Source organism: Peromyscus californicus, unplaced genomic scaffold (genome assembly GCF_007827085.1).
Source record: "Peromyscus californicus insignis strain IS unplaced genomic scaffold, ASM782708v3 Scaffold_6__1_contigs__length_162567912, whole genome shotgun sequence".
Taxonomy (NCBI): Eukaryota; Metazoa; Chordata; class Mammalia; order Rodentia; family Cricetidae; genus Peromyscus; species Peromyscus californicus.
Window position 1 is genome coordinate 66,099,000 of NW_026294584.1, and position 58,094 is coordinate 66,157,093.

At 44.9% G+C, this 58,094-nt stretch overlaps 1 protein-coding gene, 1 long non-coding RNA gene and 1 other non-coding gene across 3 annotated transcripts; 2 read left to right on the forward strand and 1 right to left on the reverse strand.

Annotated features, from left to right (window-relative positions):
• The first annotated feature begins 19,487 nt into the window (after nt 1-19,487).
• LOC128099486 (uncharacterized) lies at nt 19,488-23,246 on the forward strand. Its single transcript, XR_008214534.1, has 4 exons — nt 19,488-19,600; nt 21,046-21,084; nt 21,604-21,646; nt 22,752-23,246. It is a non-coding gene; the product is annotated as an uncharacterized LOC128099486 (long non-coding RNA).
• Nucleotides 21,143-21,213, forward strand: LOC128100226 (small nucleolar RNA SNORD93). Its single transcript, XR_008214738.1, has one exon. It is a non-coding gene; the product is annotated as a small nucleolar RNA SNORD93 (small nucleolar RNA).
• Nucleotides 23,247-33,334: 10,088 nt separating the features above from the next.
• On the reverse strand, nt 33,335-44,127 carry LOC128098889 (solute carrier family 40 protein member 1-like). The gene is made up of 3 exons (XM_052720399.1): nt 41,537-44,127; nt 39,097-39,807; nt 33,335-34,091 (listed from the first exon to the last, which is right to left on the reverse strand). Exons 1-3 carry the CDS (start codon nt 41,718-41,720, stop codon nt 33,814-33,816), a joined length of 1,173 nt encoding a protein of 390 aa, XP_052576359.1. The 5' UTR covers nt 41,721-44,127; the 3' UTR covers nt 33,335-33,813.
• Between the last annotated feature and the right edge of the window lie 13,967 nt (nt 44,128-58,094).

Genomic DNA, 58,094 nt, shown 5'->3' on the forward strand with positions numbered 1-58,094 from the left:
AACACACTAGACAACCTCAGTCTTCTGATAGAGTCCTACCCTTGCCCCTCCTCTTCTCAAATGCCTCCAGGCAGTTGCCAAGGGTTACTCTGTAATCTGTTTTGTTTGTGTGATGGTTAATCTTTGTCGTCAACTTGACTGGATGCAGAATCACTATGACAAACACCTCTGAGAGAGTCTAGGAGAATGTTTCCAGAAGCTGGCGATTTAAGACTCACCTGAAACTGGCGGCACCATCTCATGGGCTGGGGTCCCAGACTATGTAGAAAGAAGAGAGGTAAGCGCCAGCATTAACCTCTGCTCTCTGTCTAGGGAGGAGATAGGAGTAGCTCTCCATGCTCCTCTCACTGTGATTTCCAGACCATAAGAGACTATACACTCAAACCAACCGATCCCCAATTAACCCTTTTCGTCCTTAATGTGCCCTTGTCAGAGCAATGAGCAAAGCAACTGAAACATGGGGAAGGGTACTGGGGATTGAACTCACGGCCTCAAGAATGCTAAGAAAGTGCTGTGACTGAGCTGTAGCCCTAGTCCCTTTTTTGTCATTGTTGTTTGGTTTGTTCGGTTTTTTTTTTTTTTTTTTTTTTTTTGAGACAGAGTTTCTCTGTGTAGCCCTGGCTGTCTTGGAACTTGCTCTGTAGACCAGGCTGGTCTCAGACTCACAGAGATCCGCCTGCCTCTGCCTCCAGGGTGCTGGGATTAAAGGTGTGGGTCACTACCGCCCAGCTTCCCTTGTCCTTTTTTATTTTGACAAAAAAATTTTATTAAGCTGTCTCAGCTGGCCTTGTATTTGCAATCCTATTCCTTCGTTTCCCAAGCAGCAGGCCTGGACCGCTGGGCTGGCTATAGATCACACTAAATCTGTCTTCTGAAAATAAGCATAATTTTCAGAATTACTGCGAGGAATGAAAGTAGTTACGGTTTATGAAAGGTTTTCACAAACATGAGCATGTTGAACATGTCGTAATATCACAGTCAATGACAGATGAGAAATGACACCCTGAAAGACAATAGTGATTAAGTAAAAAATAGTTTTCCTTTGTTTCTTTTCAGAATCAACAAAGAATTGACTGAATCAAAAGAGAGCTAGCATTGTAAGATAAATAATCAGGAGAAACTTCACGAAGAGCAAGGTACCTAACTAATTTTAACATTGCACTTGTTAGTCATATTTTTTACTTATTATTTATTTTGGAGGATTGAGTATGGATGCTTTTCAGCAACTTGTGCTCTGGGTCACTAAGGTACAGCCCCCACTTAAAGGTTTTACCATCTAGTTAGAGTTGAAGCATACAAATAAATTATTCTCCATGTGACTAACTTTGGGGAAATAATAACACAAAGATAAGATGAGGCACAGAGACTAGGTCAGAAGGTTTGCGCCTTCCTGATTCTCTCAGCTGTGTGGTCATGGTCAAGTCACTCAACCTCACGTGCAGAAGAGAACAATACCTGCCTCCATCATTTACTGTAAACACAACTCCTGAGCCTGAAACTGTGACTACCTGAGTGCAGTTCACTGGGCTAAGTCTCTCACTCCTTGACCTCCACAAAGTGGTAAGTTAGGGAGCATCACCTAACAGTGATTCACACATGTAACAAACGTCATATAGCTGTCATTCTTTGTAGTTTGCCTTTTTACTTTTACTAGTTTCAAGGATCAAAGTTTTCCAGACTTTTTTTTCTCTCCAATTCTAAAACTTCTATGGAAAGTTTTCTTGGCACTAGATCCACCTGTTACACACACCCCATAAGTGGGGAAGAAAAAGGAATATGCAATATACGAATAATGGCATATGACGCACTCAAAGCGTAGATGTAGAATTCCCAAGAGCGTTCACTTCAGTGTCCTTACAGTAGCCATACAGACACTTTTGCTGGCTTCTGGAGTTACATCTCAAGGGTTGCTAAGGAACTCGGTGAGCTCACAGGGCGTTTCCCAAGGTGCACTGGCTAGGACTGCAGGTGATAAGGTAAGGCTCTGGGTCACAAGAGTGTCACAGGGAGTTAAGATACATTTTTACTGTCAACAAAGTTGTAGGCTTTTGTGAGATTCCCAGAAAACTTCAGGTTCACATCTGGGAAAGGAGTAGGGCCATATATGCTTAAGCCTTAAGCATGGTCATTGTTTCCACATTCTTATTTGAAAATAGTTCTATAAAAAAGGAATATTGTCTCGGGGTAGGCAGCCTTCATAGCAAACCCTGTTAACTGTGATGGAATTCTTTGCTCACCTGGGGGAGACTTCAGCCGGACTCCAGAGTGAGGAGCTCCTTTCCCTTCTCATGTCCCCCTGACTTTCCCTGTCTTCCTCTCCTACCCTGCTGCATTATCCTCAAAGAACCCATTCCGTTGTTAGTACAATGCAATCAGAAAAGAACGTAGCTTTAGAAAACAAGACTCTTAAGATCAGAAGTGCCAAGATTTGAATAGAATTCTGCAATTGACTCAAAATAAGGTCCTTGAGAATTCGTTGATAACGCACCAGAGAAGCTAATTAGTTCACCATGGTTACCAAGAAAACAGTGCCCTGTTTCTAAAATGCAGCCAAGTAGATGAGCCAAATGAGAAAGGGAAAATTTTTTATGAATCTTGTTTCTCAAAAATATTCTGCCTAAGGGAGGGAGCGGGAGGAGGGATGAGAGGGGGATCTGTGGTTGGTATGTAAAATGAATAAATAAAAAAAATTCTGCTTAAAAATATACCATGTTCTTTCCTGGGTTTTAATTCTTATGTTGATCTCTCTTGTTCTGCTAGGGTGCTTTTGAGTGGCAATTTCTTGCTGCCAGGATGGAGCTTAGAATTGTTAAGCACATCAAGTAAGCATGTGTATGAAATAAAATTTTAACAAAGAAGAGACTGATTAATCTCTTCGTTGCAAGCTACACAGAGAAACCCTGTCTCGAAAAACCAAAAAATAAAATTAAATTAAATAAAAAGCTGGGCAGTGGTGGCGCACGCCTTTAATCCCAGCACTCGGGAGGCAGAGCCAGGTGGATCTCTGTGAGTTCAAGGCCAGCCTGGGCTACCAAGTGAGTCCCAGGAAAGGCGCAAAGCTACACAGAGAAACCCTGTCTCGAAAAACCAAAAAATTAAATTAAATTAAATCTCTTCGTTGCAGCCAGGCCTGGTGGCTCACACCTTTAATCCTACTTAGCATTCAAGAGGCAGACAGATCTCTGTGAATTTAAGGCCAGCCTGTTCTACATATCAAATTATAGACTACCCAGTGCTACATAGAGAGACCCTGACTCAAAACAAAACAGAAAAAAACCACCAAACAACAAGCTTTATTGCAGCTGGGCACACTTGTAATCCACCACTCAAGAGGCTGAGGTAGTAGGATCAGGAGTCAAGTTCATCTTCGGCTATGCTACACAGCAAATTCAAGGCCAGCCTGGGCTACATAAGACCCTGCCTCAAAAAAAAAACAAAGAATCACTGGGACATCAGCCAAATATATGACTACATTAGGAAAAAGGAGTTTCAGAAAACTCTCTACCAGTTTCAGAAAACTCTCTATCCAGCCATTGTTGAAAAGAATTTGGTCATTGGTTTGGGGACAGAGTATACATATTCCTAAGAACACTAAAGAGAACAGGCCCAGGTATAGGACAGACTATGTATTGTTATAGGAATCTAAAAGAAGAGTCATAGAAATCCGGGCAGTGGTGGCGCACACCTTTAATCCCAGCACTCAGGAGGCAGAGGCAGATGGGTCTCTGTGAGTTCGAGGCCAGCCTGGTTTACAGAGGGAATTTCAGGACAGCCAAGGCTAGACAGAGAAACCTTGTCTCAAAATAAAAATAAAATAAAATAAAATAGTCATAGAGGGCTGAGAGTTGAGGGGAAACTTCACAGACATGAGCTGATCTGAGAGCTGATTTTTTTCCCCCATGCTAAGTTAAGTAAGTTCACCACTGAGTGATGCCCCAAATCCCTCTCTTCTACCAGGTCCCTGATTTTTTTTTTTTTTTGAAGACTTGGAAAACAGAAGACAGAAATGTCAGAGTATGCATATTATTGGGGGAGGGGGAAGGAGGGAGGGAGGGAGAGAGACAGAGAGAGACAGAGAGAGACAGAGAGAGAGAGAGAGACAGAGAGAGACAGAGAGATATCACAAGAGAGAGAGCACTTGAGTAGAACAGAAAACTCCAGGCAGGAAACCATGAGACAAGTTATAAGAAACAAGACAAACAACAAAACTGTCGAGTTAAAAAAAGAATTGGGCTCTAGCCAGAGAGCAGCTGCAAACCTGCCAAATATTTTAGGAGGAAAAAAACACATGAAAAGTGAAAGCATTTTAGAGCTTAGGTGGATTCCACCCCCCTCCAATTTTCTTTTCTTTGTCAAAACAGAAATTATAAAGGATGGGGCAGAAAAACTACCAAACTAGACTGCTCCATGGACTGAAGGAAAGATTTATTGGGGACCAAACAATCTTTCTGCTCACATGACCAAAGTCCTTTTGTTTAGGACAATGTCACCAGCACTGATTATTTTTTCAATGGGGAGGGGGCATAGAACCTAAGAGAAGTAAGGTCACGTGATCTAAGTTTAGAAGGTATGAAAGGGCACATAGTGGACTTTCTCCTCCCCACTTCTGTCTCGGGGCCAGTGTTCTTACATATTCTCCTAGAGACATTTGCACTTGAAAGAAAAGACACACATAAATTTCAACCCATCCTCTTTTTAAATGGGGTGAGTTATACACTTATTCATCTCACATTCTAACTCAAAAAAAAATACATCGAGAATTCATTTGTCTGAATATATAAAAACAACCTTATTTATCTTTTAAATACATAAATGAATTGGATCATAATAACATGGATTTAAAATCTATCTCCTCTGCACCTTGCTGCCCAATTCTCGCTGGAGGAAACCCTGTGTCTACCTTCTCATATTTCTTTCTAGAGGTAGTCTGGGCATATGAAAATGAATAAAAGATCAATCTCTCTCTCTCTCTCTCTCTCTCTCTCTCTCTCTCTCTCTTTCTCCCTCTCCCTTGCTTTTAAAAGACAAATAAGATACATACTATATATACATTATCTTTTCTCTCTTCATTTAAAAGCATTTTTAGAAATGCAAATGAAGTCTCTGAATTAATAGTATCGCACAAGTGTCAGCTTTCTAATTGTGACAGTGTGTTACAGTTATGTGTGGTTGTCTCATTAAGGGAGAACTGAGTAAAAGACACATAGGACTCTGCTATTTTGGAGCTTCTTGTGAAGCATGTCAAAATAAAAGAAATGTAAGTGTTTCTTGATGATTATTCAAAATCCACATATGGTTTCCTTCTTACAGAAGCCCAGGATTACTTCATATAATTTATTTATTTAACTTGCACCCAAGGAAGACCAACTATTTCTGTGTCCATCAGCTATTTCTGTGTATGTCCAATCTTTGACTTTTATTGTCAGAAGTCATCCAATTAGAAACCACAATGTGCTGGTTAGTTCTGCGTCAGCGTGAGGCAAGCTAGAGTCCTCTGGGAAGAGGGGATCTCAGTTGAGGGACTGCCTCCATCAGACTGCCTGCGGGCAAACCTGGGAGACATTTTCTTGATTAGTGATTGATATGAAAGTGGCCCGTGCCACCCCTGGTCAGGTGGCTCTGGTTTGTATAAAAAAACTCAAACTAAGTGAGCCGTGGAGAGCAAGTGTTCCTCCATGGCCTCTGCTTCAGTTTCTGTCCCCAGGTTCCTGCCTGTGTTCCTGCCCTGACTTCCCTCAGTGACAGAGTGTGATTGGGACAGGTAAGCCCAATAACCCCTTTTCTCCCAAGTTGCTTTTGGTCCTGGTGTTTTAACACAGCAATAGGGAAAATAAATAAACAACAACAACAAGAAAAGCTCACATCCACAGCAAAGATCCTAACAGGAACACAGCAATAGGGAAAATAAACAAATAACAAGAAGAAAAGCTCACATCCACAGCAAAGATCCTAATAGGAACACAAAGGCCCAGAATCAGCAGTGTGCAGCTCTGACCTTTGCTGTCTCTCGTCACTTCTTTTTAAATTATTATTATTATTATTATTATTATTATTATTATTATTATTATTAATTGTGTGTGTGTGCAGACAAGCATACGCCACAGTGCACATACGCAAATCAGAGGAAAACTTTCAGGACTATTTCTCTCCTTCCACTTTTACATGGGTTCAGGGGATTGAACTCAGCAAGTACTTTTTTACCCACAGAGCCAATTCTCATCACTTCTTTTGTCTCTGTTCCCTTATCTGTAACGTTGGAATTATCAGCCCTGTTACTTCCCAATTATTCCGAGGAATCAGTAAGTTGATAATTGCAACAATGCATATTCAAGTTGAATCCACTGGCAGGCATGATTCTCTCTCCTACAGCCTCATGTCTCAATCTTCTATTCACAATGACAAGTAGTAATCGATACTTTGTGTCAAGGTCAGTCTCAGTTGAAGGAGGAGTGTTAAGGAGAGCTGCCTTTTAGTTCATGTCATTTTTCAAACTAAAATGAGGGGCTGCAGAGACACCAGTAAAGCACTTAGAGAGAGAGAAGAGAGAGAGAGAGAGAGAGAGAGAGAGAGAGAGAGAGAGAGAGAGAGAGAGAGAGAGAGAGAGAGAGAGAGAACCTGGGTTGATCCCTAGCACCCACGTAAAAGAAAACTTTTTTCTTTTCTTTTTTTTTCTTTTCTTCTTCTTTTTTTTTTTTTTTAGCAGAGGCACTTGTCTCTAATACTAATGCTGGGGAGGTATAGGGGGCACAGAGGTCTTTGTGCTCACAGACATGCACTAGGGGAACCCGAGATGTTAAGCACACAGGGTTGTTCTCCAAGGGAAGGAATAGAAAACCTGTTTTCCTCCCAGAAGGCTGGAGCAGACATATTTTCTAGTCAGGTAATCTTTGCACAACCTATGTGACTGAAGAGTCTCCAGGACCAGACAGACCCTCCTCTAGACTCATTCTTGTAAGCTTGTTTCCCCTCAATCTGCAGAACCTATCCTCATGGAAGATGTCATGTACTCGACGAAAGTTTTAATGTAGTCATGTCTGATCTGTATTTAGCTTATTTTGTTCCTCCAAGAGATTTAGGTATGGTGGTGCACCCCTTTAATCCCAGCGCTCAGGAGGTAGAGGTAGGCAGATCTCAGATCTCTGTGAGTTTGAGATTAGCCTGGCCTACAGAGAGAGTTCCAGGACCGCCAGGGATATACAGAGAAACCCTGTCTCAGAAAAACCAAAAGTGGGAGTGGGGGAGATTTAGGTATGTTTTGTTGTGCATGTGGGATTGAGTTAATCATCACAAGAATAGTTTTCACCGGATTGTGCTGTGTTTAAATATGCCTAAAATAAACTACTCAGGGTCAGACTCCTGAAGTTCTTGTCCTGTTGTGCTGAATGGCCTTCTCGCCTCCTGCCTCTCTGCTGCCCTTAAAGATTGCAGACACCCGCAGGGAGGAAAAAACTGGAAGATTCCTGAGGCTTGCTGGCAAGGAGTCTAGCTGAACCAGTGAGGTCCAAGTTCAGTGACAGAACCTGTCTCAAAAAATAAGGTGGAGGGGGTTGGGGATTTAGCTCAGTGGTAGAGCGCTTGCCTAGCAAGCACAAGGCCCTGGGTTCGGTCCTCAGCTCTGGAATAAATAAATAAATAAATAAATAAATAAATAAATAAATAAATAAATAAATAAATAATAAAAAATAAGGTGGAGAATAATTGAGGAAAACACCAACATTAACCTCTGACTTCCACATACATGTGCAACATGACCACACATATAAAGACACACATACACATATATGCATAGGCAAATACATAGAAACACTTATTTAAGTGGCTATAGATATGTTCCTATTAAAGCACTTAGGAATCTGGCAGGGCAGAACTGCAAATTTGAGACTAGCCTGTACTACACCTTTAGCTATAGGCTAGCCTAGGCTATGTAGGGAGACCCCCGTCTCAAATAAGTAAATAAATGAATGAATGAATTAATAAATTAAAAAACAAACAAGCAAATAAATAAATAACAATTTTGAAATGAGTTTCTGGGTCCTTCTGGGTTGTTTTTGTTTTGCTTTGCTTTGCTTTTTAAATTCAATTGGAAGGTATGCCTTGTGGAGTTACAATGATAAATTAAATATTGCGTTTGCACAGTGGACTCAACTTGAATACATATCCTTAAAGCTATCAGCTTACCCTCAAAATAATTAGGGACAGTTAATAGCTACCCAACAGGTTGGCCTCTCGACAGTAGAACAGGAACACATCACTCTCTTGGACACACTCAAAAAAGCAACTTTTGTTTAAAAGCTAAACAGTCCAAAGGGTTCTCGTTGACTTTCAAAATATTGGATCCACCAACCCAAAGGGCCCACTGATTGACAAACTCCAGTCTAGTTCATATAGGCTGGAAAGTGGAATGCAGCCTTTATTTTTGTTTCTGTTTATTTTATTTTTTTATGTTTTTCCCCAAAGAGAGCTTTATAATAACTTTCCCTAAGCTCAAGATCATTATGTTGCCAACACTTGTCTTTAAATGTGTTCAAACTAAGCTCAACATTTGTTAATCTGTGGCATTAGACAGAACTTGAAACAGCCCAAAGCCTTTTTATAAAGGAAACTGGAGCGCCCCCTGCAGGCACATCCTACACACTGCGGACCCAAAGTGGACAGCTCTTCCAGAGGTGATGGCAGCTCATTGTTGGAAATCTTCCCAGTATGCCATTTATGGGCACACCACTGGTGAGGGTAACCAGATAGGGTTCTCAGAATTTACTGCAAGGCAACTGTGGACACTCTGAATGTGCTGTCAGCCTGCTACAATCCTTTTGGCTGCCCTCCTCCTCCACAAGGACGGTCTTTAGCACCTCTGTCCTTCAGGATATATCGCTTGACAAAACATAGAGTCTCAACTCAAACAGGGCCAACCAGAGTCTTTCTCAAAAGAAAAAAAGGAAAAGAAAAGAAAAATGTGGAAATAGGACAGAGAAATTCTACTTCAGTTGAAAATAGATTCTTGCCGGGCGGTGGTGGCACACGCCTTTAATCCCAGCACTCAGGAGGCAGATGAATCTCTGTGAGTTCGAGGCCAGCCTGGACTACCAAGTGAGTTCCAGGAAAGGCACAAAGCTACACAGAAACCCTGTCTCGAAAAACCAAAAAAAAAAAAAAAAAGAAAATGGATTCTTGAATGAAAGATGTAATATATAATATGGAGAAACAGAAGAGGCCATCTTTTCCCACCACGGGCCTCAAGAAACATAGAAAGCTAGGAAGCAACGCAATAAAAAAACGAAGCGCACACAGAAGCGGTTCATCTGACTGCTGGGTGAGTCCAGTCCTTTCCAGTCTACCGCTTTCCCTCCGGTGGCCCACTTGATGCAGAGGCAAGGATTCCCGTATGCCTATGGGATTTGAAGTGTAGATTATGGTGTTCTGATGCTGTTGACACAAACAGGAAGGGAGGGGGAAAGAACCGAAGGGGGAGGAGACAGGAAGTCCAGTGGATAACGGGGAAAGTAATGCCCCTGGAAGCACTGTGATAGTGCAGAACTTACCACCATTTGTTGGAGGTAGAATCAAGTCTTAGCAGAGGCATAGAGCTTAGATCTTCACACTCAAATAGAAAATACAATCACAGGGGTAAAACGACCCACCCACATCTCTTCGCTAACTTTTAGCAGATCCTGGACTTAAAAATTCAAATCCAGTGTACTCTATACTCACATATTATTGTTCAATATAAAATATCTCCATTGAGCTACAGAAAAGAAAAAAATTTAAATGTTCATGTGAAAACATAATTTACAAAACTTTTCCCATTGACCTATTGCTTAATTTATTAAGCTCTCATCTCATAGTAAATTCCTTCCCATAAAAAGCATTGTTATTAAAGTGTATTGACTAGAGAAGTGATTATGGGTGTAGACAAGTTGTTCAGGTAGCTGATCAAATAGCATTTTGAAATGGTTTTTATTCTAAGGTAAAACATGAACTGAGGACAGACATGTACATCAAAGTCTTTCCAAGCAGGATGTACCAGAGTACAGCACACCATCTGTTCAAACCCTGGCTTTTACAGCTCACTGGCTCTGCAGCCTTGGTATATGAGAGACAAAGTTACATTTTAAGTTTTATTTACTATGCCGTAGAGATCCATGACACAAAAACGCCTCTGATCTGCAAGCTCCTTGCCCAAGGACAGACAGCTCCTGAAATGCTGGAGGTTATTGTTTATGGAGGATAACAAGCCACATGTTTTCACTCCCCTAAACAAGTTTGTTTGACCCATCTGCACCAGATGTGCTTGATCACGTGTGGGTGGGAGGTTCACAGGCAGGAAATATGTCAGGATATACACTTGCTCCCTCCCAATTGGATGTAGGCTGGAGGTACCTCAGGATGTATGCTTGCCTGATTGGACCTGATGGGAAATGCAAATAATTATGGGTTTTCCTTCTTAAGTCACTGCAGACTGTGACTCAGGACCATTTCCCAGGAACCCAGAGCCCATCCACCTGGCCAGTATTTAATTAATGCTTGCTTTAAACTGGTAGTGGTCTTATTCCTGATTGGCGGGATTAACAGATGTATAACAGATGTCTGTAAGTGTTAGCCCTTATTATTGACCAACCAGTGTGTAGGACTACACACTATCACTGCAGATTTCAGGCCAAGACTTTGAAGTAGCCTTAAGGATATTTGGAACACGCATAATAGAGTCTTCTTGGGTACACCAACCTGTACCGGGCCCTGGAGAAGCAGGTGGGTTAAGTAGACAGAGTAGCTGAAGTCTGAGCAAAAGCTCACACTGGGATGCCAAGAGAAGGTTCCATAAAGGGTTAGAACGCCAGCAGAGAAACGTGGAAAAGAGGCTGAGGAGATAGTTCAGTTAAGTGCTTGCCTTACAAGCATGAGGACCCGAGTTTGAGCCCCAGAACCTACCTTAAAAAACAAAAACAAAAGCACAGGAAAACCTGCTTTTTACCTAGGAGTTATCCATTGGGCTTCTTCCTTCAAAGATGAGAAAGGATCACCTCCTAAATAACCAAGAAGGTTATGAACAAACAAAAAGGAAAAAGATTGGATTCTTTTTTGCTTGTTTTACTTTTTAAATCACCATACAGAGTGACGGGTTTCACTGTGACATTCTCACACTCGTGTGTCATTACACTTTGTTCTAATTCACCTCCTCCCAGTTGCCCTCTTCCATGCCTTCTGTGCCCCTGTGGCAGTTTAAATGATAATGTCCCCACAAGCTCAGTTATTTGAACCCTTGGCCCCCAGTTGGTGGCAATGCTTGGGAAGGTTATGAGGAGGTATGGCCTTGCTGGAGGAAGTACTTCACTGGGGGTGGGACTTGGGAGCTTGTAGCTTGCTTCTCTTCCGGTTCCCTCTTCCTGGTTCTTGCTTGCAGTTGAAGAGGTGATCTCGAAGCTTCCTACTACAGCCTCCATGCCTGCTGCCTGCTGCCATGCCTCTCCGCCGTAATGGACTCTTCTCCCTCTGGACTGGAAGCCAAAATAAACTCTTTCTTTCATAAGTTGCTTTTGGTTGTGGTATTTCATCATAGCAACAGAAAAGTAACTGACGGCTCCCCCAACTCCCGCTGCTGCTTTTCTTCCCTGAAAATGCTCCCTCCCTCTAATTGCTTTCATGATACCTGTGTTCCATTACCCCCCCATGACCCCTACCCTCCCTTAAGACAGTGGTTCTCAACCGGTGGGTCGCGACTCCTTCAGATCACAGATCACATATCAGATATTACATTACGATTCATAACAGTTTCAAAATTACAGTTACGAAGTAGCATAGAAAATAATTTTATGGTCGGGAGTCACCACCACATGAGGAACTGTATTAAAGGGTCGAAGCATTAGGAAGATTGAGAACCACTGCCTTAAGATCTCTTCCTCACCTCTCAAGATCCCTTTTCTAGTTTCATGACCTACGTACACACACCATATATATTCCAGGTTCCGTATGTGAGAGAAACAGTATTGATCTTTCTGACTCTGGCTTATTCCACTCCACATAATGTGAGGGGGTCTCTGCAGGTGTCAGGCAGAGAAGCGAACCTTGAAGAGGTGAGAATGAGGACTCAGTTCAGACTGACTTCAGCATCCTGGATCAAGACTTCTAAAGAGTCCAATATCAGGCAATTTATTCCCAGTATATTTAAGCCCAGTATGATCTGGAAAAAATTTCCTGGTGTAATACAATCCCTGATGCACAAGGAAGTGTAATTACATCAAAACTCAACTGGGGAACATGTCATTTCTTCCAAGAAGATGGTTCTAGAGATAGGCTGCCTGTACAGCTTAATGGCCTAGGGAAGGCTCTGGCCTGGGCTCATCATGCGGATAGTGTAGAGATCACTTTGGAGCTGGTTGTGGGATCTTGGGGGAGCCTCTGGCTGTAAGGGTCATTTAGATTACTAGCCACTTCCAGTCCTCGTTGTAGAAGCTTGATATGGCCTAGCCCAACAGATAACACAGGTCACCAGGCTGTCAATCACTTCCAAGTCTCAGCTCTCTGGATGGAAGGACGGGTTTTGATTTTGGGGTTTTTTGTTTGTTTGGTTTTGGTTTTGGTTTTTGTTTGTTTATTTGCTTTTTTTTACATCTTCCCCAGTGGAAAGACAGTTCTCTGTGTGTAACATTCCTTATTTCTCTGGAGATCTGTGCACACAATGACCTTTGTGCTGTGCTCCCAACAATAATGGCTTCCATGTATGTCTGTTTTCCTGTAAACATAATTTCATTTTTGTTATAGCTAAATACAATATCATTGTGTAAGTATACCCCATTTCCTTTGCTCACTCATCTGTTGATATATATCTAAGTTGACTCTATTTCCTAGATATTATGACTAGTGCCACAATAACCATGAGTATGTAAGTAGTGTCTCTGTGGGACACTGACTTAGAGTCCTCCTGGTACATACTCAAGAGTGGTAGAGCTGGGTCATGTCATAGTTCTATTTCCATAATAATTGCTATAGTGACTACACAATTTTACATTACCACTAACAATATCTTATATAAGGGCTCCTCTTTCCCCACACTCACCAACATTTGCTGTTTGTTTTCTTGGTAATAGCTATTCTAACTTGGGTAAAATGGAATCTCAAAATAGCTTTAATTTTCATTTCCCTGATGACTAAGAATGTTAAAAATTCTAAGTACTTATTGGCTGTGTATCTTCCTCCTGCTGCTCCTTCTCCTCTTCATCTTCTTGCCTGCCGCCAAGTCCAGCTTTTCACATGGGTGCTGCAAATCTGAACTCAGATTCCAATGCTTCTGCAACAGACACTGAGTACCAGCATAGCTCTCCTTTCAGCCCCGTATTCTCTTAAGGACTGTCCATCTAGCTTATTAGCCAACTTGTTAGTGGATGGTTGTGTGTGCATTTTGTTTTTTTCATATAACCTAGATGTTAATCATCTGTCTGCTGTGTATTTTTTCCCTCCTCTGAAGGCAGTCTCTTCTTGCTGATAATTATTTCTTTTGCTGTGCAGTGGGTTTCATCAGTTGTTGGGGTTATTTCCTATAGGTTTTGGAGTCCTTTTCAGAAAATCATCACTTATGCCTTGGATATATCTTGAAGTGTTTTCAGCTTCAAATTTTCAAGTCTTACATTAAGGTCTTGATCCATTTTTAATTGATTTTTGTTTGGGGTAAGAGATATGAATCTAGTTCCATTCTTCTACTTGTGGATATCCACTTCTCCTAGCGTTATTTGTTTAAAAGGCTATTTTCTCCAAACTATGTTTTGAATAAGTTTATTGAAACTTAGGTGGCTGTAACAACTTGGGTTTATTTCTGGGATTTTCTTTTTTTCGAAACAGGGTTTCTGTGTGTAGCTTTGTGCCTTTCCTGAAACTCACTCTGTAGCCCAGGTTTGCCTCAAACTCACCAAGATTCACCTGCGTCTGCCTCCTGGGTGCTAGGATTAAAGGCATGCGCCACCACTGCCCGGCTCTATTTCTGGGACTTCTATTGTATTCCATTTATCTACATGTCTGTTTTTGTTTCAACGGCTCTGTAACATAATCTCAGATCAGGCATCATGACACCCCCAGCATTGTTCTTTCTGCTTAAGATCGCTTTGTTCATGGGGGGTATTATTTAAAATTTTATTTTTGAAATAACTTTATTGTAATGAACTCACAAATAAAAACACTACAGCTAGACTAAGGTAGCCACTCAAACACCAAGGGCAACAGTAATAGGCTGTATGTTTTGGGACTGTCTCAAACAGCCCTGGCCAACAAGCCAGAAAAGAGCCTCTCATGCCTGGTATTGGGGTTATTATGTCTGTTAGGTGTTCTTTGGCTCTTGGAGGGAGCACAATCAACCCTGATGAGAAAAGTTATACATGTATATTTATATGTGTATACTTATACACTGAATTATGTGTACTATAGTATTGTGGAATATTATTTTAAGATGTGCTACATTTGTTTATGCTGTGGAACATTTGCTTTAATTATGCAAAGATGTGTTGTATTTTTTATGTTGCAGTTGCTTAACTCTGTGAAGCTGTGTACTTTGCCTGTCCAAAACACCTGATTGGTCTAATAAAGTGATGAACAGCCAATAGCAAGGCAGGAGAAAGGATAGGTGGGGCTGGCAGGCAGAGAGGATAAATAGAAAGAGAAAAAGAGGGATGAGGGGAGCAAGAAAAGAAGGAGGAGGACTCCAGGGGCCAGCCACACAGCCACACAGCCACACAGCCACACAGCCACACAGCCACACAGCCACACAGCCACACAGCCACACAGCCACACAGCCACACAGCCACACAGCCACACAGCCACACAGCCATATAGCCACACAGCCATACAGCCACACAGCCATATAGCCACACAGCCATACAGCCAGCCATGGAATGAGAGTAAAAGTAAGATAAGGAAAAAGTCAGAGGCAAAAGGTAGATAGGATAATTTAAGAAAATCTGGCAAGTAAGAATTAAGACTCTGTGTGTGATTTATTTGGGAGTTGGATGGTGGGCCCCCCCAAGAGAGTAAGAGAAAAAAAAAAAAAGGAACTGCCGAGGACCATGGGAGTACACAGCAGGTGACAACTAGTATTCAACAGTCGACCTGCCCGATGAATAGCTCTCTGATGGGGAGCCCCATTTGTCTGTCGGGTCACTGGCTGTGGAAACCGCTTGTTTTCTGTCTATAACTTTCTCATGTGCCACTACAATATCTCCCTAAAAAGAACAGCTGTGGGGTTCTTTCCATAGCCCATTGGTAGTATTTTTTTTGTTTTTTGGTTTTTTGAGACAGGGTTTCTTCTCAGTGTAAACTTGGCTGTCCTGTAACTCGATCTATAGACCAGGCTGGCCTTGAACTCACAGAGATCTACCTGCCTCTGCCTCCCAAGTGCTGGGATTAAAGGCATGCACCACCACCACGCCCGGCTTTCTTAAACTGTTTAATTCTTATAATATTAGAATATTTTTCATAACTGACATAGGAAAGTAACAATATTCTCAGTCACAAAGACAGCTAATTTTAGACTTCAGAACAAATTTAAAACAAGCTAGCTGCCCCTGCAGAGAATATTCAAGGACAAATTCCCAAGTCTGTTAAACCAAAGTCAGGCCGACATCACTAAGACACACCCTCTGCAGCAATGGACTTTCTTCATGTACTCCCAACCCCAAGGTTCAGCCAACTAATTGTTCATTGTTAAGTCCTGAATTTCAATGTCACTTTCTGTCTGGGAACCCTGACCAACTCAGAGCTACGTGTATGGCCAAACGTTACTCACTGGCCGGTCAGCTCGATCCTCCTGGCCTGAGAGAAACCATACGACCTATCATGTGTTATGAGATTGGGACCGACCCTGAAAATGTAACATATAATTGTCCAGAGTTTGACTGTTGGGGTAGAAGATACAGAGATGAGTGTATGTGTGTGCTGAGTGAGGGACACAGCTGCATGGGCAGAGAGAAAAATGCGAGAGATGAAGAAGCATGAGAGAAATATGAGAGAGAATTGGATCTAAAGAGATCTGGAACTAGAGAAAATTGGAGCCAACGATTCAGAATAGAGAGGACATTTTTCTTTTGGGCCACCAACCAGCTCCCAAATCATGACACAGGGGCTTTTTATTAGTTGTGAATGCTCAGCCTTATCTTAACTCTTATTTTAATCTGTTTCTCTTTAGCTACATTTTGCCTTGGGGCTTTTAATCATTTTTTCTGCATGTGTTACTTTCCTGCTTCCTCCAGAGTCTGTCTGTCTGTCTGGCAGCTGCCTGGTTTCTGGCCCCGGGTGTGTCCCTTTCTTTCTTCTCCTTCTCTTCTCCTTTCTTCTCTCCTCTTCCTTTGGCGCCTACATTCCTCCTCCTACGTATTCTCTCTGCCAGCCAGCCTCATCTACCCCTCTCCTGCCTGGCTATTGGCCATTCAGCTCTTTATTAGACCAATCAGGGGCCTCAGGCAGGCAAGGTGAAACAGATGCGACACATCTTTACATAATTAAACACGCATCCTTACATCATTAAACAAATGCAGCATAACAAATGTAACACACCTTCACATAGTTAAGTAATATTCTGCAACATAAACAAATCATGTAAACATCTTCCACCACAGTGTCACTTGCAGCTAGAAGCAGGCATATGACACAGTTCTAGCCAATGAGATATAAATAGAATCACCAAAGGAGGCTCTGGGAAGAGCAACTTAAAGAAGAAAGGGTTCCATCACTTGATGTTGCCTGGCCTGAACTTTTTTTGGTAAAGATAGGGTCTCACTATGTAGACCAGGCTGGCCTCGAACTCACAATGATCCCCTGCCTCTGCCTCCCAAGTGCTAGGATTAAAGGTGTGCACCACCACAGCCCCTTCGAGCAATTTTAAATTCACAGTGAAACTTAGCAGAGATAGGGAGTTCTCACATCAGTCCTTTCCTGTACACACAGCCTTCCATGTTATCAACAGCCCACACGAGAGGAGTGCATTTGTACCGTTAGTGAACCAACACTAAGAGTTCACTGTCATGTGCTATATGGACTTGGACAAGGACATAATGGCATGTGGCCACTTTTATATGCAGAATAGTTATCGTGTGCTAAAAAATACTGTTCTATTCCCTCACCCTCCCTCTGCTATGAGTTTTCCCCTTTTCTGAATGTTCCTGTTTGATCACATAAAATGTAGCCTTTTTTGATGGACTTCCTTCACTTAGTAATATACCGAGCTTCAGTGACTTGATAGCTCATTTCTGTTTAATGCTAATAATATTCCATTGTCTGGACAGTTTATTCACCAACTGAGGAGCAGCTTGGCTGCTCTCAGATTTTGCAATGATGAATAAACCTGATATAAACATTTCTGCATAGCTTTCTGTGTGCACATACGTTTTTCAGCTCCCTTGGGTAAATACCAAGGAGCAGACATGTTGGATCTCATTATGAAAGTGTGGTTAGTATTGTAAGAAGCTACCCATTGTCTTCTGCATACTTCCATGTTGCATTCCCACAAGCAATGAATGGGTCTCCTTATCCTCACACACATTTGAATTGTCAGTTCTAGGTTCTAATCATTTTGATAAGTGTGTAAGTGACATCATGGTGGTGTTCCAGTTTTCAGTTCCTTGATGGCTTATGATGCTTAACACACCAAGAGCATGAATAGTTGACAACTCTTTTGAGGGGTGTTGCTATAAAAAGAAATAAAAGGTGGATCAGTTGTGGCAGGATGTGGAGTTAAAATGGCGGGGTTTGGGGTTTGGTTGGTTGGTTTTGTTTTTCCGTGGCTGGAAAGATGGCTCAAGAGTTGAAAGAGTGTAGTGCTCTTACAGAGTTTGGTTCCCAGCATCTGCTTCGAGTAGCTCACAGCTGTCTGTAAGTCCAGCTCCAGGGAAGCTGACACCCTCTTCAGGCCTCTTCAGGCACAAGCATACACACAGAAAATCACACATAGACATGACTTCCAGTTTGAATAACACAGTCTGGATCGTTCTTATCTACAATGGGGATCTGTGCATTGAATATACAGCTTCATCTTTATGAAGATATTCACATACTTCCTAAAGAACTGTGGACAACAAGGCTGCCATGTGTAAGGTAAAAACCTGGGGGGGGGGGGATTCTTTATACGAACTCTTTGGTAGCCCTGCTGGGATCATAAACAAGAGCATCATATCCCAAGGTGCACAGGGCACACACCTGTGCATCCCCCAGGCCGTCATCCAGGCTGACTTAGGCAGATAGGACCGTTCTGCCTCATCAAGGGCAGACATTCTCTCGGCTCACCAACAAGCCCCCAGGTGCTCAGAACAGGCAATCTGCCGGGGAACAGACCTGCACATGGCAAACTGCCCAATAACATGAATGGGCTCATTAATCTATAAAAGCAGATTCCCACATCTGTGTCTGCTTGTTCATTGAGGACATGAGATTCTTAGATTCTCCGGGAAACAAAGATCAAGACTGGTAGGATCCAGGAAGATGGTAATAATACAATCCCTTCTCGTTTCACATTCCGAACCTGCTCAGCTTGTGACTTGAGAACTGAGACTGTCCCACCCAGCCCCACCCATATCTGGGTCAGGGATACAAGTACTTAATACTGCACTGGGCAGTGGCAGGGAAGGGAGCGAGGTCTCAATGCCTCCAAACTGATTGCGGATCTTCTTCAAGAAGGATGAACTAATGGGTGTCAACTGCCATAGCATGAAAGAGGACTGAATATTTACACCGAGTTAAGTACAGGATTATGGTATTGCACATGATTAATTAGGAATGCTGGCTTCCTTTCAGCTAGTACTAGCAAAAGAAGCATGAAAGTTTAAAGTTGATACCTGTTTCTGATTGACTGCTTCTTCAGTGGCTTTCAGAGACCCCCCCCTTCTGCCTCCCCCATAAAAGAGAACCTTTACCGGGTTCCTACCAAGAGCGTGGCAGACAGAACGGAGGGTTGTGGACTACCTCAGTTTCCCCTCAACATTTACATCAACACAGCATCTAACTGACATTCTTTCCTCTGAAAAGGGATGAGGAACAGCTAAACAAGAGTCCAGAGCATGATCTAGCTGAGTCTGGAGCTAGGGATAGACTCTCCTTGATCGTGTTGCAGTGCCAAATACTGCCAATAGCCTAGGATTCACACTGTGCAAATGATGTCGCAGCTTCGTAAACAGGAGCAAATTCTGTTACATAATTAGGCATGGGGCTTTAAATGAAAATAAGCATAAAAGGGTGTGGGATAGTACCAAATCCAATGTATGGCTTTAAGAAGGCGGTTTGGAGTCGGGGGGGGGGGGGGGGGATTGAGAAGGAAGCGGAGATCCCTACACTGCAGTGGCGCCAAGATCCTCCCCTAATCTTCAGCGAACTGAACGATTCTGCAGTCAGGGCGCTGAGTGGAACTGCCCTGGGTTGGGGGCAGGCTAGGAGGCGCCGAGGCCGCCAGGGGGCGCGCGAGGGCCCGGGAGCTGCTATAGGGCGGGAACCCGGTACGGGGCGGGAACCCGGTACGGGGCGGGCCGGGAGGGGCCCTGGGCCACTCTGGTTGGCTGCGCCCCGGAGCTCACTGTCCGGCCCATTTTAAACTTGGTCCCGCCGGACGTCCTCCCTTTTCCGCCGCAGCGCGCTCCTGGTAAGTCCTGCCCGTGCTGCGGAAGGCAAGATCCCGCCACGTGGCCTCGGGGATGCCCACGGTGCTAGCCCCGCGCGCCGGTCCCTGCCGGGTGCCGGTCCCTTCGGTGTGGCACTGGGGCTCGGCCTCCGCGCAGCCCGGATTTGTCTCTTCCCGGGTGGAGGCGCAGTCAGGACGGTCCCCCGGTCCTTGGCACACTCGGGGCTCCCGCCTGCCCAGTAGTCTGGTGACGGGGACATCGCCTATTTAGGAAGCGAATGAGGTCAGAGATCCGAGAGTAGCAGGATAATTCCAGTGTTAGCAAGGAACGGAGGTAATTTCGCCCACGCAGCTGCGTCCTCGCTATAAGTGCCCTTCAAATGCCACTTTGCAGAGACTTTTTTTTTTTTTTTTTTTTTTTTTAAAGATTTGAGAGTCTTCCCTGAGCCGATGCCACAGTGCCTGGATTAGCCAGCCCTTTATGCTGCCCAGCCTTCCTCGGACACAAGCCCGGCCTGCCTGGGTTTTGTGTTCTGGGGAAAATTCTGAGCCGCTGGGTCCACACTTGTACAAGGCATTAGATACCTAAATTCTGTGCTCCATGATGTAGAAACTCTTTCCCCAAAGAGTTCCTAAGACCGGACATGAGTATTTCCTGAGCACCCGGGAGTCTTGCCTGCTCACTACCGCTTTAACATTTGTGAAGATCTAAATTTAGACATTAGTGAACGACGGAAGGCGTCCTTTAGTTTTCTACTGGGATGCGAACTTTGTGTTTGACAGGTTCTCATGCTGGCCTAGGGAATCTTTCTGCCCTGTACCCTGTGCTGGGATTTATGGGTACAGCAGTACAGGGAGCCACTATGCCTGGTGAATCCCATTTTAGAGGGAAAAATCTTCTGGTGGGCTCTTGTAAACAACTATCCAGTAATCCTTGTACTGCAACAAAGGAACACGCCATGGTTTTGTTTCCGTTAGGGTTTACATTTCTGTTGAGCCATTCGGTTTGGCACAGGTCTGAGAGCCTGGAGTGACTGGCAGTGTGAGCCGCAGTCTGAGGACCGCACAGCAGGTTCCAGGACCACGGTTTCTTTCCTCTCCCTGTTCAACTTCAGCAAGCATGAGTGATGCTGCTGCTTCTGATTTTGAAATCAATGAAAGTGCTTCAACTTGCCCTAAAGAAATACTGCAGCTAGTCATTTTGTTTCTAAACTTGATAAATTCTATGGTTATGTGGTGGATTCAGTTGTAATGGTGGCACAGATGGAATAAAATAAACTCCCAGCTGTCATAAATGGGAAGATCACAGCTTTGCTGTTCAGAGGAGGACTTCCGTCACCAAAGGCACCTAGTAGCCCCAAGAAAAGTTTTGTTTTTTGTTTTTTTTTTTAATGTGCGTTTTTTAAGGGAAAAAAAAGTTATGGCCTGATACTTGTAACATTGTTGACATTTTTTCTTTAAAACAGGTGCTGTGGTTCTATGCCCAGGGTGTTAATGAACACAAGGTATGGGTCAAATGAAAAAATTTAACTTGTCCCAACATAATTCCAGGAACAGAATTCTTGGCCAAGGATGAGAACTCTAACCTGATTGGATACGCTGCTCTGATGGGTTAAAGGATTTACCTGAGGCCAAGTTACTAGGGTTGTAATGCAGTCACACTACCTCTTTGTAGATGGGGGGAGGGGGGTGTCGGTGGCTTAGCAGTGCCAAGCCTGACCACCTGAGTTTGATGACTGGGCCCTCTGGTGGAGACAGCCAACTGAGTTGTCCTTGGACTTTCATGTGTGCTCTCGTGCCTGTGTGCACACACAAACTAATAAATGGAGTGCTGGTGAGTGAATTCATGCTTAAAGAGAAAGATGTGGCTTTGCATTTAAAATTGTGTTGAGACATTACTGAGTAGATGTCCCAAATGTACTGGGTAGTACATTGAGGATTCTTTATGCAAAAAGATGTTATTGCCAGCATAGTCTGGATATCACTGTGTTCCTTACTAATTGCCTCTGCTATTTCTCCTGCAGCTTGCTGGCTTGAGATGAACTGGTACAACTTTGAGAAGAAAAGGTATGCAATCATGAAGAATCAAGGTCCCCTTTATAGTGGAAACATGAATTTGACGCAGTCCCAATTGCATATATAGAAGCATGAGAATATTGTGCCTATAGAATTCATTTCCATTACTTAGTTTATTGTGAGTCTGCCCTAGCCTGAAAATTGCCACAATGTTGACACAAAAGATCTTTGTAATTTTTATCTATAAAATTTAATTTTGCCTACATGTGTCTGTACCACGTGCTTGCAGTACCTATAGAGACCAGAAGAGGGCATCGGATACGCTGAAACTGGAGTTACAGTTGTGAGCGGCTATGTGGGTGCTGGGAATTGAAACTAGGTTCTCTAGGAGAGCAGCCCGCTAGGTCTTTAACTGCTGAACCATCTCTCTAGCCCTAAACTTTGGCGACTCAGAATTGTGTCCTCTGTAGAATGAGGTGTTTGATGGGATCCATTTGGTGTCCTGCCTTAGTAGCTGCCATGTGTGCTCTTAATTAGCTATGGTGGAAATGAGCAGACAGCCTGTGTGATTTACACTACCAGGTAGATACCACATTATGCTCAAATGCCCTGTAGGGAAAAGCAAATCGGGAGTTAATTTTTTTCAGAAAACCCCATAATTTTAAGAGTCTTGAATACAGATGCACGGAGAACTTTATACTCTTATCCAGTGTAAAGCACTGTGGCTCTTCCAGACATAATTGGAATAAATTTGGCAACCTCAATGGCTCCTATGGGTCTGGTGGGGTGAGGTGGGGTGGTCACAGTCTGTCCCTATCTCAAGATATCTCCACCCAGCTGGAGGTAACCTGGGCCTTAAAACTAACTACTCTAGAACCAGCTTCCATCTCTGGTATCATGGGCCAGAACCACAGGGCTCCCAATTTACTGGTAGCAGTACAGAGAGACACGTGCCTCTTAAAGATGCTGTTACTATAGAAACGAGTCTGGCCAAGTAGAAGAGTATAAAAGAACTTAAAGAGGCCCCCACACTAGCCAACTCCAGAGCAGGAATCTGTACCTGGGGCCCTGGTTCCTACCCCGTCCTCAGCTGCTGGTCTCTAATCTCATAATAAATGTTCCTATTTCTAAGGTTTGTTTGTTTGTTTTTCCCAAGGAAATGCCGTGAAATTACCTGACGGTGAGTAAGTCTACCATCACCTGCCAGCCTATCCTGCTTTGACCCCTCATCAACCCTGCTCAGTTAGAAAAGACTGTCTCCCTTATCCTGTACTGTTGCAAGGTAGCCCTCTGATATGGTCACATGGCTGCCTGAACTTAACCTGGGCAAATAGCCATTAGGAAATAGATTTCTCAGGAATCTTGAGACTCGGAGACTTTGTTTCTTATTCCTGCCTAAATGGCCAGCTGTCATTGGAAAGGGAACATCATAAATGTGGCCTGGTTACATCAGGCACAGACCCCTACTCCGGGGCCTGGCTGGGGCTTCTGTTTTGCCTATAAAAGAAAACAAAACACTGCCCACAAGGGAGAAATCCGCCCTAACCTTTCAAAAGCCCTAGAAAACCTAATCTGCTCTCCCTGGCCAAGATGCTCTACTCTTGGCAGCCCTGCAGGTGATTTCCAATAAACTTTTCCTGTCTCTGGTGTAGTCTTGTTCTCTGGTTTCATTATGCCAACTTAAAAAGTTCCAGGGGATTGGATGTGGGGGGCCCAGGCATACTCAGGGTGCACATATGTAAAGACAAAACATTGATACACACACACACACACATTGAGAATTAATGTGTATGACTATTTTGCCTGCATATATATGCCTAGTACCTTCAGAGGTCAGAGAAGGTGTTGATACCCTGGAACTGGAGTTAGAGGCTGGTAGTTACCATGCGGTTGCCGGGAAACAAATCTAGGCCTTCTGGAAGAACAGTCATTGCTCCTGTCTGCTGAGCCTTCTCTGCAACTATATTGTATTAGATAAGTTGGCAAACACTTGTGTCCTGTGGTGGAGGTAACTGCCATCTTTACTACGAGACAGTACCACATGTCCATCTGACCATGTAAGATGGGGGTGGGTTAGCCGGCGTCTACTGACTTGTCAAAAGGGATCATTTTACTTAGGTTTGGGGTCATAAGAATCAGTTGTGAGGAAATTAATACCTAGTTATGCAGCCGCCACATTCCCACAATGACTTGGGATGGTTTATCAACAAATACTGAACAGTAATTAGAAGAGGGAGTCAAACCCAGCAAGAAGACAACAGGGAAATAAGTCACAATTAGATTTCATGCTGTCAGCTGGAGCCTATTTGGCTTTGAGCTCCTGAACAGCCAAGAGCCAACTCTCAGAAACAACTCTCCATGACAATGGAGCATCATTTCAAAGCAGAAGAGGAGCGGCCATCTCCCAAGAGTGGGAAGATGCTTTTCCTTGTGATCTCAAGTGTGGATATTTATCTAAGGGAGGAGCTAGAGAAAGTGGAGATGGTTGAATTTGGCTCCTTAGTGGGCAGGCAGGCAATGGCTTGTAGGAAGCCTAGGTCCACTCAGCTGGACATCAGGCTGAAGCCAGGCCAACACAGGCAAACCCTGGGTGGGGCTGAACAGGAACAGTTGGGGGTGTGGGGTGTGCTTGAAGGGTTTTACTCTGTATTCAGAAAGATTGCCTTTGCAGGATCAGCCTTGTATTTACAATCTGAAGAGTTCTGATCCCGGGACTCTGAAACATTGTGGTTTTTCAAAGATCATACAACCAGGGTTGAACAGCCTCCTGATGGTGCTCACTGTAACCTCAAGGAGCCAAAGGTCCTGGCCCTCTGCAATTGACGTCTGCAACCCCAGGACTCCAGTCTGTTTCGGAAACAAAGAGATCAAACTCAGAAATGTTTGGGGTGTATGTCACCTTGATTTGTTTCTGAGACCAGAATGAAGCATAACACCATTGATATTGAGCAAGTCCCCTGGCCGGTTTCCCACAATCTATAGCAGAGTAGCACCCACGGTATGATTTACTGGCCTCCCATGGTGGCACTTGGGAAATCATAGTTTGAAACTATTCTGACATGGCAGCTACCATGAGCATGTGACTATTGAATACTTGAAATATAGCTGGCACATTTTGTGTGTGCTGTGTTTTAGAAATCAGATGTGAAGAATGTGGAAAGTAAAGATTTCAATTTTACAATGATTGTCATTGGGTTGAATGAAACATAGTTTGAAATTAGGCTAATATGATATGTATTGTGTTTCTATTGGACAATACGGGTCTGAGATACAAAGCACAAAATAAAAAAATAAAAAGCCATGGAAATAAGCGGTGGCCCACAGTGTAATAGACTGATGTTGCTCTTCTACCATGCAGAACCTGGAGGGATGGTAATTAGCACTTAAGATGCAGGATTTGCCAGGAAGCAGCTATCTTTTCCAAGGGTAGAATTTGAGAGGCAAGAGAGCCTGTACTGCTTGGCACAAGTCATCTCATGCAGCTTGTAGTCCTGGAGGTGTTAGATAAAAGACTTGAGTATATTTGTTAAACAGTCTTTTGTCCTCACGCAGTTTGCATAAACATTTGTGTGCTCATTAGGGAAATCAAGAGCCAACATTTAATGCATGATGCTGCATGAAAGAACAAGCTTTCCTAGTGAGAAACAGATGCAGAATCATTCTGGTTCATTTATTTGTGTGTGTGTGTGTGTGTGTGTGTGTGTGTGTGTGTGTGTGTGTGTGTGTAGTAATGCCTTCCAGGCATTTCTACAGAAGAGAAATTGGGGGAGGTGGTGGTACATAAATAGCACCTGGACTTGTAGAAAGTATGTTTTTGTTGTTGTTTTAAAGGCCTTATTGGGGGCAGGGAGGGGGGGAGGCCTTATGTTAAACAAAATGTTTAACATTCTCTTTCCCCATTTTCACTTTACTCCAAAAAGCAGTCCTGTGAAGATTCCCTTTTGTAGTTTTCTTGCTACTAATGACATTTTGTTATCTTCTGCAAGATGGTAGGGATTAAACCCCAGAGCCTCAGGCATGCTTTTCTAGCTGGGCGTGGTGGTGCATCTCTAATCCCAGCACTTGGAGGAAGAGGCAGGTGAATCTGTGAGTTCAAGGCCAGCCTAGTCTACAAAAGTGTTTTCATTTTAGGACAGCCAGGGCTACACAGAAAAACCCTGTCTCAAACCGCCACCTCCTCCCCAAAAGTGATTTCCCATGGAGTAACAATCCCAGCCTGTCATTCTGTTAACAGCGAGGGAATTCTTCCTTTGGTTTTCACATTTAATTAAACAGGGGGTCTTAACTGTGGAAACACTGGGTAATATCTGGAGACACTGGATTTTTCATAACTGGATGAGGGATGAGCATCTAGTGGGTAGTAGTAACCATAGGTGCTACAAGACATCTACCAGGGCAGCCCCTACCACAAAGGATGGTCTGACCCAAAATGTCATAGTGCAGAAGCTGATAAATGCTGTCTTAGAAAATGTCGCTCCCCGCCCATCTGCCAACTCTACTTACGAGGAGAGGGAATGAATTCTGTGGGAAGCTGGGAAATTAGTTCCTGGTAAGGATGGGCAGCCCAACAGTACTCTGGTGATCATCGGGGCTGTTTTCCCATCACTGCCCTGACTGGAATCCCAGCACTGACGGAGGTAAGGAGTCCCTGAAAGTCTACCGCCAGACTCTAATGGGAGGTGTCCGGGCAGACACCAGGTGCCCTACCCATATGTCTAAAATTAGACGAGTTTGCAGGAAGTGAATGAGCCTCTTAGAACAGCTAATGGAGGCCTGTTGCACTTGTTCTAACATTGACTCTGAGGTCGAAGAAAACAGGAGAGCCACAAACACTGCCTTTGTGTCCCTGTCGGCTCCCCAACATTGGAAAGGAACTAGAGGCTGGAGGGATTTGAGGGACAAAACCTCTCCGAATTGGTAGAAATGGCCAGTAAGGTCTATAATAACAGAAAATCAGGACGATAAACAGGCAAGGAAAACTGCCAGGATAAAAATGGCCATTTTCCAAGAGGAACAGATCCTGGCCCCGGGGGCCCCAATTCCCTCATCTAAGACGCCCTCTAGGACTTAAGAAAGATCTTCCACCACCTCAGAAACCAATGTGTGTGTTGCAAAGAGGTGGGCCATTGGAAACACGAGCACCCACAACACAATAAGCCCAAGCCAAGAGTCTTCTACTTTGTAGAGGAGTAAGGGTGTTGGAGACATGGAGTCCCTCCCTGAGCCCAGGATAACTTAAAAGCGGAGGGAAAGCCAATTGACTGCTTGGTTGTTACTGGGGCTCAGCTGTCAGTCTTGCCACTTCCAGAAAGACCTCTGACTAACTGACAAGCCTTTGTTCAGGGAACTACCGAAACCAAGCCTTCTCCTTGGACTACAGCATGACAACTGGACCTAGGAAAAGGTACTGTAACTCACTCCTTTATAGTCATCCCTGAATGCCCATACCCTCTCCTTGGTCATGACTTGTTACACAAACTACGGGCCCAGATTATCATACAAGAAAGTATATCTGTCAAGCTGCCTAAGGAAGAAGAATTTGAAATTCAAAAACATGGCATATTTGTGACCCTGTCCTTGGGAGAAGAATACCTCCTCACCCTACAGAAAAGAACCTAGTGTCCAACTACCCTATACTATAGGAATTTCAGTGAAAGTTCCTCCAGGTATGGGCTGAGAGCAATATACCAGGGTGGGTCAAACACCAGGCCCTAGTACTTGTCCAGTTGAAACCATGGGTGGATCCCATCTGAGTTAAGCAATATCCAATGTCTTCAGAGGTGCAGACAGGTATCAATGTGCACATCAACCACCTATGGGATGAGGGAATCCTAATTCCCAGCTGGTCCCCATGGAACGTCTCCTTGTTACCTGCACAGAAGCCAGGGACTAATGACTTTAGAACAGTCCAAGACCTGAAGGAGGTCAACAGGAAGGCAGAGGATATCCACCCCATGATAACCAATCTGTACACACTTCTCAGCATGTTTTCATCAGAAACACAGGTTTATACAGTTATGGACTTAAAGGATGTCTTCTTCAGCATCCCCCTGGTCCTTCAGAGCCAACCTGTTTGCCTTTGAATGGACTGACCTAGAGACTGGTTTCAATGGACAATTGACATGCACTCGCTTTCCCCAAGGATTCAAAAACTCTCACAGTCTTTTTGACAAAGCTTTACATGCAGATTTGGATGAGTGCTGCCTCAGTTTTCCCCAGGCTACACTTCTGCAACATGTGGATAACTTAGGGATTGCAGCATGAACGAAACGGACTACAAAGAATCTACAGAGGGACTGCTAAGAACTCTGCAGACACTGGGATATTGTGTGTCTGCAGAGAAGGTATAACTCTGCGCCTAGAAAGCTGTAGACCTGGGGTTTGACCTCCAAGAAGGTAAGAGGTCTCTGTCCCTGCCTCAGAAACAGGCTATTTTGGTTCTATCAATACCGATGATAGAGACAAATAAAAGAGTTCCTGGGGATAGCAGGGCACTGCAGACTTTGGATTCCTGAATTTGCTGAAACTGCCAAACCTCTGCATGAGGTGACAAAGGGCTGGAGGGTAAGCCCCCCGAGACTGAGTCGGAAGATAAAGCTCTGCACTGGCACTGGCACCGGCACCTGCATTGACCTTGCCCAATATTGCCAAGCCTTTCCACCAGTTTGTAGATTAAAAAAAAAAAAAAAAAAAAAGGCCATGGACAAAGGGGTATTAACCCAGAAACTTGGGCCTCGACATTGTCTTGTGGTCTACTTATCAAAGAAATTAGATCTAGTGGCTGGTGGATAGCCAGCCTGCTTGAGAATTATTGCAGCCACTGCCCTACTAACTAAAGACTCTAGCAAACTGACTCTGGGACAGAAATTGATTATTACCACCACCACCCATGCAATAGAGAGCCTATTAAAAAGTCCGCTGATCAATGGATAACAAATGCCAGGTTAACACATTACCAAGCTCTCTTGCTAAACCAATAGAAACCCTAACTAAATAGTTAGGGTTTCTATTGCTGTGAAGAGACATCATGACCCTGGCAACTCTTCTAAAGGAAAACAGTTAATTGGGTGGCTTAAAGTGCAGAGGTTCAGTCCATTATCGTCATGGCAGGACACAGCAGTGTGCAGGCAGGCACGGTGCTGGGATGTCCACTCAGAGAGCAGAACTGCTATCTCTGGCCCAGGCTCTCAGATTAGGGAAAGGAATGACTGTTAACATTTACACTGACAGCCGATATGCCTTTGCAACCATACATGTGCATGGGGCTGTTTACAAGCAAAGAGGACTCCCAACGGCAGAGAGTAAGACCGTTAAGAACAGAGAGTTGCCGGGCGGTGGTGGCGCACGCCTTTAATCCCAGCACTCGGGAGGCAGAGCCAGGCGGATCTCTGTGAGTTCGAGGCCAGCCTGGTCTCCAAAGCGAGTTCCAGGAAAGGCGCAAAGCTACACAGAGAAACCCTGTCTCGAAAAACCAAAAAAAAAAAAAAAAAAAAAAGAACAGAGAGTTTGGGCTTGCTGTCCGCCCTATGGGACCCCAAGCAGGCCTCCATGATTCACTGCCTTGGATATCAGAAGGGAAACTCGCAAGAGGCAGAAGGCAACCAGACGGCTGACCAGAGACAGCCAAAGGAGCGACCTGATGTCTGCCAGGCACTGCACTGGTGCCCTCTCCGCACCAGAGCCGCCAGAGTTCCCCACATACTCTGCTGAAGAGGATGACTTTTTCCAAAAACTTCCCAATACCTCCCTCAAGAAAGGATGGAGGGATATGTCAGATGACAGAATCATTCTTCCCCAAGTCCTCGGAAGAACTTCAGCTAAACAACTTCATGAAGGTACACACCTGGGTAAGACTAAGCGAGCCTTTCCTTTAAGCAGGGCAACACCTTAGTCCCTCCCTAAACCCAATATACTGTTTATATATTAGTCCCAATATACTTAGTCCCTCCCTAAATCCAAGATACTGTTTCCAAGTGACCTGCCTGGCTATAAATTCTGCACCTCAGACCGATTGGAAATAAGGAAAAAGGGAAAGAGGTATGGCACCTGGAGGTTTTTGGGAGGTTGACTTCATTGAGGTAAGATCAGGATGTTATGGGTACAAATACTTCCTCGTGTTTGTGGGTGCCATTATAGATGGACTGGGGCTTTCCCAGTTAAAAGAGAAGCAGCTCAGCTTGTTGTCAAGAAATCGCTTGAAGAAATCACTCCTAGATTCAGAGTTCCAGCTGCCATAGGATCAGACAGTGGACGGCCTTTCTATCTCAGGCGGTCCAAGGGATCACTGAGGCCCTGGGGGGTAAATTGGAAACTTCACGGTGTTTATCACCCCCAAAGTTCAGGATAGATAGAAAGGATGAATCAGACCCTAAAGGCGACCTTAAGTAAATTAATCTCGGAGACTGGCAAGGACTAGATGGCACTACTTTGCTTTTACCCCTCCTCTGGGCTAGAAACACCCCTTATATGGAGGGGAGGGCCTATGAGATAATATTTGGAAGGCTCCCTCCAATTTGCCCAAAACTCTGGTCTGATCTAATTGCTGAAGTATCTAATTTTGCCTAACTCTAGTCAGTACAGGCACTACAAAGAACTCAGGACAGATTACCCATTGCTCTGCCATCTGTATGACCTGTCGCCTGTCAAACCACATGACTACCAACAAGGAGATGGAGTCTGGGTGAAACATCATAAAAAAAACTCTGGGTCCTCACTGGAAAGGTCCTCACATTGTGATTCTGACTACCCCAACTGCAGTCAAGGTCAATGGTGTCAAGCCCTGAATTCATCATTCCCAGGTCAAATCCCCCTCCAATCAAGAGCCTGAGAGGTCAACAATTGACCAGGAAAGGTCTTCTGAGATCCTGAGGACCCTCTAAAGCTAAGACTCAGCTCCCAGCCCTCCTAATAACTCTTTTGCTATCCAGTTTGGGAGGGGGGCAATACCCAGGGCTCTATCAGCCCAAGCTATATTTATCTGGGGGCTGTCAAATACTTAAACAGGACAGATCATTTCAGAGATACGTCAGCAGACATACATCTCAGGCCCTAAATTTAAGTTAGACCTTTGTACCCTATGGCCTACTGGGAGGGGTCATCCTCTATGTCCCCCGCAAGAACATAGAGAGTAGCAGGCCCATTGGACAGAAGCAACAAAAAAGTGCTGGGACAAACAGTATTATGTCTGTTCAGCAGAAAAGGGGTCCACCTGTAGCACTGAAGGCTAATTCCATTGTGACCACTGGGGGTGTGAGACCTGGGCCCTAGGATGAGGAGATAATAGGATGAACACACAGATAGCCAGATGGAAAAAAAATCTTGTGCCATCCCCAGGACATGCAATCCTTAAATCCATTGCCTAAACTTTAACCAACAGGTCTCACCTCTCCCTTTTAGATGGGACACAGAGCTAACCAGGGGACTCAGGGCATACCAGATAGGCAAAGACACAGGCATGGAGTTCACCATCCAGAACTATCTTTGCTTAGTCCTCCTAGACTCCTGGGACCTCTGGTCAAAATAAAGGATCAACCACCATCTCTCCCCACAGAAAAGAACCAGGCATATGGGGTCTCAACCACTGCCAGTCCCAACTGGGGAGGCCAAAGAGCACCCCCTTTCCGCCTTCAGATCCTCTCAATTGCAGGTTCGCCTTTGTTTGGGATAGTCAATGTTACTGATGCCTATTTGAATGCCACTCATCCTAAACTCACAGGTGACTGCTGGCTTTGTCTAGACCCCACACCTCCCTACTATATCAGGATCGCCCTCAAGGAAAGTTCTGACCACCCCCCATCCACCATATAAGCAGTCTCTCTTGCATCCTCACAATTTTTTTGTCCTTGGACCTCCACCCTGACTCTGGGGACCTCTGGGGAGAAGGAACCTGTTTTCACTCTTCCAACTACCCTGCAGCAGCATCACCCTACTCGTCAGTTTGCAAAAACTCCGACACCAAGCTCTCCCTAACACCAAGTGGGCTGCTCTAAATGACATCACCCTTTGGGCTGCTCCTACATCAACTTGGTTTTCTTGTACCTTTGGCTTAACACCCTGCCTCTCTCTAGGGCATTTCACGGAAAAGAAAAACCCCGAGCTTTGTGTGTTGCTTCATATTGTGCCTCAAGTCCTGTTTTATGAGAGGGAAGTGGGAAGGATGCACATGGGAACCACAGGCTTGCTGTACACCAGAGAGCACCTCCCATCCTTGTCCCCCTCACAGGGTCAACAACCATTGGGATGGCAGGCTGAGTCACTGGGCACCGCAACCTACAGATCCTGTGTGAATAAACGGACAGAGATACCACCTCCATTCCTGAAGAATCAAGTTGACTCCCTGGCTGAGGTGGTCCTACAGAACCGCCGGGGGCTGGACCCACTTTTCTTTGAGGAGGAAGGTTTATGGATGGCTTGGGGAGAGACACGTTGCTTTTATGTCAACCATTCAGGTATTATTAGAGAGGCTCTAACAAAAGTTAAAGAAAATCTCTGCGTTAGGGAGGAGGAAAGAAAACAAAGAACTGGTTTGAATCACTTTTCAACTGGTCCCCTGGTTGACAACCCTCGTCACAGTCTGACAGGTCCCCTGATCCTTTTCCTTGTTCTGTTATTTGCTCCTGAGTTATATCTGCCTTTGCACACTTAGTTCAGGATCTCACAGGAACTGTCAAACTCACGACTTTAAGAACCCATTACACCAACCCCTTGTTTGAGACCCAGCATCATGAGGATTCATCTCATTAGTCACAAGACAAGGCAGAGATGTTGAGAATAGACAAAAGAAACGTAGCCTAAGTACTGCCATTTTGCTTCAGACTCCATTTTCATCACAAGGTGAAATTAAGATCAAGTTCCCAGGCCCTGGGGGAGCGGGGGACTTTCTAGTAGCTGATCAGCTTCCTCATTAAACAATAAAAATAGCCTGCAAAATGTTATTTTTCTGCTGTTCCCCACAAATAATAGCTGTTTCTAATCACAAAGAACAAATGAATTTGATTGGTTGTACATTTGACATAGACCAACCACGTAAGGAAAGTCCTTAATCCCTGAATTTTGTTTGGTGGAGAACTGTAACTATAACTCGGCATAGAAGGTTGTGGGTTTGTGCTTAAATACTGTCTGAAATGAACGTTTGGGGACGCGGTTAGCTCCCGGGTCTGTGCTATCGCCCCTGACCATTCAGTTTCTTTCCCTTTTCCTCATTTTCCTGCTGCCCAATTCAATAAAAATCTTGCTTTGTGTGGGCTGTGGTGCCTGCTTAGGTGATTTCAGATTCTCGGACCCTAACAAGACCACACACTCTCTGGCTTGGCCCAAGGTCTGTAAGCCAGGCGAAGATTGGTTTGTCTTCAGCAAATAGCGTCACTTCATGAGGACACTGAACACCAGCCAACAGGAACAGCAAACTCTTACCAAACAGCCAAGACCAAACATCACTGACTGTGTGCCATGTCTGGCTAGAACGTGGGACAGAATATTCTGATTGATTTTAGCTTTCAAAGAATAATAAAATATGAAAACCTTGAGCCACCCCTCACTCCCCACCTCCCCAACACCCCCCACCCCCCCAACACCCCCAGCCCCAAAGCAGGACTCAAGTAGCCTCATATGACTCTGAGCTCATGTGTGGCTGAGGATGCCCTTTAATATCTGATCCTTCTACCTCTACTTCCCAAGAACTGGGATTGCAGGCATATGCCACCACACTCAATCTTTATTTAATTTTTATTGAGATAGGGTCACTCTACATACCTCTGACTGTTGTGGAACTCACAGAGATCCCCCTGCCTCTGCCTCCTTCAAGGCATGTGCCACCACACTCAGCCACACCAACTTTTAAGTGGTGCTGGGGATTGAACCCAGGGTTCCATGTAATGCTAGGCAAGCACTCTGCCAACTGAACTACATCCCCAGCCCTGATACGGGATTTTTTCTTATATTGGCGGAACTAAAAGCAATTCCTTGAAGGAGCTGAGAGGAAGATCTTCCTGAATTCCGCTAATGGGCGCCCTTCAGGTTGTCCCCCTTGACCCTCAGGATAGTACCAGGAAAGGAGCCAGAAGCAGGGGATGCTGTTGGCAGGAAGTGACACGTTTGCTCTCAGCTGGAACCAAGATGCAAGAGGTGCACAAAACAGCTGGAACACTGGGTGGGAGATGTGCCCACGGCTGCCCAGACCACTAAGGAGTGCCGCCTACCTCTCACATGGGGGGCGTCCACTAGCCCTTCTCGGATGTCTTGATCACGTGGGCCTTCTTAGTCTTATTCTTTCTTGCATAAAAGAAATAGAGCATGTGCCCAGTGGTCACAAAGAGCATGGAGAGGAAAACCAGCATGCCAAACTGCTGCGGCCTCGGGGCCAGCATGACCAGGACGAAGTGAATGAGGTCCATGAGGTAGTTCAGAGAACACTGCACACCATTCACAGCCCCTCGCTCCGCTTCTGGAATGTTCTCCTGGAGAAGCTGAGTCACAGTGAGGTCGAAGGACCAGAGGCCTACAGGGCGGTCACACAGGGAGAGAATAAACGTGAAGAGATGTCAGAGGACCTCAGTAAGATTGTGGCTTGGTGCACTCCGTAAATGGGGCGTTCAGCTGCTCAGTTTCCTTATCTGTGGGATGGAGTTATTTCAAACAATACCCACTGGAGGGTTCCATGAGATCGTAAAGTGTGGCATACTGCCTGCCTTTTGTGCTTGGAAGGTGCTGTCAGAGTCCGGGGTGTTTTTGTTATTAGTTACAGGTGGTGGTGTTTTCAAACAGGGTTTCACCGTGTAGCCAGAAGGGCCTCAAACTCACAAGCCTGCCTCAGCCTCCCGAGTGCTAGACTTAATAGGCCTGAAGCACAGGGCCCACCTTCAAAATATTTGTTTACCCATGCCAGGACACAGGTACTGCCATGCCTAATCTGCAATTATTTTTCAAAGAATAAAATGGCTTTTATACAAAAGTTTCCTTTTGGTTTACTAACTAACACTATCAGATGCACGTCTTGGATGCATTGCAAGACCTATACACCAGAGAGAGCAGTGTTTCCTGTTCTCCCCTGAGGTAGAAGGCCGGGCTTCTCTCTTCCCCAATCTTAACCCTATAAGGAGATTCTCTCTCTCTCTCTCTCTCTCTCTCTCTCTCTCTCTCTCTCTCTCTCTCTCTCTCACACACACACACACACACACACACACACACACACACACACACACACACACATCTCCCCGAGACAGGGTTTCCCTGTGTAACATCCCTGGCTGTCCTGGAACTAGCTCTATAGACCCGGCTAGCCTCTAACTCACAGAGATCGCCCTGCCTCCACCTCCTAAATTCTGGGACTGAAGGCGTGCACCACCACCGCCCAGGAAGAGATTTTAATATGCTTCAGAGGCAACCTGGGGACCCGATGTTCAGTCATCAAATGGAGTCAGAGCCGCCAGCTGTGTGTGCTGTGCTGCTGCTGTCCCTGAACGGCCACAGCTCTGCTAGGGGTTCTGGTCCCTTCCCCCTTGGAGATCAATCAACACCCAGCTTCTGCCAGCCTGGTGGGTTTCCCAGACAGCTACCTACCTTCTGGATTCTTCCCCAACACTCAGCACTGACTCTGCAGAGGCTTCCTATTTGCCTCTATTCCAACTGCCAGACTTAGCTCTGGACTCAAAAATTATATGGGAATAATGTCACATGCTTTCTGTTGTCTACCTCTGCAGACCTTTGCTCATGCGGGTGTTCCCAGGCTGGGTGCCCTAGTCACGTTGCTATGGCACCCACCACAGGCTCTAGTGTTCTTCCCATCCCTTTGGGCTGTCCTGATCACACCACATGGCCTGTAGGACCCTCCCAGCTTGCTGGGCAAGGACATCACCCCGTGCTGGACTACGGCCCAGAGCTCCATTCCCCTGCCCTGGCCCTCAGCCAGAAATGCTCGCAAGTATAGAAAGGATTTGTAAGATGCTACAGCAGTACAATGTGAAGTGTGGGCTTATTATACACTGAGAATTAGTTCTAAATTAAGGGCATAAAGAGTTACAGTTCTTAGATTTTAAAAAAGGAAGCCACTTATGCTGGTTCCCCCCCCCTTTTTTTCTCTTTCTTTCTTTCTTTTTTCTTTCTTTCTTTCTTTTTACTTTCTTTTCTTTCTTTCTTTTTTTTGTCAACTTGACATAAGCTGGAGTTATCTGGGAAAAGGGAGCCTCAATTGAGGAACTGCCTCCATCAGATTGGCTTTTAAATCTGTGGGGTAATTTCCTGGCGGATGTGGAGGGCCTTGTTAGGCAGGTGTTCCTGAGTTATGTAAGGCAAAGTGAGCAGGTAGGTCACAAGAGCAAGCCAGTGAGCAGTGTCCCTCCATGTTCTCTGCTCCAGTTCCTGCATCCGGGTCCCCGCATCCGGGTCCCCGCATCCAGGTTCCCGCATCCGGGTCCCGCATCCGAGTTCCCGCATCCAGGTCCCCGCATCCGGGTCCCGCATCCGGGTTCCCGCCTTGACTCCCTGCCTTGGCTTCCTTCAGTGATGGGCTGTGAGCTGTAAGGTGAAATGAACCCTTTCCCCATCTAAGCTGTTTTTGGTCATGGTCTTTACTGCAGCAATAGAAATCGAGCTAACATACCACTGCGAAGAAATGTACTGAATCTGGCTACATGAACAGTTTTGTAAGTTGACTTCTTTTGGAGTGGAAACATTTATGAAATAAATGCCTAAGACAGGCCCTGTGGTGCTCCCAGCAAGGGAACCACTCATCCTTGCTACCAGGTTTGACCATAGTGACCACACTAACAGAGGCCTATATATCTTTTGGACAGTGGTTTTTTAATTCTACAGTTCCAATACCACCCCACCCATCAACACCAAGGTTATCTGCAACCCTAACAGCAATAAATGTAAATGGTACTTCATGGTATTGGGTGGGCAGGAGTCAGGAAGCCTCGACATCATCACACAGCCCTGTGGTTCTCATGTCTTGCTGCCCACCTCACACTCCACCCTCATATCACAGCACTCAGGAAAACACTAACATCAGCTAAAATTCAGTCATGACAGTGGCGACCAAGACGAGAGTTAACTGACAGTTAACCATAGTTTTGAAAATGCTGTGCTGGCCACATTGCCTACAGGAGCTACCTCAAGACCTCCCTGATGGGGAAGCACCATTGTCACTGTCCCACCTACACATCAGCAAACAGTAACTAAGGGGCCTTGCTAATGTCACCGGACAACCAGGTCTAGGAACACCACCCACTGAGAGTCAAGACAGCTCCGGAATCCTCATCTGAGATACAGTGAGAGAGATGTCCTTGCCTCAGAGAGAGGGACAGGGAGAGAGGGAGAGAGAGAGAGGGAGAGAGAGAGAGAGAGAGAGAGAGAGAGAGAGAGAGAGAGAGAGAGAGAGAGAGAGAAGAGAAGAGAAGAGAAGAGAAGAGGAGAGGAGAGGAGAGGAGAGAAGCGAAGAGAAGAGGAGAGGAGAGAGGAAAGGGGGCGGGGAGTCAAGCTCTGGAGTACTGAACACATTCCCAGATGGCAGGTGCTGCTTTCATACTTTCCAGATGCATGTGAGCATTTCCTCTTCATCAGTTAAACCCATTCATCCCTGGTGCACAGGAGTTGTTGGGAATATATATATTTCCATTTCCAACTACATACTTATCACAATGTATTATGAATTACATAAGTCTTTCCTGGCCAGTCTTATCTCAGTCTGTGTGATGAATGGGTAGAAATGGAAGTTAAATCAGGTACCTCACTCAAAATACTTGAGGGTCAGATAGTCTCTGGATGGAAGAACTGGTTTATTGTTGTTATTGTTTTAGACAGGGTCTCTGTGTAACCCCAACTCTCCTGGATCTCACTATGTAGAGCAGGCTGACATTGAACTCACAGAAATCTGCCTGTCTTTGCCATGCAAGTGCTGGGGTTAAAGGTGTGCACCACTGCACCTGGCAAGAGCTGATTTCTTTTTTTCTTTTCTTTCCTTTTTTTTTTGGTTTTTCGAGACAGGGTTTCTCTGTGTAACTTTGTGCCTTTTCTGGAACTCGCTTTGTAGACCAGGGTGGCCTCGAACTCACAGAGATCCACCTGCCTCTGCCTCCTGAGTGCTGGGATTAAAGGTGCGCGCTACCACCGCCCGGGAAGAGCTGATTTCTAAATCAGTTGTTTAGAAGCAGAAGCATACTTTCCTTCTCCTGCGTATATATTATATCAAAGGAATAAGGTTCCAAAGCTAGCCCATTTATAGCCTCTTGAAGCAACCTGCAAAACTCATTTCTTCTCTTTCAATGTTCCCAAGCTGTATTAGAGCAAGGGTTCCTGGAATCGGAGACAGATGTCAGCAGCAAACATCCCAGCCCTCTGGTCCTACCAAACCAAGGCCCTAGAGATGATGTGATGATCTGAGGCCCGAGAGGGCAGAGACTTTGCTTTTAGTTCAGCCATTGAAAAAACGTGGTACCCAGGGAGGTCTGTGCAAAGGAACAGGGAGCTTGGTTTGGATTCACATCTCCCACTCACTGGCATACGTCCTGTCCCTCTAGTTTCTGACCTGACAGGGACTGGTCTGGGCTTTGAACACGATGACTCTAAATTTGGGAACCTTTGAATTTGTCAAAGAAATGAAGCTGCCTGCTTGGAAAGCCATCCTCAGGAACCCATGGCCCAGACTCTTTCCAGCTAGGAAGCTGTAGGTCTAATCACGAGAGCCAGGGTGTTGCTCATTGGTTTCTGTCACCATCATCGCTCTAGGATGACATTTTCGGGTTGTCAGGCATCAAAGGGCCAACGTTTAGTTGTTTTCATTTTAAGAAACACCCTAACGAAAACAGGTGTGTTCTCAGGGTGAGGTATGAGTGGCATGGCGTGACGACAAAGTACAGCTAACAACTGTGTAGGGACGGGAAGGTTGTCCATTCCTGAGTAGCTCTGCTCCCATTTCCCCAAGAAGTGACCACCTCTCCTCCTACCTCGTCCCTGTTCTACACAGAAGGGGTTCAGTGAAAGCACAGCTTTCCCACAGATACTGTCTGCAGCATGCCCATGCCCGACTCCCAGGACGTAACTGCAGCATTTCCACGTCCCCAAATCTTTAAACTCATCTTCACCCCACTGTCCACTGTCTGGAGCAGCCATCCCTCTTCATGACATGTGTCTAGCTTGTCCTTGGGAGATCTTTGGCTGTGCCTTCCTAGAGGAAGCTTTCCCTAGCCCCTGAGATACAACCTGAATCTCCCTCTTTGTTCTCAAGCTGCCTGTCTTCCTCTATTTTGATCCCTTGGCTACCCTATTTGTTACTGTTCACTTACTGCCTCCCGCTCAGGCTATCACACCATGGGACTAAGGCTTTTGTCCGATCAAGTCACTCTTGCATTCCCACCCTCCAGGGCAGTTCTTGACACATAACAAGTTTTTGATGAATGATGCTGAAGATATATACAGTGGCTTAATGGGGAGACTAATGTTCCTAAGATTACTTATCAATACCACAGGCTCTAGAACCCCACATCCCCATGTGACCCAGTGCTCACCAATTCTTGCCAGGATCACACCTGAGAAGAGCAAGCTGATAGAGATGCAAGAGTCAGGCTGCTCAGGGTCCTGCTGGCCATCAAACAAGACTGTACTATTGGTCCAGTGGATAGGAGAGTGGTCAGGGAAGATGGGTTGATTTAGATTTCTTTCAAAGGTGTAAACATGTGCCTGGCCATCTTTTAGCATCTCATGATTTGAAGAGGAATTCTTGCTTAATGGGAGGGAGAAGGTAGCCATATCAAAAGGACTTCCAGGAGCAAAGACAGAAAACACACAGAGTGTTAGGCTACCTAAATGGAGGCAACTGGAAATGATCCCTGTGGTGACCAAGCCATAATGATTCCGGAACTGGGTAAAGAGAATTGTTCCCATGAGGCCAGACACAGCTGGAAGGGCTGTGAGGATGCTGAGGAGGGAGCCTCCAATGCCCTGGGTGTAGGCATAGCATGTGGTAATGCAGTCAACGCCCAGAACTGTCATGTAGAGGAAAGTCAAACCTAAGCCAGCCAGGAAGACAGTCTGTCCGCAGTACATTTCCCATCCCTCCCGGCATGTGTGGAGCAGCCTACGGGTGTCTTGCAGGCAGTGAAGAAGCCCTTTGGTTGTGGCTGGTTGTTCTTCAAGGCTAGAATTGTGGTCCTTCGGTTTTTCCAGAGTTCTAGATGTGTTGATGAATCTATTCGTGGTTTCCAAAAACTCCGTTTCACCTAAAATAAAATTCAGATAAGCTTAAACTCAATACACAACAATCTCCCTTAGTCGTCCATCCCAGACTCCTCTGCTTCCACGTTGGACAGTTCCTGTGCATACCCCCAGCTTCCCTTCCTCAGGCACCTGGGACTTGCTGCAGGTGCTGGAATGTGATTAGTATTCTGTAAGTTCTCTAGAGAACAAATCTCACCAATGAGTGACAGAAGTTGCTGGACCAACACTCCCATCTTCTTGGCCTTTAGTGGGACAGTCCTGAGGTACATCCTACACGGCATCTCTGTATGAGCTTTTCTCCCTGCCCTTTCCTGTTCCACTTCCCTTCCCTCTCCCTCCTTCCTGGGTCACATTCTAAACAGAGTACTTTCACCCTGGAGTCTTGTCTCAAGATGTGCTCAGGAGAGAATGAAACCAAGACACAGAGGGCAGGCATGGGAAGTGAAGGGCTGCTTCAGGGAGTGGGAAGACAAACTGTCACACGCTGGAAGTGTGCGGATGAGCTCCTAGAAGTTGTTGTGAGTGCTTACTTGGTTACTCTTTCTAAAGAGGTAGATACTTGAGGAGGTAGATCAGAAATATACAACTATTTTAGAGGTATTCAGCACAATGAAGTCAAGTCCTATAGAGGTCTAGAGGAGTCACGTAGGGCTCTGAAGGAAGGAGAGGGCTGGGGGAACAAATAACAGGACAAGAGGTGGGAGCTTTCCATTATACAAAAGAACTTACTGCCAGGTAACTAGAAACAAAGATGCTAATAAACCAACAACAATGGAAACACAGCTAACACTGACTTCAGTCTTACTGTGTGGGAGGGGATAAAACTAGGCTTTGCATAGACTACCCTACTTAATCCTCACAGTGTCCTGGTGAAATTAGTTCTGTGGTTGTTCTTACTTTGCAGAGAGGCAGAGAATATGAAATGAAGTAACCATGAAAGCTCAGACAGGCAGCTCAGAGGAGATGGGAAGGACGCACCCCATCTATTGATCTACCACTTCTGTATCTACCCACCTATCCATTCATCATCTAAATATCACCTCTACATATTTATCTCTCCAAATGCATGCATTTCATTCATGAATCTGATTTAGTGGTCTTTATCTAAAAAATAACTTGAGAAAAATGAGTGCTAATCATAAACCCCTAAAGAGAACTGAGTCAACCAGGCAGATGGGTGACTTTGTCATAGGTGAAGATGGCTCTTACTTGAGGAGAGTGAGGTCATATCTACTGACATGCCTCTGCCCCTGTTCATCCCCACATACTTAGAAATTTCTGATTTTAAACAAACACTGCAGGAATACACTATATTATCTTGATCAAAGGGTAGCCCATACTCCTTGACATATTTGCATCTCTTAAGTTTAGGAGCATTGGGAAAGGTGTTCATCAGCAAGATGGAAAGGAGTAATTTGTCTCCCAAGATGCTGGGACAGGCTGTGCAGGTTGTATCCTGCATTCCCACAGGGGTGCAACTTGTACTGGACCTTCTTTCAGTGGAGTCCCTGAAGTTAAACACAATCCAGTTAACTGTACAAAGTAACCCTGCCTGCCCCACCAATGTGGTTAAGTCATATGAACTTCATGACCATTGGCACAGCTGCAGCCCTCTCGTTTATTACTGTTCTTAGGTACAACTGCAAACAAAATATTAAGATTGTGGTTAGACACATGGTCTGGAAAGAAGAAATGAAACACTAACATGAGCTCCCTCTGAGTTCGCCTTACCTTGGATGTGCACAGCTTCCTGCTGCCTCTCTAGGAAGCACTGTGCTGTGTGCCGCTGGGGTTTCACAGCCAACTGGGGAACTAGTTGATAAACCCTGGACAGAAATAGAAACTCTACAAGAAGTGAAACCAAGTTCCATCCAAGAATGAAACCACAACCAATCACATGAGATGCCCACGTCATCACCTGGCCCACGGACAGGGGCGCGAATATACTGATGACTGGTCCAGCCACGGCACTGTTGCATTCATCCCTGCAAGGGAGAGGAGGAGACACTGAGACTCGGTGGATGGATGCCTCCTTCCTCCTGCTGAACTTGACACTGCGTATTCGCTGGGCTCAACAGCCAACCCAGGGTCAATGCCGGCAGGTTGTCTGCAGATTAGCGATGGCCTTTTCAACCTGGAAAACAACTGCAAGACCAGCTGCAGTGGGATGTGAGCAGATTAGTAAACTGACTAGGTTACCCATGGTCTTGACTATGCTAATCGTAGTAATGGCCACTAATTAATAACCAGCACGGTGGTGGGGGAAGGGAGGTAACGGGAGGGTAGAGGAGAATGGCTTGAATTCTTACGTTGTGCCAGGCATACAGTCCCAAACCTTATACCTACATTCATCTCTGTGAGTCCCCACAGTTCTAAGAAGGCAATGGGACTTCCATTTTACAAGTTACGAAACTGAGGCACACAGAGGGGAAACTTTTATCGGGATTGCAGAGAAAGAACATTATGGAGCCGAGACTCAAAATCCAGCCAGTCTGACTCCAAAGCTCATGGATTCTACCACCACTGAAGAAAATATTCACAAGTTCATCTTCAAACTTGTAATAAACTTGAGTCCAAGTCTGCTTTACCTTGAAGTCTTTTAAAATGAATGCACAGAGAACAGGAAGGTTTTCCTGACACCAAGACCGAGGACGCACTGAACTATCACCTGGCTTTTATTCACACGGCTCTTATTCTGGGTGATGTTACGGAAGCCACAGTACATCCAAGTGAGTGCAGTTTAAAAGAAAACATGATGATAAGGGCTTTGACTCTTCAAGGAGTGTATTTTAGACTCCTTAATAGTGCCCTTTATCTTGGCCATCAACACTCAGGCACTACAACTGCTCAAGTATAGGGTATCGTGAGATCTTCAGCTCTAAGTGGGCAATTAGAACACGCTGCAATGAGAACTGTGCATGCTTTCTAAATGGGAGGACAAGACAAGATGTCAGGCTGCTCCTTCCCACTCCTTTACTAGAAAACGAATTCCGGCTTCCACTATCAGCAGTAATCAATGCTCCCACTTGGGATAATTTGGGGGTGGGCAGAAGGTTATTACTGATGTGAATTTAGAAATCTTTTCATTCACTTACTGTCTAGGTCTAAAATGGCTCCAGACCATCTGTAAATGAGAAGCTGCCCTCCTGACCCACCATCTACCTGTGCGTTAGGTGAGAACAGTGATGGTCATTTCTTGGGTATTCCTTCTGTGCAGATTTGTGCTAAGCACTTACAAAACCCTGATTTCATGAACTCCTTCCTTCCCCAAAGTGAGCTCAGAGAGAATGAATGTGTATGTGAACATGCATGCATGTAAGTGTGTGTGTGTGTGTGTGTGTGTGTGTGTGTGTGTGTGTGTGTGTGTGTGTGTGTATTTGCCCCATGCTGCAGATGAGGAAAGTCGAGTTCAGAGAGGTTAAGTAACTTGCCCCAGGACACGCAGCAGGTAAGAGAGATAGCGGGTTTCAGCTGAAGTCAATCCCAGCTCTGGTTGGTTCCAAATTCCTGTCTTCTATAGGCTATGATATGGCCTCTCCTGGAGCCCTGAATGGCTCGCCACTCTACTTCTCTGCCCATCGGAGGACTGGTGAGGGTGGCACTGCTCACCAGCCAGCTGGCCTCTGTTGTCCCCCATGAGACTCACAATCCAGTCCCTCTGAATGGTGATAGTAAGTGCAGTGCCAGCCAGGTTTGCCACAGCCGCTAGGGTAGTCACCACAGCATAGCAGACCACCTACCAGAGGAGGGAAGAAGAGGCCAAGAATAGACCTTCCGGCCCAGGGTGGAACACGGTCATTTGTCTGACAGCCAGAGGAGCACAGAAATGAACCCTTTGAGAGGAAATGAAACCTTTGAGAGGAAAAGGCTCTATGTTAAGTCTAAGTCAAGTGCACGTTCTTCCTCTCACCCGTCAGCACCAGATGCGATGCTAATTTGTACCTTGCAGACAGACGCTGCGGCTCTACTGCCACGCTCGCTGTGGGGTTTGGGCTCCAACTCAGAAACTAGGGGCCACGAGGGCACCGATGAAAGGGCACAGTGAGGCAGCTAGGCAGAGAGCGCCTCCCAACAGACACTTGGGGGTGTTGATGACATGCACTCTCATGAGGCAGGTGTCAGAGGGGAGACACTCACAGTGAGCCAGCCATGCCGGAGTCGCTCCATCTCCCTCTTGTAGGAAAACACCAGCATCAGGACCACACAGCAGGCAGCGACGGAAACATTCTGAATGAAGAGCGAGGCGTGAGCAACTGCAAACGGAAACGCACAGGGCCCGCTACTTACTGGTGGTTTTAAGAGGCAGATCACAGCTACCTAGTCACCACGCAGCGCAGGGCCATTGTGTCTGACCACGTGCTTGTGCCCACCAGGCTCATCATTTCCGTCAGCGGCTCCAGGCTTAGGTAGGACTCAAAAGGCAGGCTCCGCAATCGATCGCCAAAGCCTTTGCAACACAATTAAAAAAACAGAAAAACCAACTGGGCAAAACCAGAGCTGAACTTTGCAAGTGAAGGAAGGTATGCTGGGCAAGAAAGACGACCCAAACAAAAACAAAACAAAACCCACAAACAACAGTCAAAGGCAAAACCAACCAACCAACCAAACAAACAAACAAACAAGACAACAAAACACAAAACCAAGTTCCAGCTAATTTAAATAACTCCAAATTCTATGGCTACCTCGGACTCACCTGGATTTAATCTCTAATGGAGGTTTATCAATTGGGCCTAAGGAGTAATGCTCGGGTCTTAAAGCAATTGACTTTTCTATGATCTGTCTCTCCAAATCTGTTGAGTGTGATAAAAACAGCCTTGCTGACTAGTGATCAAAAGAACTGCACAGTTTAGCAAGGCCTAGGTTTTTACTGGGCAAGGGGGATTTTGTGAACACACTATCACTAAACATTAAAGGAGATCTCAATTTGAGCAAATAAGTCTCCTGATGCTGAGGCTAGGTATCTGGTACAGGGGAGATCTTTTACACATAGCAACTGTCTTGACTGAAAATAAACATGTGTACTGACTGCATAGGTAACCCTAGAATATTAAGAGAAAACATGCTTTCCAGTAATTCAGTACTAAGAACTTGTACATGGTAAGAACTAAAACCCTAAGTCTTGTGGTGGTGACATGTAGTCGGAAGGTTTCTCCAGTCCCGCAGCTGTTCGGACCCAAGTAAACACATAGAGGCTTATATTATTTACAAACTGTGTGGTCTGTGGCAGGCCTCTTGCTAGCTATCTCTTATATCTTAAATTATTCTGTTTTGCCCCGTGTTTCATGGCTTACTGGTCTGCTGGCATGTTGTTCCTTGGACAGCAGGCTGGCGTCTCTTCTGCCTCTGCCTTTCTCCTTCCTGTCTCTCTCTTGGATTTCCTGCCTGGCTATAACCTGACTCACCATAGGCCAGAGCAGCTTCTTTATTAACCAATCACAGCAACACATTCACAGCATACAGAAAGACATCCCACAGCAGTGGCACACGCCTTTAATCCCAGCACTAGGGAGGCAGATGCAGGTGGATCTCTGTGAGTAGCCTGGTCTACAGAGCAAGTTCCAGGACAGTCAGGGCCACATGGAGAAACCCTGTCTAGGAAAAAGAAACAAAACAAGCAAGCAAACATATATATATATAAAACCCCGTTCAAGGACTCAGGTATGTGACAGAGTGCTTGCCCATCATGTGTGATGCTCTGAGCTTGAGCCATAGCACTGCACAATAATCACCAACTAAATCACACTGATGTGTTTAAAATGGAGAAATTGAGATGTGACCCAAAGCTGAACAACTCTTTCCATGGAGTTTTTCAGTTAAGCCCCAATGCTATTTAGCACAGTTTGGTGATTTTATTTCATAGTGTGAAGTCCTGAAGCTGGTGAGGTCATAACCTGTCACATGTCATCTGCATCCCAAAGAAAAGTATTACCTTTATTTCTTGGTTTCCTGTCGATCCAGTCACCAATTAAAACCCCAAATATTAACACAGAGCCGGCCACCACTAAGCCAAACACCACAGTAAGGAGAAGATTGTGTCCATAGAGCTCTATCAGGAACACAGACATAGCAAAGTGCCACATTCCATCTCCCTGCAAGACAGAAAGGCAAAGCTTTAATCACTGAGAACGGTGGAGGAAAAGTAACTCCAGGAAGATAATGTTGGGCACACCAACCTTAAAAACAGAATAGCAAAAGCATACTTTGATGGAGAGCAACTATGACTTTATTTATGCACTGCATTTATGACCTTAATTTTTTTTAAATCAAAAGCATAAAAGAACAAATAAGCTAATGAGAAAATATCAAACACTTAGAAGAAATCACCACCACCAGGACACCCTGAGACCATCTGTGGGTCAAAAGCAACAGATGAACCAGCCCTGGAGCCCTGTTTGCTTCAGAATATCAGCCGCAAGAAGCACTTGGAACCACACCTCAGGGCAAGGGGGGTGAAGGAAAAGCAAGGCAATCCTTATGTGGGCTCTCAGTCCAGCTGCCCCTTATCTGCAGGGTCCAGGAGATCTCTCCTTAGACCTGAATTAATCAGTGCTCACCAGCATTATCATTCCCATCAGCAATTTCAAACTGAGGTCAGGGACAAACAGCTAGCACCCTCCACGCATCTGAGAAGAGACAACTAACTGTAGGCCTTTTGAAAATATCTTAGGCTCCAAAGTACTCTTTTTTTTTTTTTTTTTTAATTTATATTTTATGTATGAGTGCTCTGCATGCATACCTGCACACCAGAAGAGGGCATCAGATCTCATTACAGATGGTTGTGAGCCACCATGTGGGTGCTGGGAATTGAACTCAGGACCTCTGGAAGAACAGCCAGTGCTCTTAACCCCTGAGCCATGTCTCCAGCCCCCAAAGTATTCTTGCAGTCACTTTTAAACAGACTGTGCAGCACGTGGTCAAAGACAGCCAGTCAGGGAAGGCAAGGGAAACACTGCAGACGAAATCCACAATGAGCAATAGCAGAGACAGGCCCACGGAGGAGACCGCACAGAGCTGGGTTATCAGCCACAGGCGGTAAAATCATGGTTATTCTACCAAAAGCAATGCCAAGTCTGGCAATCTGAGCAGGGAGTCAGAAAGCATTTAAAACAAACAAATAAACAAATAAACAAAACTTCTAGAGCTGATCATAGAACAATAGAAGCTAAACTTAAAAGCTCAACTGTTAGCAGCTGGATACGGTGCTGCACACCTGCTGCAAATCCTAGCTCTTAGGAGGCGGAGGCAGGAGGATGGAAGGTAGTAGATTAGATAGAACTCAAGTCTGTTTAACTGTTAATATATCTGAAGAAGCAACTTAGAATGAAGCCCAGAAAGATAAAATGATAAGGAGACGAGAACACAGTAAGGCCAAGTAGAAAGAAAAGACAGTACATAACAGACTTAAATAGAACATTAGTTACTGTTAGGTCTCAAGCCTAGGGCAAATGGCTGAGATACCTATTAACATGTCAAAGCAGACCCTGGTTGACAGATTATCCCAGCATCCCTCAGTCCCTACCTGTTACAGGGTCCTCTTGGCTAAAATACACAACCCCTAGCAAGGTATGAACTCTCCAGCCCAGAGGCTGGGCTGTGCTTCCTTTCCCCAGCTGCTCTTCCCAATATAATCCAGCCATTATGACAATGACAGCCCTTTTTACCCTTTACCTCCCTGGCCTCTTGAGCTCCTGGTCTCCTGACTTTTCCCTCTCCCCTCCCCCTCTCAGTCTCACAAGGCTTAGGGTTGTGCTTTCACTCTGGTCTCTCCCAGATGTCTCTGCCTCTGCCTATGCTTTCTCTCATTTCTACAATAAACCTTCTCCTCCACCACACCTAGGAGCAGTCATGTCCTATTATGGTGGTATTTTATTTGTACTGAAATGTGATTTTAATTGTATGTTAATAAATAAAGTTGCCCGGGGGTCAGAGCTATTAGAGCCATAGCAAAAGCTGGGTGGTGGTGGCGCACGCCTTTAATCCCAGCACTTGGTAGACAGAGCTAGGTAGATCTCTGTGTGTTCAAGGATATAGCCAGCATTGGAGACACACGCCTTTAATCTCAATACCAACCATAGAAGACCTGGAAGTCTCTACAGACAGGCAGTGACGAGGCAGTCATGTGTTTGGGTTTACAACCAATGAGAAGGCAGAACAGCTAGACTATATAAAGACATACACACAGGAAGTAGGTCCCTTTCGGAGAGCTCTCTTGGCTGAAGAGAATCGCTGAATCAGGAAGGGTGAGGCTCTTAGCTCTGACTTCTTGGCTTTCTTCTCTGAATCGGCTCTGTGTTTCTTATTTAATAAGACAGTTGGTTACATCTACATCCTATCTCTCTCTCTCTCTCTCTCTCTCTCTCTCTCTCTCTCTCATTCAGTTATCTGAAGAACCAGCCTGCCTTCATTTTAGGCTTAAAAGCCATCTTATAGCAAAGACAAACTGGATTTGTTCCTATTTATGATTAAACCTTTGTTTCTTAAGGATTGGGCTATGCCTCACCTATAACCTTAACTACAAATGGTTCTGTACTGCCTGTTCCAGGAATAGCAATCATGTTTTTGTTTCAAAAAGTTGTTTATAAACATCTTGCAACCCTACCTCTGTTTCAAAAGATTATATGATCGGGTTGGGGATTTAGCTCAGTGGTAGAGTGTTTGCCTAGCAAGCGCAAGGCCCTGGGTTCAGTCCTCAGCTCCGGGGGGAAAAAAAAAAGATTATATGATCACTTATGACTACCTGTTGTTACAACTACCTTGTTATGTCTACTTTACAACCATGTCTTTGTCTCAGGAGGTCATTAGGACTAACTTGTCATGATGTTCTGCTCCTGTAATCCCGCCTATTTTGCCTGTCAAATCCCCATTAGGAAACTGCTATTCCTGAGCTATAAAAGCCTTATCATCTCCATATCCAATGCTGACCTCTTGGGGGAAGGCACCCTGTGTACATGAATTTAAAAATCTTGCTTTAACTAATTGCTTGCTTTAATTAATTTGGCCATGATGATTTGGGTCAGTGATCTTTCTCCTGTCTTTGGGGTTAGCACACTAACTAGTAAAGGTGAACTAACTATGCCAGTTAAAGGCTAAGGTTGACAAATTGGACTTTACAATATAACTATATTCTGTTTAAAGATAAGTATTTCTAAAAAAAAAATAATAAGAAACCACAGAAGTAAAGGATGAGTAATGATGTAGCATGTAAATGTTATCTCACAGAAACTCACATCATTAAATTCACATCAGGCAAAGCCTACTCCAGAGTTTAAAGCATTACCTGAAGCAAAAGGAGTCGCTTTATACTGATGAAAGTTTGATTCATTAGAAAGCTATACAACTGCCTGTTTCCCTTGTATCTATGAACAGGGCTTGAGGATATACCAAATTAAAGTGAAAAATGACAATCGCTGGTGTTGTTAAGTCCCTATCTAGTTTTTCATAATTGATAGAATAAAAAAATAGACAAATATGTATTACATGTGTGTAGTGTATGTCTGTGTGTGGTCAGCCTAAAAGTAATATCATGAATGTTGCAACAGTTCAGAATACACATCATCTAAAGCACACACAGCATATTGTGAAATTAGCCATACGATGCGGGGAGGGGTGTGTATCTTGATGTTCCCTGACCTCGAAGCAATTAAGATAAAAACTATTACTCACAGAAGCCAGAAAACTCTGAGGCTTATGGATTGGTTTCTAATAAGTCCATAGGTAAAACCAATAATAAATAATAAAATATTCTAACAAATAATATTAAAACTTGTCACATTCATGATCAGAGAAATTTGTGATCTTCCATGTTTCTATTAGAAAGGACAGGCAAAATTTAGTAAGAGAATTCTGTGTGTTTAGAAGTTAGAAATGGGTTGGGGGTTTAGCTCAGTGGTAGAGCACTTGCCTAGCAAGCACAAGGCCCTGGCTTCAATCCTCAGCTCAAAAAAAAAAAAAAAAAAAGAAGTTAGAAATGGGTGGGACAAGCTGGGCTGCAGTGGCGCATGCCTTTCATTCAGCACTGGGGAGGCAGAGCCAGGTGGATCTCTGTGAGTTCGAGGCCAGCCTGGGCTACCAAGTAAGCTCCAGGAAAGGCGCAAAGCTACACAGAGAAACCCTGTCTCGAAAAACCAAAAAAAAAAAAAAAAAAAAAAAGAAAGAAAGAAATGGGTGGGACATGATGTCCCATGTTCTCATTTTTTTTTTTAAAGAGGCTGAGGCTTAAGTTACACAGAGGGAGCTGAGAGCCTGCCACAAGGGAAAAAAAGTGAGAAAATGAACAACAAATGAACTCATCGGAAGAAAAAGAAAGGTTAAAATAAAGGTAAGAAATGTTAGAGTAGAGGACGAGCCTCTTGCTCAGTGGCAGAGAGGCTGCCTGCCTAAGAGAGCAGGACACTGGCTTCTGTCTCAGACACAGAAAGCAATCCGGCAAGAAAGGCGGAGGGGAAGGGGGAGAGAAAGGGAGGGAGGAAAGGGAAGAGGGGGTGAGGGAAAGAGGGAGATCAAATCCAAAGAAAAGGAAAACACATGAAAGAGAGGGTATGGAGCTGGGGGAGGGGGAGAGGATCCAGAAGGAGTTAAGGGCAAATATTATCAAAACACACTACGTGACATTCTCAAAGAATTAATAAAATATTAAAAATAAGTTAATTTTAAAAACCAACAGAGCCCAAAGTTGGCTTTTGGGAAAGACTAATTGATAGATTCACAACATGCCCCCACGGTTGGGCATGCCTGGCGGACCTAGACACTTCTGCCTAGCCATTTCTGGGTCAAAACGTCTCAAGTGAGCAGGATCCCATGACTTTGCATGGTTGCGTAAATGTGATCTACGTGCATGCGTGGAGTAGCCACATGAGCCTGTGTACGCAGGCGCAGCCCAGCCTTTATAAGCCGGCACCATATTCCCGGCTTCTCTCTTTATGCACATGTCTTTCCAACAGGCCTGAGCACATCTGTCCCTCTCTCTTATCTTAATAAAACTCTTATTAGTGGATTCTGTCGTGTTTCGTGACATTTCCTCGCAGGGTAAGAGTGCCACCAAATAACTAACACTAATAAAGTAAATTATGCTACTATATACAAGGAAATATACACAGTAATGAGAAGTTTTGGGACTGCTTATGACAATGTAAGTATCAGGAACATGATAATAAACAAAAGAAGATAGAATATACACAGTAGGCTTTCATTTATGTAAACTATGAAGACTAAACAGCTACATCAGAATATACACAGTAGGATTTCATTTATGTAAACTATGAATACTAAACAGCTACATCATTGAGGGTTGTCTATACCAGAGTTTCTCTGGAAAAGAAGAAAAAACAAAACAAAAAACAAGGGAGCAATGCCATAAAATGAGACTCACAGCTGCTTCTCACTGGCGAGAAGGGGAGTGACTGAGGATGGTCCCCCGGGAGACGGCTTTGGAGCTGGCTGCACCCCAGCTGTTCCCTGGGGTTTCACATTACTCACTTTATGATTTTTTTTTTTGCAGTCATGCTTTATACATACGTTTTGTGCATTTCCTCCATTCATTCTGCAGTTGGTGATTTAAAACATTTTAAAACAAATATATATTTTGCACCCATTGTTTTGAGACATTCCAACATCTTTAATACGTTTTCTTAACAGTGTAAAAACATTAATTTCACGTTTCATCTTACCCATATTGACAAGGCACAGCTTACATAAATTAAAAATCTTGGACTCATGAGGTAGATCAGAGTTGCTCCTAAAACGTAGACATAAAAATCATTAAGATTATTAAATCCACCAGGCGGTGGTGGCACGTGCCTTTAATCCCAGCACTCGGGAGGCAGAGCCAGGAGGATCTTTGTGAGTTCGAGGCCAGCTTGGTTTACAAAGTGAGTTCCAGGACAGGCTCCAAAGTGAGCATATATTCAAAGCAAATTTGCCAGTAACTTTGAGAAAGTAAACTGTTGCTTAGCATGAATATGCGTTCAGGAAGTAGCCTAGGCTAAATAAAGATGCAGGCCAAAGAAAATTATATAGAATATATCCGAATTAGGGAACTCCCAGAATTTTCCCCCATTGGCTTAAAGTAGTCGTTTCTCATTGTTCTGAGTGACACCGAGGAAATATTCACATACATCCCTTTTCTCAAGTGCAGAGACAAGAGAGCAAGACCTGATGCTGCATTCCATACTCAAAGGGAATAGCCCATTGGATAAGGGGAAAACTTAGCCGCCTCAGCCAGCCCAGCCTGGAGGGGTAGGACAGGCACCTTCAGCGGACATTAACCCTGGACAAAATCAGGGAGCATGGAAGGACATGAGCTAGGAATATCCTTTGGGGGTTCGGAGAACAGCGGTGCAAAGGTCTGGGGAAGAGAGAAGGCACAGAGAATCTAGAGGTTAGGACGTGAAGTGCAAACTATGGGTGATGAGGAACTGGTGTGGTACTTGCTCTGTAATTCCCTCACCCAGGAGGCTGCGGTAGGAGGGTTGCCATGAGGAAGAAAGGAAGAAAGACACGTGGAGGGAGAGAAGGGGCAGCGTGACTCCCTCTTGGATGTGAGCAGTGGTCCCCGACTCATCCCCACTTCATCTCAGGTCTCCCTTCAGCATTGCAGCCAGGGAGGTGGAAAGCCAGGGCATAGAGCTCTGCTCAACGCCTCTCACATTCGCCTCTACTCAGAGGAAACCCCCAAGTCCTCCCGATAGCTCAAAATGTGCCATTTCTGACTCTTCCCTCATCGTTCACTACACTGCTCCCTTCGATGACTCCCCGCTTCAGGAAGCTCTTTCTTGCCTTTGCCTCCTCCACTTTCTGCTCCCTCTGTCTGGAATGTTCTTCTTCAGGCCACGCACATGACTCCATCATCCTCTCACCTCTTTGTCTCCTTACCTGAAAGTCCTCTTCTCAGTAGGTCATCTCCACTCACCCAGTCTGAAAAATGTATGCTGAAGCTGGGCAGAGCGGCACAGGTGTACTTCTGACTACTTGGGAGCCCAAAGCAAAGGAATCATTTGAGTCTACCAGTTTGAGACCAGCCCGAGCAACAAGGACACTTGACCCAAGAAAGAAAGGGGGGGAGGGGCGGGAGGGAGGAAGGAAAGATGGGAGGAAGGGAGAAAGGAACATAGGAAGGAAAGAGAAGGGAAAGTATTTTCTAGATCAATACCAACCAGTGGAACTTTCTGGAATGGGGGAATGTAGCCTCATTGACTGCTGGGAAAGTGTGCATGGCTACTGAGAATAGGAAATGAGGCACATGTGATAAGGACCTGAACTTTTCACTTAACATTGTTGAAGGGGGGAACTTGCCACGGAGCTCACGTGGGGACCAGAGGTCAATCTGTGGAGTCAGTTCTGTCCTTCCACTTTATGTGAATTCCAGAGACCCAACTCAGGTCATCAGGCTTCCGGGGCAAGTGCCTTTTCACCACCGAGAGACCTCACCAGTCTCAAGGTAGCCCTGCCTGTCCTGGAACTCACTCTGTAGACCAGGCTGGCCTTGAACTCAGAGATCTGCCTGCCTCTGCCTCTCAAGTATTGGGATTAAAGACGTGCGCCACCATTGTGAATTTTTCATTTTAACAGATTCAAATACAGCCACAGATGTTTAGCAACGTCTATGTTCTAACTGTAGCGCCTACACGCTTGTCCACCTCCTTTGTTAGTATTTCCTTACCATCTGTCACTAATATACTACATAATTCTATATATACTATGCTATGCTATACTATACTATGCTATATATATTATATACTATGCTGTACTATACTATGTAATTTAATTCTGTGTCTTATTTATAATTTGTTCTTCCTGCTAGAAGGTAAGCTCCACCAGGAAAAGAGGTCCCAGCCACGTTCCCAGCACCTAGGACAGTTTCTGGTGCATGGCCAATACTTTAGGGAGAATTTGAACAAACTAGGACAGAACCCTATGCTCTGGGCTGACCTAAGTCTGCTCTCGGCTGGTTAGCTCTGAACTCATCTCCTCCATGGCTGTTCTCACATTCTTCTGGTCCCTTGCTGGGATGTGCCCCTCCTTTCTAGTTTCTCCGTGATGAACTCTGTCTGCACTTCAACACACTACTCTGGCCTTGTGGGCTCAGCTCCTCAAAGACTCATGCAACCAACCTCAGTTTACCAAGTTTCTTACATGTGACCCAGACAGCAAATGGCCGCTAGGCACGCACATCCCAGGGTCCTGTCAGCTACTGCTTCCCTGTGCTGCTTCCAGAGAAGAGAGCAGCACCTCCCAGTAGTGCTCAGCTGTGGACAGGGCAGACCGTAGGCGAACCCCACCCACTAGATTATCAGACAGAAGCTGGGTGACAAAAGCCATCTACACACTCAAGATGTCTGTACTGCACCCTCCTAAGATCTAGAGCCATGCCTCCTCCCCTGATGGTTCTGTGCCATTACTGCTTATTACTTCATCCCAACACCTGTACAATGAATGTATTGCACCTTTTGTCAAAGACAGTCAAGGGAAGGGGACATTGGGCAGCTCCAGAAAAGCCTAGTTGTGACTCTTGTTATGGTCAATAATAGAGCCCAACTGGGGTGGGAGAGCTGGCTCAGCCATTAAGAGCACTGACTTCTCTTGCAGAAGACCTAGGTTCAATTCCCAGCACCCTGCTCACAACTGCCTGCAACTCTAGTTCCAGAGGATCCAACATCCTCTTTGGGCTTCCAAGGGCTTACACACACACACACACACACACACACACACACACACACACACACACACACACACACACACACCATTCATTTTAAAAAGAGTCCAAGTGTCAAGTTTCCAGTTGTAAGCTCACTTGGGCCGGAGGGGAAGGGAGATTAGGATGATGATCGAAGCTTTCAGTTTTCTCTTTTCTTTTAAAAGAAATGACTGAGATTTAGTTTAGGGCTTTGTGTAACAGCCGGGAACACCCTTCTTGCACAAATGAAGGCGCATGTTCCCATCTATTACAGTGCCTTGCACATAGAGGACACTTGGCCCACTGTGGCTAAAGGAGACAAGAAATGGTTGCCATTCTGAATGAGCAGATTGACAGCCTTTAAAAGTTCACTGTCTACTGAAATGCATAGCCAACTGAAGTGATATAAAGGTAGTTTTTGTGGAGGGTGAGTTCCCATTTCGTTAGGTTCAAAAGACCATGCAGTTAGAAAACCCAAAGTCTCCTTTGTCGAGACAGATGTCTGCAGTCAGACATCAGCAGGACACTGAGCACAATGAGTCAGGGTTTTAGTTTCATTTAACAACACCACTTCAGTGTCTAATGAAACAAGCCCCATTTCCTTTCTAAGAAAAGGGGCACCTGTTCAGTCCGGGAAGCGACAAATTGCCGTCTTTTTCCTTTTGTTCTGTGTAACAGAGGGCCGGGTATGTGCCGCACTGGCAATGCAGCCCTGTGGAGGCACTGGATCACGATGATGTCAGTCCTCGATGGGAGTCTGATTTCAGACTGCCACGGAGCTAAGATGGGCCGGACAACTGCTCTAGTCACTGAGTACCCGGCAGACTGGGGATTCCGGGGGAAGATTTTGCTTTCAGGTGCAAGAGGAGTGCTTTCTTTGCTCCCTCCCACCACACCCTGTCCTTGACTGTGGCCAATGCCTCTAGCTGCACCAGCTGCCATGCAGTCATGACTAACAGTCAAGAGCCAGTCTGCTGAGGGTACCCAGAAAGATGGGCAGAACCAGCTGGGCATCTGGATGGCATCCCTGAGCTGCTGAACCAACCAACCCTCCCGCCTCTCTGTTCCTCCCTCCCTCCCTCCCTCCCCCCCCCCCCCCCCCCCCGCCCTGTCTGTTTCTGAGTCAGGATCTCACCTTGTAAACCCGGATGGATTTAAACTCACTGTGTGCTGGGATTACAGATATGCATGCACCACTATGCCCAAATTGACTATTGGAATTCTTGGTTTGCAAAGAACAAGGGTTCTTCCGATTTCAGCCCCTGTCAACTGTGTGCTATGTGTAGCCACAACACTCCCAACTGCTGTGCAGATCTTTAATTACCATTTCAGTGACTGCCCATATATATACCCAACATCTAGATTTAACTATTTCTAATATTTTCTATATTTGCTTTGTTTGGGTGTATGTATGAATTTTAGCTATTATTATTATTATTATTTGTGGGGGGAAGGAGAGAGAGCTGTCAGGAGGGATATTTTGTGCCTGTAGTGCATATGGAAGCCAGAGGACAGCTCTGTAGGACCAGCTCTTTCCCTCTGTCTTTACTCGGGTATGAGCAATTGGACTCAGGTTATAAGGCCTGGGCAACAAGGGCCTTTACCTGCTGAGCCCTCCTACCAGCAATGCATTTGCATTTTAAGGTGGGGAATAAGTTGTAGGTGCTTTATTCCTTCAGTACTCGTCTCCTAAAAAGAACATTTTCCTCCATACCCACAGTGCATGTATCTCTTCCTAAAATAATATTTGTTCTTTGCTACCGTTGGGGAACCTGCTCATATTCAGTCCCCTCTGTTATGTTTCTGTGGTTGGAGAGAGTCGTCATTTAAATGAGACTGATGGGACTTGGGAATTTTTCACTTTTTCTTTTAACGAAAAAGGAAGGTTCACGACTCCTCCCTCTTGAGGTTAAAGTCACTTCCCAGTGCAGGATGACTTAGGAGGGCCTCAGAGCCCCTGCGACAGTATGAGAAAGTCTGGGAGTGAAGGCTGTGACTGACCACCTAGGCACACTGTGAAAAGAAGTTCTCACTTGGGGAAGTGTGTGTGCGGAGCGGATCTCCTGGGAAGTGTCTGCTCTTCTCAGAAGGACACACCAGACAGCCATAGAAAGCATCTTGAATGTCTAATGCAGAGCGAGGGCAGGCTTTCCTCCTGATGACTACGGGGTCACACTCCACAGTTCACACAGTGACATGAGAAAAGTCCTAGGAGATGATGTTTTTAATGCAGTGTTGGGGTAATTATACTGCTAATTGTGTCTATTAGTCAACACTGTTTATGAGTATAATTAAAATGTAAGCTTAGCTCAAACTTTGGAAGAAAGAGATGGGAAAACAAAGCTAATTGTGTTATGAAATTTAAATTAGTAAAATCAATTATGACTTATCTAGAACAGTATTACAAAGTATTACAAAAATAGTATTAAAAGGACAAATGTTATTTGATTGTCTTTGCTTATTTTTTAGCCTTCCATTTTGCATAATCACAGCTACTGTGTTCAGAGCAACTGTAACCTGGACCGATGTGAATGAAGCAATATTGTCCCTTCAGAGGAATGAATGCACTCCCCCCCGCCCCCGCCATCTCCGGAAGAATTTATGGAAGTCACAGCTAGTCAGAACTTACCTACAGCACTCACTTCTCTCTTTATGCGCCTTTTGTCTGAGACTTTAGTCTGTTTCTCCTCCTTTCCAGAATTTTCCACATCAGTCAATTTTCCCACCATAATTAGATGCTAAGAGGAAACAGGTTTCAAACAACAAGAAGTACATTCCAACATGCTTAATCAACTTAATTCCGATTGGATTCTGTTACACCAGTTAATATCACCCTCATGTCACTGTAGAGAGTTAACTGTGTGATCCATTACAAGGGCTTTATTGCACAGGAACAAAGTCATAACAGTAGTCATCAACATATATAGGCCTATTATTAATGCTCAAAACCAATTATTTGGGGAAACATTCATCCAGCTGTAATGAGAGTCTTGAGAGATTAATCATACACATACAACAAAGGTTAAATATAGGTTCTGACCAAGTCCTCTCTGTTACCATTCAACTCAGGATCCACAGTGGATGCAATTTATCCTTCTTTAACATGTAATTTTTCCCAACTTTGAATTTCCAGCAGGGTCAATTTATTAAGGCTGGCAAGGCATAACTAATGAAAGTTATAAATACAAGCTTCTTTTCCCTTAACATTTATCCACAAGAAGAAAATTCTTATTTCAGCTAACGACTATTTTGTTTCTAAGTAGGGTGGAAACTGATGCATTCTCCCAAACTTAATCATTTTGCTTACCAAACACAGACAGAAATAGGGTTCAGGGTCTCTCACCGGAAGGCCAAATGCAAGAACAGAGCAGCGCAGTTGAACAGCTTCTGAACCACACACAGGTCTTGCTACCGTGCACCGCTTTGTGTGGAAAGTGCTGGAGGTGCAAATGTGTCCTGTGGGCTATGGAAAGAGAGGCCAGCAGTTTCTGCCTCCCATGACCGCCCAGCACAATATGCTCTGGCAGGGGCCCTTCTGGGCCTATAATGCACTAGAAGGGTGCTTGGAGCTCAGCCATTCCTGCAGACTTGGACAAGGATATGCTCAAACGTTCTTGT

Coding starts and splice junctions, on each gene's coding strand:
- LOC128098889 (XM_052720399.1), bottom strand. CDS start 41,720: ATGACGTGGGCATCTCATGTGATTGGTTGTGGTTTCATTCTTGGATGG. Junction 39,808..41,536: donor GGAAGCTGTGCACATCCAAG/GTAAGGCGAACT, acceptor ATTTTATTTTAG/GTGAAACGGAGTTTTTGGAA. Junction 34,092..39,096: donor TGTGATCCTGGCAAGAATTG/GTGAGCACTGGG, acceptor ACCGCCCTGTAG/GCCTCTGGTCCTTCGACCTC.